At 38.7% G+C, this 52,806-nt stretch overlaps 1 protein-coding gene across 2 annotated transcripts; it reads right to left on the bottom strand.

The window, feature by feature from the left end:
- Window positions 1-9,830: 9,830 nt before the first annotated feature.
- Window positions 9,831-51,930, bottom strand: LOC136884072 (metallophosphoesterase domain-containing protein 1). 2 transcript variants are annotated; one of them, XM_067156097.2, is made up of 5 exons: window positions 51,633-51,930; window positions 35,197-35,341; window positions 23,765-24,038; window positions 16,942-17,168; window positions 9,831-11,212 (listed from the first exon to the last, which is right to left on the bottom strand). In XM_067156097.2, exons 1-5 carry the CDS (start codon window positions 51,765-51,767, stop codon window positions 11,070-11,072), a joined length of 924 nt encoding a protein of 307 aa, XP_067012198.1. In that variant the 5' UTR covers window positions 51,768-51,930; the 3' UTR covers window positions 9,831-11,069. The 2 variants fall into 2 exon arrangements, with proteins under 2 accessions (XP_067012198.1, XP_067012199.1); XM_067156098.2 differs by lacking the exon at window positions 51,633-51,930 and adding an exon at window positions 50,860-50,976.
- Between the last annotated feature and the right edge of the window lie 876 nt (window positions 51,931-52,806).

Raw genomic sequence — 52,806 nt, 5'->3', positions numbered from 1 at the left:
CCCATATATACATATGATTAAATTATGTGCTACACATGCTCAAAAATAGTATTCTCTATATCTCAAAATTTCAATAACTCGAAATAAGATTTAGCTCCCGAGGTGATTCGAGATGTCGAAGTTTCATTGTACTCACTTTTTACATTCTTGGTTTATAACCTGATTTTTATTTTAAAAAAGTGTTATTTTGTATGATGCAATTCGAACATTCCTATCAAGTTTTTAAAATTAGTCTATTCTCATTACTTCAGAAGACTATGCTCCGCACGGCTCTACTTCTAAATTGACGTTTCGGCAGATTTTGGCTCTGTCTGGTGGTTATGCGCTGAAGCATAGACATCCAACCAATCCCAACCTGCCATACATATCGATTTATATCGGCAGAGCACTATCTCGAAACCTAGTTGCCAACTCTAATATTTACATTCACCACGTGGTTAACCTATCTCGCTCAGCGTGTACGGTATTCAGTACGGTTTGCGAACTTTTGCACTTTACTTCCGTAATTAGTGTGTTTTTCATATTGTTGGATGGTTTCAGTGACTCTGAGATCAGTGGAGTGCTTCCTTTGTAGGCCATAACCTCCTTACTGTGGCAGCCATTAGTGGTGAGTGATGTGTAATTTCCTCATTCTCTCTTATTCTTAATGATATATTCTCTTATTAGTGCCAGATGTTGTTAGGAAGTGTAGTTTTTGAAAATTTGTTTTCAATCCATATTCATTAGTTTTTCTGAGTATGGTATTGCATTTTACAAGGGCTATTTACCGAGGTCGTATTTCATCAGCTGTTCTCGCGGGCATAGCGCGCTGGCAGCAGAGGAAAGGCGATGCTCATTTGTTTTGCGAAACTTCAATTTAAAAGTAAGGCTGTGCGGAGTATAGTGTCACGTGAAAATCCAAGAATGTTAATGTGGACTGAAGTATTTTACAATGTATTTATACCGGTACTTTTAGTTCAGGGTTTACAAAGGGTTTACAACCCCATTTTATTTAATGATTGCATCCATATTTTAGTTAACTTGTGTATAAATTAATGGCTGAAAATTACTGAGTCAAGCTGTCGAAACTAGTCCTATTCGTAAAAAAATAAAATGTATTGATTAGGTGCAATAAAAACATCAGATTATAAACCAAGATTGTAAAAAGTGAGCTACATCCATCAAAATGATAATTATTGCTTATGTGGTCTGATAGGTTACTCAGTGATCACACCGGGGCCAGCTTTGCTTTCTTAAGAGAGCGAGGCAAGATTTCGTGGTCTTTTTAGTTTCTCGTCAGTCCAGCGATCAGACGCACTTCGGGGATCCTCCTACCCAGGATGGCGTGCTTTGGGGTAAGCGCTGTTGGTTTCATTTCCATCTTAATTTATATTTAATGTTTGCTTGTAATGTCAGGTCAGGAGTGATCCTGCTACCGTATGCGACAGTAGACGGTACTACCTGCGACTGTCTGGCCGAGGGTTGGGCGGCCGACACCAAACCCGACAAACTAGGGGAAGACCAACAGCTACGGGTGGAGGAGTTTTCCCCTAGAAGGTTTGATGAGACTCTTGTGTAGGAAATGACACACAACTTCATCAGTTGCTGCCTTGCAATGAGGCAGGGGACTGCCAAAGGCTAAGGGAGAATACTCCTGACAGAAAATCCCCAGCAGTGATAGGCTTAGCAAGTCAACTGAAGGGTTATATCGATTGCTTTCAACTACAAAACGAGCCTCGGAACGCAAAGAAAATACCGGATAGACACGTATTCTCAAACATCTGCAACGTATGATGACTGTAAGGCTGATGTTCAAGTACGATGTTCTGAGGAGAAGCCCAAGAGAAAGAGTCCTAAACACAGAATTGGAACATTAAACATCCTGACCCTGACTGGCAGAAGCGAGGAGCTGATAGATATGATGGAAAGGAGGACCTCTGTATTCTTGGCCAGAGTGAGGCAAAGTGGAAGAGAAGAGGAACAAAAAAGCTAAGAAAAGTATACAAACTATATTGGAATGGAAATAAAACAGAAGCCAAAAATGGTGTAGGTTTTATATTAAGAGAGGACATTGATGTCATCAGTGAGGTAATATATGTTAATGAAAGAATTATTAAGTTGAACATCTCTCTTAACAAGAGTGTGCTGACATTAGTACAGGTGTATGCCCCACAGACTGGCTGTAACGAAGAGGAAAAAGAACAATTCCGAACTGATTTAGAAGAAGCTATAGAAAGAGAGAAAAATATCATAGTAATGGGAGATCTAAATGCTCAAGTTGGATCAGACAGGCTTGGATATGAAAATGTACTAGGTCCACATGGTTATAGAGACAGGAACCCAGAAGGAGAAAGTCTTCTAGATCTATGTGTAAGGAATGGCTTGGGAATAAACAACAGTTGGTTTCAGAAGCAGCTAAGTCATAAACTAACAAGATACAGTTGGAATGGAGATACTAAAATTCAGATAGATTATTTTATATCAGACAATGAAGCAGGAAAGACCATATGTGATGTCAAGAGTTATACCAATGAAAGCCTGGACAGTGACCACAGACTTCTCCTCGCAACAATAAAGTACATTGAAATTTATAGACCTCAGAAATGCAGGAAACCAAAAATCAAGACATGGGAGCTAAAGAAGGCAGAGAAACAAGTTGAATACGCAAAAAAGTGACCAATAATTTACCATCAGATGCATTACAAGAAGGCAACTTCAAGTGGACTAGATTCAAAGAAAGCATTGTCGGAGCTGCAGTAGAAGTTTGTGGTAAAACTAATAGGAAAATGAAGGCAAAAAAAACTCCTTGGTGGAACGATCGGGTGAAGATTGCTGTGAAAGCGAAAAATGAAACCAGGAAAGCCAGAGACAAAGAAATGCAAAAAGGAAGTCAAAGGAACGAATCTAGTGTAAACGAACTGCAACAGAAATACAGAGATCAGAAGCTACGAGTAAAGAAAATTGTGGCCGAAGAAAAACAGAAAGCTTGGACTGATTTCACAGATAAACTAGAGCAAGACAGCAAAGCTAATTCTAAACTACTTTACCGAACAATACGAAATATAAGAAGAGACAATGAAGACATAACAGCAATAGAGGAACCAGATGGTAACATAGTTAGGGAAGAAACAGTAATAAGGAAGATCATGAAATCTTATTTTGATAATTTATACAACAGTACTGGGAAAGACTCCAATGATGTAACCACGCAGGTCAGTTTAAGCTGCAATGATGAGCCTGACCAAGAGAGTCCGCCAACATGGAAGGAAGTAGAGACGGCCCTTAATAGTATGCCCAAAGAAAGATCTACAGGATTTGATGAAGTCAGTGCAGATATGATCAAAGCAACTGGTGCAATAGGAATACAGTGGCTTCATAGAGTAATTAATGCAATATGGAAGGATAGGAAAGTCCCAGATAATTGGAAAAAGGGAATAATAATACCTCTCTTCAAAAAAGGAAGCCGGAAGAAATGTAGCAATTATAGAGGGATCACTTTATTGTCTCATGGTTTGAAAATATTTGAGAAAATACTTGAAAAAAGGCTAAGGAAAATAACAGAACCACAACTACAGGAAGAACAATACGGATTCAGAGAACACCGATCAACTACCAATCTCATATTTGCACTTAGAATACTGTTAGAAAAGCATTGGGAGAAGGGCAAAGACTTAACACTAGTGTTTTTGGATCTCGAAAAAGCATTTGATAGTGTTCCAAGGAAGACTATATGGGAATGTTTAAGAAAGAAAAATGTACCCAAAGGGCTTATCCAGAAAGTTAAAATGCTTTACGAAGACTGCTGCAGTTGCGTACAGATAGGAAACGGTAATTCTGATTGGTTCCAAACCACTAAAGGAGTGCAACAAGGCAGTACCCTTTCACCCTTACTTTTTATCACTGTCATGGATGAAGTCATGAAAGAAATTAAGCAGAAGAACCATAGGGACATCAATGCATTTGCAGATGATGTAGTAATTTGGGGAAATACAGAGAAGGAAGTCCAAGAGAGGCTGAACACCTGGAATGAACATTTGAAAGCACACGGATTAACAATAAATAAATCGAAAACTGTTACTATGTCTGTCAACAGGCAGAAGAAGAAAGGAAAAATAATACTAGAAGGTACACAGCTGGAAACAGTAGACCAATATAAATATCTTGGGTGCATCATTTCACGTGATAACAGAATACAGCATGAGATTAACAACCGCATTCAAAAATCAGCTCAGTTTTACCATCAAGTTCGGAACCTCCTCTAGAACGAATAAGTTCCCTTAAGATCAAAGCAGATTCTATTCCAATCATACTTCACCCCCATAATAACACATGGCCTAGAAACCTGCACAACAACCCACAAGTGGATAGCAAACTACAAGCCGCAGAAATGAAATTTCTACGAACTATGGTACAGAAGACAAGAAGGGACAGGGTAAGGAATGAAAGAATAAGGGAGGAAGCTGGTGTGTACCCATCCCTGAATGAAAAAAATGACAAGGACCCGTTTGAAATGGTTTGGCCATGTCAAACGAATGGATGATAGGAGGACAGCAAAACAATGGCTACACACAGTCGTGGCCGGAAAACGACCGGTAGGAAGACCTAGGAAGAGATGGCTGGACCAAGTGATAGAGGACATAGGAACAAGAGGAGTCAGCTGGGATGTCGTCTTGAGAGAAGAGCGGTACATGGACAGACAGAAGTGGAGAGTGCTCGTAAACCACACCCAGGCAACTGGAGTGGAAAACTGATGATGATGATTTGCTTGTATTTTCACATAAGAGTTTACCCCTTCTCGCCACTCAATTATTAAGATGCCTTAGCTTTTTAGCTGGGCCTGCCCATTTGATTTTGGAGGCATTCCCCCTTTTCTTTTGGTTCTGTAAACAGTGTAATTAGTAGATCAATTTTTTATTTCCCTCGGGGTTTGCCTCCAGTAACTTTGTATCACTTGATGCACGCTAGTTTTTCCTCTGGCCTGCATTAGAAGTGTTTTTGGTGTGGGAGCAAGTTGAACTGGCATCTGCGTCAAGTTTAAGTATTTATGATTCCCCTCCTTTGTTTCCATCATGTAACACGATTTTCTGAAAACGTGTTAACTTCCACTTAATATTATATTTGTATCATGTGGTTCCTATTAGCCTTAAACATTCTATTCTGGAAGTTGCATTATGTTAAGGTATCTTTGGTTAGCCTCTTTGACTTAAAAGAAAAGCCCTTGGCAAATTACATCTAATTTGTTGTTGTGAGATATCGTAACTGGATTTTTGAATTGATGGATTTTGTTTCAAATTTTCTTTGTAATGTTTATTTAAAATATATATAAGAGATCAAGGGATCACCGTTGATTTTTCTTAAAATCCGCAACCTACATATCCCCTTGGCCTGCCCCACACCCTTTCTTATAGTCTTCACATTGCCGAACCTGATTTTCATTTGTTTATACTTGATGCAGTTTATCTGATGTTTTGGTTTGTGCTCAAGATGTTAAAGTGCCCTGTAATTTAAATTTTCCATTTTTTTTTTTTACTATGTGTCATGTAACCACTGGAAACCGGTTACAGCTTACACCACAGGAATCAATCATTGAAGGTTAAAAATCCCCGATCCAGCAGGAATTAAACCCAGGACCACAGAGGCCAGCATGCTAACCAGTTAGCCACAGAGCCGAAGAGTTAATGCCTGTATTAAAAGTAAAGGGAGGTCCGACATACTGTTACGCATCTGGTGCCTTCAGCTACACAGTATATGATGGATAAAGTGTACCAGATCCTGAAATACAGTACCATTCCTCTATAAGAATGTGAACTACTGGCAAGATATTCACCTATCGACTTAATCACTAATAAGGTACAATAATAGCAACTTGCCAAGCACGGATCAACTGATATTCTGGACAGTAATTAACAAACATGAGATCTGAAGAGAATGTTCCAAGTTGTTGAACATGATACAGTTGAGACTGGTTTATATGTGACTCAGTTCTGCGCAATTCTTTTTTATACATAAATTGCTGTACATCCCAGCAAAATACAACTTAAAAACATGTTAATTAAACCTCATTTGTACGTAAGCCATTTACACATAATTCGGTGACGTATTCATCTTCGCTAAATGCAGTTTATTTGTACGTAACAAAGTTAAAATAAAATTGCCGACGTATGCATTTCATCGGATCAAAACACGGACAAGTTAGAAATGTGATACATTAGAGTCGAAATTGTTGGCGGCAGGCCTTAAACTGCAGATGTCAGAGGGATGTAGTGTGGTAGAGAAACAAAGAACTTGGGAAGTGATCGCACAGCATTTACCTAAAAGAGAAAGATTACGAGACAGGTGACGGATATGAAACAGAGTTAAAATAATTTCCTATTGTTACTGAAATTCAACTGAATTAGAAATGCAGTACACTAGAGTCGGCATTATTGGCAGTGTGACTCCAGTTGCAGATATCGGAGGGGAGGGGTGAAGTGCGGTAGTGTAACAAAAGTTGTGGGAAGTGACCGCGCAGCATAAAGTAGAAAGATGATGAGACATGTGTTTGAGACTTAGGACGCACTTCCGTTTTAACTGTAAGCAGGTTATGGGAACCAGACACATTAAAATGATGCCGAAGACTGATATTTTCCATACTGAATAATAAAAATAACGGTTCTATCAGTAGAAACTGTATGTTGTTTTCCGTTTGCCATGGAGAACGGAAAGAGAAAAGTTACACGGTGGGCAAGAAAGTAAAATTTATATAAATTTCGATTTCCATAGGGAACCTGAAATATTTGTTCCTGAATGAGTAAATTTATAATTCCTACGGCAAACGAGAATGAGTTAGCTGAAAAATTTATTCCATTTGTGTAGGAAACTAAAATTTATATCAGAAGTGGTCAATAGTTTACGTAAAACAAAAATTGAATTTTTTTGGTAATATCCTAACACGTTCGCGGCCGCTCAGATATCGGCAACCATTACCGTGGTACCATAATATTTTTTTTGTTTTTGTTTCAAGGAGTTCATTTCTGTGTCCTTATACATTTTAGATTATTATTTTAATTATTTCAATATTATTTATGTGCATACGAGCCATGCTGCGTCAGCGGCACTACCGATGAGCTTTTCGCCTTTGGTGCCGTTTGACTCAGCATGTGCGCCATGACTGGTAATGAAGTGGAACGAGGAAAATAATGTTTTGCTCGATTGTAGAACGTCTTTACAACAGAAAAATATGTTTTTGAACATTTCACACAAAAATACTGTGCAGTAGAATCTTATTATTGCTGTGTGAACAATGTATACTTACATTACTCCATAAGCTGTACAATGTAACTAGTCAGTACAGTGTGCTACAACAAACACAGGGAGACATGCCATTGTTTGTGGTCAATTATTTCTGTCTCTTGTGGAATTCCACGAAACATTTCTCACGGCACAAGCCTGGCTGTCCTGGACACTCGCTGCAGTAGAACATGCTGTCCCTGCGCCACCCCTCTTCGTAACACTGTTTGCACCATTTCCTCAGTCTACGTCCACTCTCCTTAGCCGCACGTTTACTGGCGAAATGAGTCCCTGTAGGCAGTGCGAGAGATTTTGGGAGCCTACGAAACGGTGGCCTGTAGTCAGCTGGTAATAACTCCTCAATCATCGTTAGTTAAAAGTCTTAGAGTGATACCTTCTTTACAGAGAACTTGTTATACAGCACGTAGGAATTGTATATTATCATTTCAATCATATGAATTCCTAGTTTTTGATACCACTTCGTTATTTTTCTTTAGTAGGAAATCATTTGGTCGTGGCAATCTGTGCCTGACTTATGTCTATTATACTCCGCTATTGCTTTAGGCTTCAGTTTTTTGGCCCCTCTCTTGTTGCTGACCTCCACCATATCAAGCTCATATTCCGTGGAAATGAATCGTACTTCACGCTTATCCCGCTACTTTCTCACAGCTATGCCGTTAGCATAAGAGCAGACAACTTCGCCAACTTTTAGTTTGCTCTGAACTACGCTGGCTGGTGTTTCCTTCCTGCCAACTCTGAGAATGTGTGAGAAGAGTAGCGGATAAAGAATAGCTATTATAGAAATTGTCCATATAGAGTGCATGTCCTAAATTTAGCCGGCCTTGCATAAGATGGAGCACTATAGTTGCAGCATGGCCTTTCCCACCTGAGTCGTCTGTTGTCCTGGGGTAGACAGTAAAATTTTCCATCCGGCTCCATGAGCATATAGAGCTTGATGCCATATTTATCTCTCTCATTTTTTATGTATTGACGAAACATCAGCCTACCACGCCACAACATCATGGATTTGTCAATACACAGCTCCCCACCAGGTTAATAAACCTCTTTCATTTTATCACTGAAGTACTTGATCATTGGTCGTATTTTATACAAACGATCTGTTGGTTTTGGATCTCCCTGAGCTGGGTTTCTTCCAAAATGGAGGCACTTCAGTAGAAGTAGAAATCTATTTCTATTCATGTAGTTCCTAAAACATGGAATGTTGAATAACCTGTGCCTTTTCCAGTAACCCCTAATACGAGACACTTGCACAACACCCGTGTGAAACATAAGTCCTAAAAATACACGGAACTCATCCACGGTGACATCGTACCAGTCCGTAATCCTTGACTTTTCAGCGACATTTCCTCGCAAAAATAACTCTTCTGCAAATGAGTTACATTCAGTGACAATGTTATGCATTAAGTTGTCATCTGCAAGCAAGCAAAAATAATCAGTAAGGATTCACGTCACTTGGCAGTGGAAACTTCATTCCTGGCCGACCAATAAAGTTTATTTGTTTCAATGAGGACGAATCTGAACTCCAAGAAATGACCCCCGAAGTATTGCCCATGTTATTTGGCAGGAGACGCTCGACACACACATCCGTGATTAAAATTCTCACTCAGGTGGCTATAGTCACTTTTCACACTGTCATCATTGTTGTCACTATCAATGCTGTCACTGTCACTAGAGTTCAGAAGAGCTTCCAGACTATAATCATTAATTGCAAATCGCCTGTTTATCCCGCTAAGACGGGGTTTCTTCCGGTGAGAAGGTTTTGAAACTTCACTGTTCTCTCGACATCGCAGAAATGTACACTGACTTGTAATGGCTACAGAGACTGTAAGTAACAATTGATCCGATGCCCGGATGGCACATATGTTTAATAACACTTTAACAATGCACAGATACAAGGTCTGTTTGTTTACATATATATTGGCAGAAATACAAGCTTTAATATTTGTTGCAGAGTGTGATGCACGTGTCATATTCGGCACTGAATGAAAGTAGAGTCATGACGTATTATGTGTCGTCATCGGCAGCGAATGTGTTAAGCCGCCTCTTTCTAGTTTTGATTGCACTAATTTATTACCGTTAGATTCTTCAGTCTGCCTAAACTAATTTTGAGTAATAAATTTATAAACTATATGAAAAAGAAAACATATGATAACTTGAAAAATAAGCAACTTAATTAAAACAAAAATTCTAGAATAAAATAAAATTCTAAAAGAGAAATTCTAATATTTTATTTTAATTAAGTTGTTCCTTTTTCAATTATAATACTGTTATCACGAAGCCTCTGTGGCTCAGGCGGCAGCCTCTCACCGCTGGGTTCCGTGGTTCAAATCTCGGTCACTCCATGTGAGATTTGTGCTGGACAAAGCGGAGGCAGGACAGGTTTTTCTCCGTGTACTCCGGTTTTCCCTGTCATCTTTCATTCCAGCAACACTCTCCAATATCGTTTCATTTCATCTGTCAGTCATTAAGCATTGCTCCAGAAGAATGCGACAGGCACAATTCCTATCCTCACCGCAAGATGGGGGCTTATATATTCCATCCCTGATCCGGTCACTGAGTGGAAAACAGATTGTAAGTTTTCATTTTCAATACTATTATCATATGTTTCCTTTTTCAGGTAGTTTGTAAATTTATTAACTCATTGGGCCCGAGCCACGGAACGGTTCCGGTGTCTCACTTGACTACATAATTCAACTTTTCCTCAAGAAATGGCAGAGTGATTTCCATTTGTGAGTTGTGTAGGGCCTCTCACTCTCCATTGTTATATGCTTGCGAATATTAGTTTGAAGTGGGCTATCTCTAGACTTTGAAATTTACTTGTAAACGCTGCCAGTAAACGACAAAATTACCAAAATATAACCCTTTTTAGAAAGTAATGATGATTAGGAATATAATTTTTTCAGTGAAATTAGTAGCAGTCTTAGTAATTGTGTGAGTAATGCTCCTGATGAACAAATAGATGTGGAAATCGAAGAGGAAGTGCAAGGAGATGACTATGCTACAGCTCAGCAGGTGGACTGAGTATGAACACGTGATGCTAATAAAATAAAACATATTTAATGTACTCCTTGTTCTGCGGTTCGTGGCGTGAATGCCGTTTCTTTCCGTGAACGCTTAAATCTTTAATAGTCTTGTAAGTAAGAAATTTCTCATCATGCGAAGCATCATTATATTTCTTTCAAAATAATCCCAGCTCCAATGTAGTTTCAATCCAACAAATATGCAGGGCTCAATGGGTTAATCAGAATTAGTTTCGGCGGACTGAAGAACCCAAAAGTTATAAATAAAATTGAAATAGCTGTAAATTTAGGAATTGCTTTATACTTCACTTTGTTCGGTTATTAGTAAAAGAAAAGTTATTTTAGGCTGATTTTTAAAGATTGGATGCAGAATCTACGATACTGATCAATAATGATGTATACCTGATATATTAAAACTATCATAAGTACAAATTACTTTGTTAACTTATATTTCTGAAACAGTCTGTCTTTAATCTTATTTCTGAAAATAGAGAAAATTATTTGACTAAGTATATGACATAATATCTAAAACTGATTTCTTAGTTCACCTGATATACATATAACTCAAGTTCAACTGTATTCTGTTCCTTTCAAGGTTCTGGGTTCACTTACTGTTAAAATAATATTTACAAAACTGAACGTGGAAGGCAAGACGGGCAGACTGAGTGTTTAAAACAATTATGGACTAAAAGTACACAATTTCCTTCATTACTAAAAACTGATATTGCACCTCCAAGTGAATTAATACTGATTAACGTAGCTCCACTTTGTCCAATGAGCCTAGGAAGAAACAATGTCACTTCTTGTTATTCCTGGGGGTAGAGTCACATCGAAGACGACAGGTGGATTCCTTGGCAAGTAGTTAATATCACACGTAGAGGCATTTACGTAAATAATCCTCCCATCGGATGAGATTCCATATCCTAAAACAGAAAAAAAAAAAAAAAAAAAAAAAAAATTAAAATTCATTTCATGTTATATCTAAAATTCAGAGACGAATGAATTACAAGGGTTTATAAAGATCAAATATTGATATGCAATGAGGTCCAGAAAACCATGCTACATGTCTCTAAATGATGACGACGACAACAACGAAGACAAGTGGTAAATAACCTAATACATGTTCCTAATCAACCTCCCATTGTATTCAAGTAAGGCCCAGTTTCTTTACCGAATGTTAAGTGTTAACACTGCTGTTAAGAAGACTTAACACATACAGTCCATTACAACAAGAATTCATAACAGCAAATAATTTACTTTCTATAATGGGTTGTCGTTATATCTGATTTTCCGTAAAAGTCGGGTAAAATCCCATACACATTAAAACTGGTATGAAACGGCAATCAGTTTGTTAAAAACTTGCGTTTTCGTGGATGATATCCACGCTTCGGCTTACTTGTTTGTTGTTTTTTGAAATCCGATACTACGCAAAGTGTATGTTTAATTTCATTCTGAAAAAATTATACTATCACTCCAGAAGCCTCTGTGGAAAACGTTCCAGTTTTCTTCTTCAAACAGCGTCACCTAACCTAACCGTACATGTATCATGAAAACATATTTAAAGCGCAGGTAGAAAAATGATAACCTCCTCGTTACAAATTTACATGGGAACAGCCTTTCCGAAATTTAACTAGACGCGAGAAAATATAAACTATCCTCTGATGTCAGTGATGTACTCTGCCATATCTTGAGGTGTATCACATTCTTACTTAATTTCAGTATAAAACATTAAAATTAAGCGATAGTTTACTTCAGCTTATATTCCTAACGACTTAGCAACTGCTAATGGCCAAGTTATTTACACATTTATTACAGAAACATGTTATCCTCTTTCATTTTGAATTCTCTTTTAGAGAACAGCAGTCGACGGGTATTACTAATAGACTCCGACATTGCCTTCGAATGATGACAAAAGCGCTTGCAAGTGTACATAGTGAGAAAACGATACGGTACCAAAGATGGTTGACCACATTTTGTGGCAAATTTCTTATTCAAACAGCGTCACCTAACCTAACTTAACCGTACCAGATGTCTAGTGAAAACATATTCCAAGCACCAGTAGAGAGATGATAACATTCTCACTATAAATTTACATGGGAATAGCCTCTCCAAAATTTAACCAGACGTGAGAAAATATAAACTAACCTCTGAAATAAGTGATGCGCTCTGCCATATCTTATGAGGTATATCACATTCTTACTTAATTTCAGTGTAGAGTATTAAAATTCAGCGATCGTTTACTTAGCCATTATTTCTAATGAGTTAACAACTGCTATCGACCACATTTACGTATTTAATACGAAAACATGTTCTCCTCCTTCATTCCTCATTTTCTTTACGGAACAGTAGTTGACGGTTATTACAAACAGACTCCGATCGAAACATGTACCACTTTTAACCATTAAATTGCCTTAGGCAATCATTGTATCGACTAGGTGGAAAATAAATAAATACTTAGTTGTGAATCCGACATCGCCTTTGAATGTCGACGAGAGAGCTCGCAAGTGGACATAGCGAGAAAACACTAACAAAGATCGCATTTTGTGGCAAAAGCTTCAGTTTTTTTATTCAAACAGTGTCACCTGACCTAACCGTATATGTATCATGAAAACATACTTCAAGCACCAGTAGAGAAATGATAACCTTCTGCTGCAAATTTACATGATGATAGCCTATCCAAAATTTAATCAGATGGGAGAAAATATAAAACTAACCTCTGAAATCAATGATGCACTCTGCCATATCTTGAGGTGTATCCCATTCTTTCTTACTTGAAGTATTTATCATTAAAATTAACCGATTGTTAACTTCAGCCTTTATTTTTAACGAGTTAACAGCTGCTATCGGACAAGTTATTTACACATTTATTACGAAAACATGTTATCTTCTTTCATTTCCATTTTTCTTCACGTAACAGCAGTCGACGGGTATTACTAAGTGGCATGACATTGCCTTCGAACGTCAAAGAGAGCGCTCGCTAGTGGACATAGCAAGGAAACGATACCGAAGATGATATCGCATGCAATATTCACTGGGTGCATAAATATTGGTTACAAAAATAATCACGCACGCTTAATCGCTCGTAATAACGGACGCGTCATGTTAGTGCTCTCGCTGTAACCGAAGGACAATGCACAGTTCAATATAGGAATTTTGAAGAGACAGACCAAAACTGCCGTTAAAATAGGGTTCTCGTTATATGCCGTGCTCGCTATAGTGGACTTCTACTGTAAGTTAACAAAATGTCAGTCTCATCAAGAATAGTTAACCCTAAGAAATTGTTAATACTTGTGTTAAATTAACAAGGTACCAGCCCTATCTTAAACCTCTTAGCAGCTGTTAAAATTTCAGAATGGTAGCATGTAGAAGACGTAAGTTTGAAGCTTTACTACTGTATGAAGACTATTCATAAACTGAAGAATGTAAAGGATGACCCATACGAAGAAAAAACTACTCTTTAGAGATGTCAGAAGAAAGTTTTCTACAAATATATCTAATTACCAAAGTCATAATGAACAAGGTACTAGAATAAATTGAAAATAGGTTAGAGTTTCCAACAGACTGACGCATTTGGAAAATTACAGCACAGTCATGCGGAGTGATAGCCTAGTGGTCACCGTACTTGTCTACAGACATCAACGACATGAGTTCGAGTCTCATTATAGCTATATATTTTTGTACAAAATAAGCTGTTATTTGAGGGTACGGGAAGATAAAAATGCGAATAAAAATATTAGGCAAACTGCAGTGCACTTATTTTTCTACCTCAAATTTATATATATAGAGAGAGAGAGAGAGAGAGAGATCCAGCAGTAACTGTGAGAACGTTCAGGCCTCTATTAATTTCAGGTAGAAAATGCATTGCATTTGAATCGTGTATTCATAAATTGTTCGGAAATTATTAGGTTGCAGACCTGACATGTAAGTCTGAAGCAGATCCTCCGTCATGACATTTGACCTCATTTTTTTCCAAAATGAAAGCGTATTGACCTAAATCCTGATACACAAGTTACTGTTGAATGTTTCCCCACAGATACATTGAACCTAATGGAAATTGGTTGGACGCAGGTTCTGGCCTCTCCTTGTTAGACGTTATGCTTCAGACTCTTTTCATGTAACTGAAGGTGGACTATGTTCATGAGTGCAAGACAAGTGTGTGTAGAATTCTGCGAAGAATTCTCGCTGTCACTGCAGCATTAACAAGGCATTACATTATTTTCCCCGCAATAAAAGAATGCCCGAAAATCATTCAAGGCATATCAATTATCACATTTTCCCGGAGATGTAGGATCCTTAGATTGCACTCATATAAGAATATATTGAATGTTGTGATATAACATGCACACACGCATACTTTCAAATTAAATCTGTAACATCACTTGTCTCGCATTCATCACACCAACGCTTTTGTTGCCTCTTACTCAACATGTTTACGTCTTAGTGGTCTCAGCTAACCATGATCTATAATAATGTCAACCATGTGTAACAAAATACTATTTCAACACTGCTAGGAACGGTTTATGTAAAGAAACAAAAGACGCTCACTGCCAAACGCGTTCAGAAATCTCACGGAAATGTGTTCATTTGTCTTTAACAATTGTTTTGTAACAAATGATGGAAATATGTTTGTGAAACATGGTACTTTTAACCGAAGTGTTCAATTAATAACAATTGTTAAGTAAAATTTAGGACTCAGTTAAAGAAACCTGGCCTAATAATTTATTTTAACATCACTTTCACTGTTATAAATTTTAAGAGATGTCAGGAAGTGCCCATAAACCTAGGCTGATGTATCTTAGCAGCTTTAAATACCAATGGACTGAGCCAGGAGTGAACCTGCCAACTTGACCTCAGAAAGTCAGCAATCTACCATCTGAACAACTGTCTCAAGGATAGGATAGGATTAAGGTGAGTTTCTGGCCTCCGTTGAGGCTGAAAAATAATGTGTACACTTCGCATTAGTAGACTCTGTAAACCACACCGTAAATATTTCCATGATAACCTAAATCATGTACTTTAATTAAGATATTTCTGTATGTCATACTTTTTTCAATGACAATCCATAAACTGCAACGTAAGTAAATTATATTAAACCAGGCTAGTGAAACAAATATTCAACTACTTTTGGAAAGATAAAATCAACAGCAATTGGTTCAAAGAGCTAGGTTAGCCGAGACCACTAAGACGTAAACATGTTGAGTAAGAGGCAACAAAAGTGTTGGTGTGATGAATGCGAGACAAGTGATGTTACAGATTTAATTCGAAAGTATGCGTGTGTGTTTAAAAACTGAAAGAACGCAGACTTATATCACAATATTCAATATATTCTTATATTGAAGGCAGAGAATAGGATTCTGAGGAGTGGTCTTAATGAAGTTCTAGCCCCAGTGTTTGCCTGGTGTGAAAATGGGAAACCACAGAAAACCATCTTCAGGGCTGCCGACAGTGGGGTTCGAACCCACTATTTCCCGTATGCAAGCTCATAGCTGCGCGCCCCTAACCGCACGGCTAACTCGCCCGGTGATTCTGAGGAAGAGAAACACGAGACTTCACCTTTAAAAAAACTTGAACAAAAACAATACACCATAACTGGCAATCGAAGGGTAGCCAGTAGGGTTGGGCACTATGTCCCTGTGTGCTGGTGCAAAGTTATGTTCCGTTGTTCCGGAACACCGAGTGTCAGTTGTTTCAAAACATTCTCAAGCGAGACCGAAAGTGACTTGCTGTCCCGTCAAAAGCGCCACAATGCATTGCCCTTCGCCTACTGGCTGGCTGTGTGCCACCACGCGCTGGAGTGTTCTGTCACATCCTCTTTGTTTTGTGAGTCCAGTTACACCGGCCACTGGCCTTCGGTACAAGTGAATCACTTAATGTGTTCTGTTTTGTTTTCAACTGTTCTGTAAGTGTTTTCATTGAACATACTGTATACTGCACAGAAGACTGTAAACTTTTCAGAATGCCACATGGGAGTTCTGTTTGTTCATCTACTGACAGTGTAATTGTGACAGGTGTATTTCAGAATGAATGAAAACATTCTTATCCTAACAGCTACACTCAAACATGATTTTTTTAAAGTACATATTTCAGAGTTCCACTTGATTTTTCACGTGCCATGAAGCTTTATCCTGGCCCTAACTGCTCGCAATACTGGCCAATACACATTTCAATTGGTGAAAATATTCTTGGAATAGTTACTTTTAAACACCTGTACTGTCGCTGTAACTGTTGTATGTGTATTTCGTATTGACTGCAAAATCTTAACCTAAAAGCAGCCTTTAAACGTGATTACTTGGCTCAAATTTCAGACGAAGTAATCTCTTCTGCGCAGTTACAGTTTCGTGTGCCGAAACACTCCACCTCGAGCTCCTAAGGTTTCAGTCCAGAATAGCTGACTGTTCCGGTCTGCCCAGCCCTAGTAGCCAGGCCAGAAAGAATGAAAAAATTGGTAACATAAGAGGAAACTGAAAGCCAAATCTCTAGCTAATACTCAGAAGACTTAAAGGTATAAGGACTGATTCGAGTGCTCCAATGTGGGTGTAAAATATGTACATAAATTAATGAAAGTGATTTAGACTAATGAAGGCTGCTATTAATACATAATTAACAATAGACAGTGACAAGCTGAAATAATTCATCATAGTTATTTCATTACCTTCATGAATGTGCCCAAATACATGGTACTTGGGTTTAACCCTCTGCTGCACTGTAGAGAGCAGCTCCACACATCCAGCCCGTACACCAGAACAGCACAGGTCGCCATGACCGACAGGAGGAGTGTGAGTTATCAGGATGTCCGTGTCCTCGGGGATCTCATTCCATTTCGCCAGGCATGGCTCACCGCGAGGTAAGCTGAAGGCCCACTTGCAGAATTCAGGTTGCCTGTAAAGTTTAAATCACAATGTCCAGACATCAGAACAAAATGAAACTTGAATACAAATTATCAGATAGGAAGGAGAGACAAGTGTAGACAGAGGCAAAAACAGGAAGGAAAAAAAAACAGACAAGAAAATATAAAAGGACAAGCTCAACATATTCACCCTCTGCTCTCCTAAATGTGCCCTCACCTCAGTGATACAAGTTCTACAAAGTCAATTACATCTCTGCCCTTGACATGCTCGTTTCTGCTTTTTACCTTCATCAGAAGTGGGAAGTCAGTTATCCATACTCACTGAGAGTGCCATTCTTTAGAAATTCCTTTTTTTTTTTGATGTGGAATGAAAAAAAAAACCCATCTAATTTCAAGAAAGGGGAGAGTCAAAAGGAAAAGGTCAATTACAGGTAGTTTTTTGGGACTGATGAGAGACAAGCTCATCTATCTGACAATGGCAATGTGTGAAGATATGGAGATGGTTCTTGTCTTTTTTTTTTGTCTCCGCTTCTGTTGCTTCCTCTTCCCACATTGACTAGTCTGTGTTTATAGTCCTATTAAAACAACGTGCGTGTTCTGACAGCTCGCAGCACATGGTGCTGAGCAAAGGAGCGAGAGCTCTGTGTTGCCTAATGATCATCCGGCTGGAGTTACTACAACTACAATCAAAGCCTCTCGCTCTGTGCTAGGTGCTGCGGAAAATAATATCCATGTACGGGGATTGTGGGAGCACCAGAATAACATTAAATATCGTTGCTATTATTCCAAGGTGGCTCAGCAGTAATTTTATCAGCTCATTAATATCTTACAACATACTCATAATTCCCCTCCCTCTATCTCCAGACGACTGAATTTATTTTTAGGTACATTGCAGCAGCAGAATGGCACTTTGACTGGTCTGCTCAACATTCAGGGTTCAAATCCAGGTGAGGATGGGAGAAATATACAAGAGATTTTGTACACATAAAAAAGTGAAATAGTTCAGACCCTGCCATACGCGTCTGCAAAATTTAATTGAAACATGAGTTGTGATAGGTAAAATTCCATCTTTCACCTTGTCGTTTCGAGAGCCTTTAAACTTGCCATCTTTAGCTAGGGGACCTCTTTTTATTGAAATCCGAAGCAAAAACAAAACCTTAGGTATTCCAACCACAGGTCGTGATTCTTAATTTCTAAAATCTTACATGCTTTGTCCAAAATTCCAAAAATTGAAGCCCATCCACCTTAACGAGAAGGAAGCAAAGAAGAAGAATAATGTATTATTATTTTAAGAAACCAAAAATAATAAACATCATAATTTCAAAGGGTGCTGGTAACCCCTGTTAAACTTCAATTCAAATATTAATTTTTCAAGGCATTTTCCAATTTTGCTGACTTAATGCTAGAACTGAAAACATATCATTACCAGTTTTCGAGAAAAATCTGAAATTAGTTTATTAATATTTAACTACGCCAGTCTTGATAATGATACACTTATTATTAGCGCTTATTAACATGAAACCAATAGCACCATAAATATTTGGAAATCGCTGGAAAGAGACCCAAGGGACGACCAAGACAGCGATGGACCGATATAGTGCACAACGACCTGAAAGCTCTAAGACTACATCCAGACATGGTCCGAGATAGAATTAAATGGAGACAATGGAGCTGGTCGACATGGAAGACGCTCAACAGGTTGTGTTCAGGAGTTTGAAGAACAAAGACCACATGAGAAAATGGGGTTTTGTCTGCGACTCCACTCTATGTGAATGTGGTGAAGAACAGACAATGAGCCATCTTCTTGTTTGTAACTTGTGTCCAATTACTTGCTCTCTCCAGAATGTGATCGACGCTACCAAGGAAGCATGTGAATTAGCCGCATATTGGTCACACCACATTTAATTAAATTTGTATTTATGTAGAACTTAATCACATCGTTACCTGCCTTCATCAGAAATAATTAATGGTTATAGTACCAGATTTGTTATTGTCCTGATATTATTGTAAGCTATAATGTATGTTTCTGACATGATTAAATAAATAAATAAACCGGACCCTAAAGAGGAAGAAGAAGAAGAAAGAAGACTATACAGACACTCTTATATAGCCCGGCCACAATGGCTACGGTAATTGGCAACATGGAACTTGGACCGGCCTCCTCATGAAGCTTTGAGATAGAGAGGGTAGGAAAAGGGAGAGAACTTATCTAGCTGCAATTGGAAAATATGGGAGGCATGTACTGGTTGACATAGTAACTGCGATCACTTACTACCATGCTGGGAGCTGTTTTAATAGCATTATAGGGCATTATATGTTCCTATTATACATTCCTATCTTGCTATACAAGAATTGATTGGTCACTTGGACAAAAGTTGTATTTATCCACCATATTCCTATCCTCTAGTTGTCCCATCAAGACCAAAGGTCTATTAAAAACACCCCTCAATCAGTGCTAACGCCACACTCTAGATGAAGGTGGGAAACAGAAACCAGCTTGTCGGAGACTGAAAAGAAATGAATGTAGAAGAACTGGGATTGATGAAGAGGGAGCCTCATTTTGTGTTTTCATGTTACTACTCATCTCCTTTTTCCACACTGACCGATCGTCGCATTTATCTTATTGTGCATTCCTTTTCTTGCTCCTATCTCTCTGTACAGTCATAGAAAAAGAATACCCATATTTTAAAAAATTTTTGCTTCAAGTAGGATAAACATATTGAAGCGACTATGGTCTTAAACTTAAAGATGAAAGATGGAATTTTTTTTACATACCTTAATAAATTTCTGTGTGTACCCCATTAGTGGCTCAGAACGCATCGAATTGATGATCAATTTCTTGCCTCGTACGCTGAAGCAAGTTTGGAGGGACAACTGCAATGGCATCAGTGATCCTTTCTCTGAGATGCATTGGTCATGTTTATTTTCACCATAAACAATATTCTTACTGTAGCCCCAGTAAAAGAAGAAGTCCAATGGAGTGAGATTGTTCTTGTATCTTGCATGAAAATAACAAAGACACCGGATTCTTGTTTGATTTGTTGTATCTGAGGGAAAACATACTGAGCTTTCTGCTAGGTAGTCCATACTATACTGGCCTGGCTACAAAGCACACATACAGATGCGCTATTCATAGCAAGGGTTACATCATGCAGTCAAGGTCAGGCAGACTACTAGCAGTGGTTTAACACACTGACGGCGGGCCCCATGTTACCCCATGTAGACCGGATAGCTCAAGCCTCCAAGAAGAAAATTACACTGCTGCACTCAAACTACTGTAACTCAAAAAGTATTTAAAGATATCGACCTCGAACTTGGAACATGTACTCACTTAGTAGTCTGTACATTTTAATACCTTTAAAAACAGTACTGTTTGTGGCTCCATTTACGGTCGGTTGTATAAACCATTTGATCTTAGATAAGAGATAAAATTGATCTCAGTTCAAGCTAAACTCAGATTTTTGTTGTATAAATGTTAATCTGAGATCAATTCACACTGAACTAGGATTAAACTTGACTGGAGAAATTTCTCCAATCAAACTCTTTGATTTCAGTTGAAGAAGTTGTTTTCTATTCGAAATACAAGAACAGCTGACAGTGAACATATTATTATCCATGTTGTTATGATAAATTATAAGCAAAATACACAAAAGACTAACCTAAAACATTGTTAGCTATAGTTGGTGTCCGTATATGAACTATATTACGCTTCTTATAATGCAATGAAACGTAATTCTACAACATAACCTCTATGGATTGCTTACGATATTACATTATCTCGTTCATGTTTTAAGATGTCTCATTACTGGGATATAGAGGGTTATTCAGCTAAGTTCTCCATCTCGAATAACATATGGACCATTCAAGATAGAATTGCGTCAATTTCCTCTGAGATAATGCTACTAACTTTGTTTTTAAAATGGAAATGCACTGTTTTCTACACCTAGTCTTAAATCTACAAACATTACAAGTTCAGTACTGTGATTATTCCAAAAATCGATCCAAGTAATTCTCGTGAAAATGTAATGTATTTAAACGTGCTTCATCTGCCAGGGGTGACTGCCCTGTTTGATTCGTGCTACGCATGAAACATGAGCTAGCTACTGACAGCAGAGTTGCTTCACCTTTTTCTGACAGCTACGTATTCGCTCTGCTGTGCTCCATAAAAGCACTATGATCAAATGTATGATTTAACACCTTTAATACTGCCGTAGGTAACATGTACTGTAAAGGAAAAACGGACATGTGACGGGTTCTATGTGACAACATTTTTATCCTGATGTGATATTAAACCACACAAGACCAAACGAACCTAGTGCAACTGGGCAATCACACCTTCTTAACACTAATCGATTCTTCTAAGAATGAATAAAAGACAGAGAACGGTCACGAAGGCCGTGAAAATGAAAAACTCAGTAGGCTTTGCATATCTAAAACCACCAGGATCAGAAAAAACAACGGCTGACTGAGGGAAGTCGGATATCCGTTTTGCAAGAAAAGCACATGAAGAAATTCCAGTGCATGCTGCAAACGACATTCATTTGTCAACATGTAAGTATTATCCAAGGGAACAAGCAATTTCGTATTTCAGTTGTTGACAGTCACGGCCAGGTCAATCCCACAATTTAAGTATTATCCAACGGGCAAAGCTATTTCGTATTTCATTTGTTTTGCAGTGTCACAACGCCCACTTTTCTGAACTCCAATTACATTTGAACTACACATGTGTAAACCGAGTTCAGTTTTGTACAACAGGACGAACTCGTAATCTCAGTTCATTTTCAGAACTAGGTTCTAAATTGATCTCTGATCAGATGTCTTTATATTACTGGGCCTTAATAGTCTTCCTAAGCACAGTGTAGTATGAATGGCCTGTTTGTGCCATTCGTGTACTCACTGTTTTCAAGTATGCAAGGATTTCTCTTTATGGCTACTCTCCATTTAGTTTTAGCAGTTAATCATTAGAAATATCTAATTCACTGTCAATTTGTACCTATTATAATCGGTCTGTACATAATTAATCACAATTAACGGTAACCATCTGCAATTGAATGCGCCGTGCCATGTTGACATCTGCACTGGAGCTCCAGGGAATAGCTCTACATATCCGACATTATTTTGTTAAATACATGAAGATTTAACCCTTGTCTAGACACGCAAAAATTATTACATTACTAGCCGCGCACGGAGGTAACCTCCGGGGTTAAAAATGCGCGTCATTTTCGTCCTTTGAGATGTTGTTTTGGCATGTTCGTTTGCAGTATTCTTCGGTATAATCAAAAGAAACCCTTATAATTAATTGTAGGTTATTTTTACACAGTTTGTTTGATCTAAAAGAAGAATACTGTAGAACTCAACTATGTCGAATGATCTTATGATATTAAATTCGTGAGACTCGCCATTAGCTACGACGATCACATCATATGAAATATGAAATAATATTATTCCAAAATAAGTTTAGAAGAACAAAACAACAAGGTCATCAACCTCCAAAATTAAAAATTATGCACTAAAATAATTATAAGGTAATTTACTTAATCGCACATGGAGGAAACGTCCAGGCAATGTCACTCGTCAAAACAATGATCCCACACTCGTACACAGGATGCATGATCGCGCCGAAATGCTGACAGGACGAGTCCAAATGAACAAGGAGAAAGGTATAGGGATGGGGAGACCCACAGTTCAACAGGGAAGTTGAGTACAGTGCAAAATGTAATTGGCCCGGAAGAATTCTCCGTGAGCGACTAATGAAGGGTTAAAGAAAGAAAGATGCAGCGATAATTTATACTCCATGATTACACCAATCAGAACTCCTAATCTCGCCCACAACTTTGTCAATAATCAAAGAAATACCAGTTGCATAGAAGAGACAATTCTCGTAGCCATCACCTACTGTCGACTGTCACTTACTGCCAGTTGATTTTTTTTTTTTGCTACGGGCTTTACATCGCACCGACTCAGATAGGTCTTACGGCGACGATGGGATAGGAAAGGCCTAGGAATGGGAAGGAAGTGGCCGTGGCCTTAACTAAGGTACAGCCCCAGCATTTGCCTGGTGTGAAAATGGGAAACCATGGAAAACCATCTTCAGGGCTGCCGACAGTGGGATTCGAACCCACGATCTCCCGGATGCAAGCTCACAGCCGCGTGCCTCTACGCGCACGGCCAACTCACCCGGTACTGCCAGTTGAGAAACTACGAGAATTCTCAGAGCTCATCACTCATGTGGCACATCAGACAATGAATCTGCATAAAAATGTTGAAATACTTTGTCGTCACATAGACGCACTATCTTGTACAATGATTCTCGGCGCGTAGGAACACCTGTGTATATACAAAGTTTCCATGGCTACAGAGACCGTGCAATTAAAAAATACATTGACACTTAAATTTACGATCCCTCTACTCCATGATATGATTGAAAGTAGTTAAAATTATAGCCAAATGGAGATCTCCAGCGTCGGGCGCCACTGTGTTAAAAAAACCTCTCCGTTCTTTGCTATTCAGTTCGAGACCACAATTGCCTCAAAATGTCCATCCAAAATGAAGCAGAATTTTTTAAATATGGATATTTTTTTTCAATAATCCCTGGACTGACACGTGTTTGTTCCTTTCTAATACTTACCAAGGACTTCCATATATCTTGAGACCGTACAGAACTACTTCAGAATCTTGAAGGTAGATACAATTTGTGAGATGATCCTTAATGTTAGGTGTCTGGACAGCCTCCAGTAGCTTCTCTCGTGGAAAACCCATGTTTGGTATATGATCGATTAGACTGTGCCCAGTATGAGCAGTTCGAGAGCCCGGGCTGGTCTTCAGAGGATGGGTGAATGTTCTATCAAAGCTCAGCTCGTGGTTTCCAGCAATGACAATCTTGTGCTTGTGTGGTAAAGCAGCTACAACAGAACACAATACAATGTAAGTTTAAAACAACCCTAAAAAATTAATGTACACTCACCATGGGCAAGGATGATTTGATTACATACAGAGAAGAAAGGATAACACAGGAAAGTAAAGAACAAGAAAGAAAGGAAGGCAGAAAGAGAAAAGAATTACTACAGGAATAATGGTAGATGTTATCAACAGACTGTGCTGGGCTGGACATGTACTGAGGATGCAGGATAACAGAGCTCCAGTAGATCTCTTAATGGAAAAAGACCTTCAGGAAGACCCCGAAGCACCTGGAAGAAGGAGATCAACAAAGTATGCCCTCCAAATTGATAACTGGGAAGAGCAGGCTCAAGATCGAAAAGGATGGAAGAGGACTGTAAGATCGGCATGGGAACTTCACGTCCCTCGGAAGCCTACGGAGTGAGTGAGTGTTATCAACATGTAGCCATACCTGCCATCTTTTGAAAAAGGCTATCAGTAAAACTCACAACCAAAAAATTCTAAGTATTTTCGAAATACCCCAGCTTGACAAAAATAAAAATACTTCTGGGCTACGAAATACAATAATTCATGCTTTAAACAGGATACTTCAATGAAATATTTACTTACATCATAGGCCAATGATCTGTAGATGAACAGAACAATCAAGAAGAAATCCATGAAAAACAGCATCAGGCATGGTGGATATTAGTTTGGAGCATACGTAACAAGACTTCCTTGATAAATTAAGCAGATATGTGATAACTGAAAAAGGCTTTACACTATGAAACTTGTTTAGCATAACACAGGCAAGAAATAATATAATACACACTGCAAATCACACGGTAGTTGGACTTTAAAGTCATAGTTGTGGCCTTTTTAGCTTCCTGCAGTCCGACTCGTTGGCTGAATGGTCAGCGTACTGGCCTTTGGTTAATTCCAATGGCCCGGGGGCTGGGTATTTGTGCTGTCCCCAACATCCCTGCAACTCACACACCATACATAACACTATCCTCCACCACAATAACACGCAGTTACCTACACACGGCAGATGCCGCCCACCCTCATCGGAGGGTCTGCCTTACAAGAGCTGCACTCGGCTAGAAATAGCCACACAAAATTATTAAGCATCCTGCAAAAAGTCTTGAGAAAATGTTTAGTCATAACAGGGACCAGAACTCCTGGTCTTCAAAATAGAAAGGCTGAAGAGATTCATTGAACATGAATGATCTGAAATCTGTTCTACTTTTCTTCACAAGGCTGAAAACACATTCACATTCTGCATTGCTATGGGGTATGGTCAGAATAGAAAGCATTACTCCAGAAATTCAGTTACAATTAAGAAGTCCATCGGCTCCACAAACTCTTGATATTTGTGCCCAACTGGAATCACTTGCAGTATCTTGATTTGCAGCCAAAGTGTCATCTACTTGAAGAGCTGTGAAATGCCCCTGAAGTTCATTCATCACCTCATCTGTAGTTTCATTCTCTTCCTTCCAAAACATGATAGGATTCTTTTCCAAGAAAAAAATGAATGGAAGAAATATGTGCACCTTCAATTTTGTCTAACCTAGCAACTTGAGCATGCTTGAATGGAATCTTGTTGTTGATGTACAGTAGTCACAGGCCGTACAAAAGAAGTTTCTCACTGATGAAAAGAAAAGGGATTTATCTGTATCCTGGAGATCATTCACTATGTTTGAAGTCTGAATGCCAACAACTAACTCATCATCACTTCTTTGATTTTGAATCAAGTTGTACTCAACTTCAAGCAATGAGGAGTTTTTGACAATTTTGGGCTTAACAAACTTGTAACCACAATAGGATACAACTTGGCATTCGTATAGCTGCTTCCATCCGCTCCAATGAAAATGGTCCAATCTGAAGGCACTTAACTTCAGATGGTGCATTTTTTGCCATTTTATTTACAATGCATGTCGTTTTCATGCGACCACAGCTGTATTTCTTTGCAACTTCTGACGTGGGAAAAATCTTCTTAACTAAAGCACCAGCATGATCAGCCGCACTTAAGGGCACATTGTGTTCCACCAAAAAGGAAGTAAAAAGACACTCAGCCCTAATTACGTCACTGTCAAAGTTTCCAGACTTGGCAAAAAAAGTGTTGATTTTCTTGTTATCTTCCTTCGATTTAATGTAATTTATGTGTTTACCGCACTTCGCATGATTACTTAAATCATTTCCTCCATCATGTGCAATATGTGCCAACGTCATGAACAAAGAATATGCACATGGTAAAAAGCATACACACACACGTGGAACAAATATAATTCTTCTTCTTCTTCTTCTTCTTCTTCTTTATAACTTAATGGGCTTTGCTAATAGCTGTATACCCAGTCATTGGAATGAATGTAATTAGACCAACAAATACAGGAAACTGGGAAGCACAAAGTTATACCACAAACACTCGAACACTTCATTAAAATACCTTCAAAGGCCAAAACATTCAAGAAATGCCAACTTCGTGAACAAAGAACAACACTCACGTGGTAAAAAAAAAAATGGGTTAAATCACAACAAGTGAACGGAGCGGAACAAAGAATTTATGGAGTAGAGCCTGTCAACTCCTAAGATTCAATAAAAGAGCACTAGCGTACAAGCAAGCAGGAGTAGAAGGGGTAAGTGCTGATCCTTCAACATTATTTTCTTCAACTTTTGAACCATTCACCACATATTCTCACGAAAAGAAAAAAAAATATACTGTTACAGATATGTCAACAAACTTACTTATGTAAACTTGGATGAAATTACCACTTGCGTATCACCAAAGCTTGACTGTCACCATTTGACTTAGTCCCTGCTTACGTCTGTAGGATTGCCCTACAGTGGTTAAGACTACAAGCAATTGTGAATTTGACAAATTTTGACGTTAAATATTTAAAGCAGGACAAAATTCATAACCTATAGTAAACAGTGCGCATCAGTTTTGTCATTTATGGAAGAAAATAATATTTACACCTAAACTCAGCTGTTTTGAGTGTATTAAGATTTCATTTCCATTGGTACAATGTGAAAAAGTTTACGCCTGTTGTAACAAAATGTTTTAATGTGTATACAACAAATAATTTTATGACATTCAGCAATTTAACAGATTGAAAATGTATTATACAGAGACTAATGGCATTGTATTTTAAATATTAGAATAAGGTTTTAAAGTGTCAAACTCAACAAATAAGGCATATTATTTTCAATATAAACGCTTTACATTCAAGAGGTTTCTTACAGTTTATTATGAATAAGTTTGTTAACAACAAACCATAAGTGTAAGTTCGAGAACACTGTTACCAATTTAACCTTGTAAGAATATTTATACCTGAAGATGTTCAAAATATGAACGAAACATGTCCTATGTTTTAACAATTAAGCAATAAAATAAGGATGAGATCCTAATTTTATAATTGCTTTAAATGTATTGAATAGGTGGAAATCAAAGTTTTATTGTTCTCCTTTTAACAGACTTTCAATACAGAAAAAAATAAGGATAGTCTCTTGCAATCCTAAGATTCACATGGAAGAACTGTTATCTCGGCTTTAAATTCAATTCCAATAACAACACAAACATCACACAGTTAAAAATACCAATCATATCAAAGAACGAATTATCGACTATCGTGGACTTGCCTTCGACCCACGCAAACTATCAACTGTACAGAAGTGGAGTGATTATCAAATGTTAATGTTTCAAACTTTTGTCTGCGAAGTCGTAAAATGACACAGTCCATCCGTAAAGCCGTAAAGTGCTGCAATTTCTGTAAATTTTACGGACAAACCGCAAAAGTTGGCAGGTGGGTCGCATCTAAAGAGTTACGTGATGGGTCGCGCACAGTCGATTTGACCGGGAAGAATAAAATACCAGCTTTTGTAGCACAACGGATTGTATCTTTAAGGAAAAACATGTCCATGAAATGAAATACCAGTTTTTCTTGCAAAGCACATTGTATTGTGGAAGAAAAGTATATCCATGAAACAAAATACCAGCTTTTACAGCAAAACAAGCTGTATTATTACAGAAAAGCATATCCATAAATCACAATACCAATTTTTATAGCAAAACGCATTGTATTATTAATGAAAAATATATCCATGAAACAAAATACCGATTTTCTTACAAAACACATTGCATCAAGTAATAATATATCCATGAAACAAAATACCAATTTTCTTACAAAATGCATTGTATTGTTAAGTAAAAATATATCCTTGAAACAAAATAGACAGCAAAACATGTTATATTATTAAAGAAAAGCATACAGTATCTCAGAAAAAATACAAGTTTTTAATGCAAAACACATTGTATTAATAAAGAAAAATATATCCGTAAAACTAAATATCAATTTTTATAGCAAAACCCATTGTATTCTTAAAGAAAAATGTATCAATGAAACTCACAAAACAGTTCTATACCGACAACAAACACCATGGACGGCGAATGTCAGCTCCTGGTGTAAAGGACAGTGTAATAAGGTAATACCAGGAGTTGCGCAAGGTGGAAACAACCAGGCTTACAGAAAAAAGATTTCTGTTGACTGACTGGTGATGAAATTGGGGAACAGCGAACATAAGCACGTGCAGAGGATGAGTCCATTGAAAGGTACAGAAAGGGATGAAGCTTCATACCTTGAAATTATTCTGAAAGAATAAAAAATGTGCGTGCCCGGTCTAAAAGACTGTGACGCGACCCCTCGCGGGTTAATATGTAACATGTAATATGTAAGGTGGTTGCAAAAGCAGCGAGATCTGTGAACAGGCACATGTTGTTCTTTGAAGTGTTTTCTTTTTCCATGTTAGAACTCATTTTCTAACGACTCTTTCAGCTCCATCTATATCAAAAGCACATTTCCTCCCAGCCCAAGATATTTTAATTAGCACGTGTTCAGCCCCATGTGTATAGCCTTGTTTTTCAAAGCATGAGGCTTTTAGACTCGCACATAGTTTGAAATAGCATAATGTGCTGGCAGCACTGCATAGTTTTTTTCACCTGTTCTTGTCTGCCAGTGATGACTTCAAATAGTATTGTTTTCTTCCAGTTATTTGTTTGAAAACACCCGTAGGCCATCAGATAAACAAGATTATGCAATAGTAAGCCTTGAAAGGTACGGGAACGTTTGACTGCTGTAGGAGCTACGACATACTATTGAAGTTGTTCAAAACAAGTTTTTGCGGTATCTGTATTATAAAACAAATAAGACATTTTGCCCTTTTTATACATCAACACGGTATTTAAGAAGTAACTTTAACCTCACGTCGTTGCGCAACAGAAGAATCATTATTTCTCAAAAACCTTAAACAAAATCGTAAGAAATAAATTTAATTCCATAGGACTGCTCAATTTTATCTCCTTTCATGTTCCACGAGCTGGATCTCGCATGAACACAGTATTCAAGTTCCAAGATCTAGAACATCTCATCACTTGAACTCGCCATTTATTAAAATGCTACGATTTTATAACACATTTGCTGCAGGAATAGATTTATTTTCAGAATCACACACTGTCATTAATATACATTTAAAGGCCTGTGTTTCTAATTTATAAATTCAGACTCCTTTTCTATATAATAGGTGCTCTTTAACTTATTTATTAATATAGTCACTTACTACTTTATTTATATCTTTGTTGCAATTCTTGTATTTTTATAGTGTAGAAATAATCATTGTTGTACTCTGGATTGTCATTGTCTCTGTGTATGTGTTTTCCATTCATTCTTCTTCCTTGTCTTTATTATCTTCAGCATTATTATTGTGTATTTATCTTTACTTACATGTATGCATTATAAGTACTGTTGACTGTTGTGTTAAGAAGGTACTGTGTTGGGCTTACTGCCTGTGTACTTTCAAAAAGTCAAATAAATAAATAAATAAATAAATAGCTTGGCACCAACCACAGCAGTTTTGATGTGTCATTTGGTTTCAAGTTTGGATGTGTTGTTCAGACTTCATCAATGTTTTAAATTTGGACTGTAAATTGTGACATACCAGAATGTTTATTTTATTAGTGGTTATATGCGAGCATATGTCTTCCAACTGGAGCGTGGCTGAAGATGACCCAATATATATGGGGCCGAAACTAGTCCCAGTTATACAAGCTAATGGTATTGAGTAGGTGGACCCTTCTCTACCCTTTGATAGTGATCAATTGTCAATACGGACCATAATGAAATACATAACTTATGATAGTAAGCCTTGGGCAGAGCGTGAATTTACCAACGCTCTGGCTGGGACTAATGGTGCGGCAATTTGATACAGATGGGGCTGAAAGTGTTAATCTTAGGAAACACAAAGGAACAGAACATACCTACAAGTATACTATATGAAATTCTGTCTTACACAGAATGTTCAAAACAGCCCCCAAATCAGTGCATCTAGGATTCAACGCGATGGCGGATTATTTTTTTTTTTTTGCTAGTTGCTTTACGTTGCGCGGACACAGATAGGTCTTATGGCGACGATGGGACAGGGAAGGGCTAAGAGTGGGAAGGAAGCGGCCGTGGCCTTAATTAAGGTACAGCCCCAGCATTTGCCTGGTGTGAAAATGGGAAACCACGGAAAGCCATTTTCAGGGCTGCCGACAGTGGGGTTCGAACCTACTATCTCCCGAATACTGGATACTGGCCGCAATTTAAGCGACTGCAGCTATCGAGCTCGGTAGATGGCGGATTAAAGGACGTATCGATGCTAACAGGCTTATGCACAAATTCCCTAATATTCGAGTTTATTAGGGGGATATCAAGATGCTTTTGCATGGCTTCCTCGTCACAATGTTTAACAATTCGTTCAATAAAATTTTGCTCCCCACTCCATACTGTCATTCCTAGTTTTCTTTTTGTTGCCATTACTATACCCTTTTTCTATGGCCTATATTCCTCCCCGAATTCCCATATTTTCTCTTGGCATACACATTTTCAATGTACTATATTTCCCCTCTCTATTAACAATCTGTTTCTAAAGATACTTCTTTTCCAGCAAAATCTCACCTTTTTCAGGATTCGTCTTAAAGTTGTTACGCCTCATTTGAAGTCAATTTACTCTTTCTAGACAGACAGGAACTTTGTGCATGTAGGCACTACTTTCTGTCACACATGAAAGTACTTGGTGAAGTATTATAATATTCTGCAATCAAAATCGTCCACAATGGTGTTCTGCACTGCCGGACGTTCACTTTTATTCCTGGAAATCGATAATAAACTACCTTCCTAATTTCTCACTGAAATGCCACAACATGTAGCTGGCCTAATAGCCGGGTTTGTTAGGAAGAATTCAAGGTGCTTCTATGTGGCTTCCAAGTCACAGAGTTTCACAATTTGCACAGTAAACTTTGGTCCCCACTATGTACTGTCATTCCTCATTTTTCTTTTTTGTCATCATTACAACTGCCCTTATTCTACAAAGGTAACTAACAGAACTACTGTAAACTATTGCTCACAATCACAATACTTCCGACACTTCCTACAAACAAACATGTGCAGGGCACAACACCTAGCACTATTAAATTAAACAAGGCAATGCGTAGCAGCCCACCAGGACACACTCCTCCCCGCACTCCTGTCTCAAGCAACTTCTCCTAATGCAGACATAGAAAAACTCCAGGGCCTCTTAACTTGGGAGTGTGGGTTGGCGATCACAAGGCCCTTAGCCGAGTCCTGGCATTGCTTCCACTTACTTGCACCAGGCTCCCAACTTTCATCTATCCTATCCGACCTCCCTTGGTCAATTCTTGTTCTTTTCTGATCCCAACGGTATTAAGTATCAAGGCCTAGGGAGTCTTTCATTTTCACACCCTTCATGGCCGTTGCTTTCTTTGGCCAATACCTTTATTTTTCAAAGTATTGGATCCCTTCCTTTTATCCCTTGTTTAATGTTAATAGAGAATGGTTGCCTGGTTGAATTTCCTCTTAAAACAATAATCACCACTACCACCAGACAACTCAGGTATTTAATTTTTTATTATTATTTTTAAAATGTCTGCCTCTGTGGTGTATTGGTTAGTGTGATTAACTGCCAGTCCCGGAGACCTAGGTTCGATTGCCGGCTCTGCCACAAAATTTGAAGTGGTACGAGGGCTAGAATGGGATCCATTCAGCCTCAGGAGGTCAATTGAGTAGAGTGGGGTTCGACTCCCTCCTCAACCAGCCTTGAAGTGGTTTTCCGTGGTTTCCCACTTCTTCTCCAGGCAAGTGCCAGGATGGTACCTAACTCAAGGCCACGGCCGCTTCCTTCCCTCTTCTTTGTCTATCCCTTCCGATCTTCCCATCTCCCACAAGGCCCCGGTTCAGCATAGCAGGTGAGGCTGCCTAGGCGAGTTACTGGTCCTCAGCCCCAGTTGTATCCCCGACCCAAAGTCTCATGTTCCAGGGCACCGCCCTTGAGGCGGTAGAGATGGGATCCCTCGCTGAATCTGAGGGAAAAACTGACCCTGGAGGGTAAACGGATTAAGAAAGAAAGAAAGAAAGAAAGAAAGAAAGAAAGAAAAAGAAAGAAAGAAGAGATTATTTCAAAAATCAATCTCAAAAGGACAAAAAATCTGATAAATAAACATCAACAGGTACTGCATGTTACCATAAATAAAGAAGAAATCCAGCAGGTGAAACAGTTTAAAGATTTTTGGTATGAAACTGAAATCAGGTGGCTAAATAGTCTCCCTCAGCTTAAGAGAGAAGCTTGTCAAGGCCTATATAGGGCCAGTTGTGACACACTGTGTTGACAGAGCAGGACTACAAGCAAAGATCATATTAAGAAATTAGAAGCCTCTGAGATGAAGTGATGGTGCCATTTGGAGAAAATAAGCTGGGTACAAAAGATAACCAATACAGATGTTCTAGGAAAAACAGCTGGTCAATCAGAACCAGAAGAGAGGTCATATTGGCTAGGGCATAGACTACGACATGATGGCCTGACGATCAATGTACTTGGGAGTAAAATACTTGTAAAACACTATCATGAAAGGCCATGAAACATACTTGTGAAGATGTTCCTCACTGGTACATGCTTGAACTACAAAGAAGCATTCAGTCACTTTTAAGAGCATTAATGAAAGGCCGAAAATTAAAGGCAACTGGCATTTTCTTGCTCATTTTTAAGTAATTTTTGAGATTTTTAGGACATTTTAAAAATCACTGTATGGAATTTATTAATCATATGCTATCAATTTCATTTCCATATTGACAGTTCAACAGTTCACAATTGTACGTTTAGGGTTCTCCGCCTAATCAATACTTTTAGTGTTAATTATGTATTAATGTTTAAAAGTACATTATGAATGCAGGACTAATTTCGATGCTCTGTTGGGATCATCTTCAGCTGCTAAATGTATCATGAACATAAATATATCAAGAAAGCAAAAAATTAAATTGAAAACATTACACTATTTAAAACAGGTACAGTTCTAAATTATCGCTCGCTCAACTTCTTAATCGGTATCTAAATTTCATTGGTTTACAAGCAAAGCATATTAAGTCAAAATTCTTACTTGCAATCTGCTCTCAGAATAAGAATATTTCTTTTTAAAACTATGCAATGTGTTTAATAAGAGTATCTAGAATAGTGCTGTGTAGCACAAATTGTATTATTGTGTTTTATCTCAATGAAATTCGTTTTTTTTTTTTTTTTTTTTGACTTATCAAGAAAATAGAAGTTAGAAAATTCATTAACAAAATGACCTCATATGACTTAATGGATACCACCAGTGAATAGAGCAGGAAGAAAATCACATAAGGTAGTGCAAAAAAAAAAAAAACTGACTTAATGTGTCTTGCTTGTAAACCCACACGAGACTCTTTCCCTCAGGAAATTTATGGAATTCCTTTAGATCATATTAAGTTATTTTTATTTTACAACTTCCACTATTAGAAACATTTTAGCAGATGATGCCCATGCACAATCTTATACAGACACTTTGATGAAAACCTTCTGAAACACAAGGCAAAAATATAAATGGTTTGGACCACATACAAATGTTTTGGAAGATATGTCCATTGCCATCTTGATTCAAATTGTACAAAACTAGCTGTTTAACATAAAGCAATTGCCACTGAAAAAAATAGAATCAATTTGCATGATAGCTGCCCAAAAAAAAATTAATGCTGAGATTCTTTAAATTTCACACACATACACACACATGCGCGCGCGCTTAGTGCCAATAGTGACATGAGACTTACAAGGTCGTACCACTCGAAACGGACAGCCTTCTAACGAATGATGTGCACTCATTATCCCCTTATTGACAGTCTCACTATGCTGCGCAACACAGATTTCCACTTTTAAAAGAATTAGCAAGTTTTGTCAACCAAACGGAGTTTTCAGACAAGAGGCTTTTTCTACCTCAACATTTTTTAATATGTCAATCATGATCACTGTCTATTAATTCCACACACTTTATTAATGTTTTTATTTGTTTGCATAAATATAATATTTGAGCTTCTACTGAGGATGGCCTTTAGGTAGGCTACAACATGTATAGATATTATCCCATCTAATATAGATGTTTTTTTTGTATTGTAAAAGAGGATAATATAAAAAAATTTAAGTAATATTAAATTAATTAAAAAAGGACCTAAGTCAGATATTTCATTTTAAAGATTTTGTGGTTATAAAAATTGGCATAAAATACTGAGCATTTTAGGATGCAATACTTCAGAAGGTATTAATTATTGACTGTTGCTATTAAGAAACATCACACCTAGAAAACTGGAGCTGGAAAATGATTATGATGATTATGATGATATTAGGCAAAATGTATTTTGAGAAAAACGCAATTACAGCATTCACTAATTTTCGTGCCAATTGTACAAAGTTTTCATGACATCGAGTGACAAAGACTTCAACTCCTGAGTCACTTATTTTGTTAAGAAGACCCATAGGTAATGCAGGAAGTCAAAACATAGAAATGCAATTTTTACACTTTTGTTCAGCTCTGCTGTAAAATTGCTATTTTCAACTTCGGGTCCCTTTCCACGCAACGGTCACATATTGTATTTGAATTTCTATTGCACTCTTGTCTCCTTATTCATCAGAAGGCTGAACATCATTTCCCTCGAATAAGGGCAGCTATTTTGTCAAAGTGAAGCTATGCTTTCCATTGTCGATTCGGTTAACGTAACTATGTTTTTCAGTCTGTCGAACACTAGTTATAACACCTTCACCACTGTAACATAAAATGTAGTATATTCTCACCGAGCCAATTGTTGAAATCAATCACCTCCTCTTCTCGCCCACAGCGTGTAAAATCACCAGCATGTATAAAAATATCACCAGGGGGTATATCAAATTTAATAAAAGGAGTTAGCGAGTGGGTATCGCTCATGCACACAAAACGAATCTGTAAAAAGAGATTTTGTGCAGTTATCAACTCACAACAATAAAATAAAGCATTGTCAAACAACCACAAATTTCTCATTAAAAAAATAATATTGTTATTCTATCCAAATGGGGATAGAAGTTTAGTTATATTTCTGATGTTTACATGATATATCTATTAGACAATATTTATTCCAATTTCAATATCACTAGTATAAGTATCAGGAGGAGAAAAACAAGGAAATCGGCATTGTGAAAATTGGTGGTCAATGCCTTGAAATGCCACGCTGAGTGGCTCGGACGGTTGAGGGGCTGGCCTTCAGATGCGAACTTGGCAGGTTCGATCCTGGCTCAGTCCGGCGGTATTTGAAGGGGCTCAAATACGTCAGCTTCGTGTCGGTAGATTTACTGGCATGTAAAAGAACTCCTGCAGGATTAAATTCTGGCACTTTGGCATCTCCAAAAACCGTAAAAGAGTACTTAGTGGGACGTAAAGCCAATAACATTATTAGTCATCATCATCTTCCTTCCAAGTATTGGGCCATGTGACCTGTTACGGTCTTGCATTTTACTTTTTGCAAGACTTGAAAGCAATCAAATGTCCTTCTGACGGGTTGCTAGCCTGAAGGAATAACATTATTAGTAAAGCCTTGAAATTGTTGACGGCTTCAAATACCTAGGGAATGAATTAATGTAGAATACAGGGGTGGACATGGAGACTAGCAAGAGGGTGATTCAGGGCAATACTTTCTACCAGACTGTAAGAAAACTTGTCTGGAATAAGTATCAATCAATCAATCAATCAATCAATCAATCAATCAATCAATCAATCAATCAATCACTACTGATATGCATTTAGGGCAGTCGCCCAGGAGGCAGATTCCCTATCTGTTGTTTTCCTGACCTTTTCTTAAATGATTGCAAAGAAATTGGAATTTTATTCAACATCTCCTTCGGTAATTTATTCCAATCCCCAACTCCCCTTCCTATAAACAAATACTTGCCCCAATTTGTCCTCTTGAATTCCAACATTATATTCATACTAGCTGATGTACCCGTGCTTCGCTACGGAATTCTACAGTGTATACAGCATTCTAGGCTAGGTAGTGTAAACGTTGCATAGCTCTTAATGTTACAATCAAGTTGTGGAGTTTTCATTGTAATGGCAGACACTCACTCTCCACCTGCCTTTTTACATCCTCAGAAACACTGTCTTAGTGGTTCTCCCAACTGAAATGAACATAGGTCATTACAATGACGTCAGTAGGAATGGCACGATTAAAAGCAATGCTTTCATATGAAATACTCAATCAAATTAAAAACCATTCACTTTCTCACTTTTAACGAACAATACTAAGCTGCTGATCTAACAGTCCAAAGTTCCAGATCTGGAATGACCAAGCCGCAGACAGCCATGATCCGTGAACACTCTTCGTCTTTTTTCGGTGAGGGGCATCGAATAGTGGAGAGTCCCAGCTTCTTCCTAGGAGTACCCGATGAGTCGAAAAATCTCAATTCACTACACTGGCAGCGGAAAAAAATATCTGACTTGGAGGCAAATTCTTCCCCCAAGCCAGAGGAGAAACCCCCTCTTCACTGCTATTTTGGAATAAAATGATTGTAGAATTTAATAAAACTAAAGAGGAAGGAGATTTTCTTAACAAATGGCTCTTTTCATGGTTGAATTTTGAGTTATTTGGTGAACTGTAGTGCTATAATTTGGAATAGGCCTAAATTGTAATTCTAAACCAGGTCATACTACTACTGAGCCTCTGCCTTAAGCGTGCACACTGCTCATTTGAAACAGCACGTCAGAGCAGGGATCGAATAGCTGGAATATTATGATGAACCAGTGTGTTACATACCAGCAGTATTAGAAAATGTATGAACCAGAGGAATGGCAATCTAAAGAAGAATGTTTTCTAATTCCCCAGCTATTTAGCGCCAATAATCAGTCATTTACCATTTTACTCAGCGTGAATAAAATAATTTATTGCCTAGATTGTAGTGGCTCATCCATTGACTTTACACACTGATTTTTATTAAAGTCTCTTCAGCCGTTTTCTTGTGATGCGTGTACATACATACATACATACATACAGAAATTACGGAGAAAAATAAAAAGTGCATTTCCTTGTTACTGTGGGCATGACCGATACAAAAATACCATTCTTTTCAAATTTTGAGCAATGTGCAGACAAACTCTTATTTTATATATATATTCTCTATTTGATATGTAGTCAATATGGGATTATTGTTATTAGAAATGAAGCTGTTAAAGTTTGTTACATGTAATGTTATTGTTGATCAATGTTATGCGCTTTCAATATTGTAGGTCTTCACATTTAGTTTTCTTCCAACTCTAAAATACCACTCGTATCATAGTCGGTACAGTAAAATTTAATTAAACATAAATGGTCGGAACTTGTATTCTCTATAACTTTTGTTATGTGGTACTTTTCGATAGGACCAATAACATAGGTATTTTAAATTTTAGGCACCTTCCCCTAAACTACAATTTCATACAGGGCAAATAAAATGTTTTATAACCTAGACTGTAGTTTCTTACTCCCCGACTCTATATAAATTAAATTCTGTTAATTTTTGGTAATGAGATAAAGTCTCCCATAGTGCACTGGGACTGCCGGTGGCTGCAAGTGGCCTGCGCAGTAGCTCCACGGTAGGCACTAGCCATGCGTCTTGGTGGGTGTGCTGTTTGCCAGCTGATGAGCCCGACTTGGCACACTAGGCATAGAATCTCAAGGATAACACTAGGCAACATGCTGGCAACCAGAATGAGTAAGCTGGAAAATTTATAATGTCCAATAACGGACAATTTATATTGGTACAATGGATTTGTTGTCCATTTTTGTAATTCCTTTTGTGTTAGTATTGAACTTCTTTATAGATTTTTCAATGAATACATTAAAGAGGTACAGTGAGAATGAGCAACCCTGTCTTACTCCCTTCCTGATTTTTACTTCCTGGCTGCTTCCTTTGATGTCTACTATTGTGGTATGATCTTCATAAAGTCATAGTATCAGCCTCCTATCTTTGCAGTCTAATACTGAAGATTTAATTTGAATCTTCTTTATTAATATTAACATCACTACTGTACTACACTTATTTGCAAAAATAAATTATACAGAACAAATTCACTTTAGCTTCTCTTTAAAAAAATGACTGAAATAATACTTGCAATTCCATAAAAATGACTTATTATTCCTTTGAATCATACTTTTTGCTTGGTTTTTATAAAAACCTTTGTATTTAATTGGAAAATTATAACTACAGTACTTATTATTCTTATCCTACATACTTCCCGCATTAAGATTGTAGATCTGTCAAGATGGCCCCTGAATGATTGTTGAAATCCACACTCCTGATGAAGCAGAAACAAACTTGTCAGGGACTGAGAAGAAAGGATGTGAAAGAACTGGGATTAACAAGGAGAGAGCGGATTTATTTGAAGATGGCTGCCTAAGCAATTCTTCTTCTTTCTGTATCTGGTTCAAATTTGAAGTGCCCAATACCAAACCAATGATACCACCTTGTCATTTGCTTTGAGCAAATTGTCCATGGAAGGTAAGAAGTTTAGAGCAAGATCTGAGGGAGGTGAAGAGATTAGTAGTGAGGGATGATCAAGAAATTTTGAGGAAAATTTTTATTTTATTGTGTGCAAGAGGAAAAAGACAATAAAGTTGAACTGGTGTACAACGTGGTGGAAGTGGTGCAGAATAGAACAGAATGAAGATTAACTTTAGGAAGTTGATATAGACGATGTACACCGGGTCGGGAAAGTTCAGGGAAGGAGGCTCATTAGAGTGAAATTATCTACACTGATGGTGGACAGTGTGATAAGGAATGCTACTACAGGTAATTTAAAAGGAGAGAAAGTGTGGATAAGAAGGGAGATGGACTGTGAATCCATTAACGAGAACAGAATCCTAAGCAGGCATTTAAGGAAGGCACGGAAACAAGGTCTTAAGAGTATATATTAGAGCGAAGCAGCTGGTTGTCGGGGATGGAAGATGGTCATGTACGTGGATGATGGGTCAGTTAAAGAAAATGGATGAAGAACATCAACATCAGCAGAAGGCGACCCAGACGGCAGAAGGAGAAGTAGCGATGACGTAGAGGAGAGTGATATTACGGAAGTGAGCGAAGTCCACCGCACAGCAAGGTCGGGAAGTGGAGAACTGCTGAATGTGGAGCATATGGAGCCACGGATCGCAAGATTGGAGGGCAGCCAGGGGACGACGCAGACAAGAGGATGTGAGGAGAGAGAAGAAAGAAGATGTGAATCAATGGGTAGCGGAAGAAGCTTTTTAAAAGACCTCTGGGGGAAGAAAATAAGAGGTTAGGTGAGAAAGGGGGTAAAGAGAGAGTGTCGATATCGTGAAAAAAAAAAAAAAAAAAATGCTGGTGAACCCAGGTGAACCCCTTACAATAGAGGGCAGTAAGAATAGAAAAGGAAGCAGAGAAGAAGGGGGTAAGATTCTGGAAAGTGGTTCTGGAAAGGGGTGTCTAGTAAGCTGGGCAATGAAGAAGTGGCGGAGTTGGTAGAGGGTTTTGATATTGCTGCTTTTTTGGAGATGTGGCTAGCAGTAGAAAGAAGCCTAGTATGGAAGGGGTTTGTGGTAAGGAATACAGTGAAAAGGAAAAAGGGGATGAAGGGAAGAAATCCAGGAGATATAGCAATATTCATAAAGGAAGAGATAAACAAGTTGATAGAAGAAATTTTGAGTGAGATGGATGATGTGAGGATAAGGTTTAAAATGGGAGGGGTGAGGTTAAAAATGTATGTCTGGCTTTTCTGTCTGGTAGGATCGGCATATGCAAATCTTAACTTTTTTGAGGAATTAATAGAAGATATGCGTATGATTAGAGAAAAATATGAAGAAGATGGGACGATTTTAATGGGGGACTGGAATGCGAGGATAGGTACTTTAAGCCTATCATATAATAAGGAGGGGATGGAAATAATGAGAGGAGAGAGACGGAGTGAGAGTAAAGAGAAGAACTGTTATGGAAATAAACTGTTGGGTTTCTGTGTAGCAGGAAATTTGTATATTTTGAATGGATGGTGGAGAGGGGATGGAAAAGGGAAGATGGCATACATATCGACACTAGGAGGGAGTGTAAATTACTTGGTGATTAGTTTGCGAGACATGCTGCATAGAATAAATAAGAAGTAGTAGATTAGGAACGCTAGTATATAATACTTTGAGGAAAATGAACGAAGAGGAGAAGAGGGCTATGGGGAGGGAGGGAAGAGAGAAGGGCACAAGTCAAGTTAAATATAAATGGTCGGACGAGACAAAAGAGAAATTAAGTTGTCATTTAGATGAGAACTGCCAAATCATCAGGAGTGGAATTGAAGTAGCGTTGGGAGGTAATAATGTGGCTATGGCCTTAGAATTATTAGAAAGACTGATTGAGAGTGTAGCAGGAGTGAAAAGAGGTAGAGAAAAAGAAAAAAAGGAGAGGGGTGGTACAACAAGGAATGTAGCGAGATGAGAAGAGAGGTGATGAGGGCTTTAAGGGTCTGCAGGAAGAAGGGATGGAGAAGAGGGAGGAGTTTTGTAGATTAAGACATGTTAGTAGAAAGGAAGATGTTATGGTGGAAGGAACAGGCGGAGGAAATAAATAGGGACTGTAAAAACAACCAAAGTGATAAGGTGTGCGAGAGAATAAACAGAATATACAGAGGGGAGAGGAGGCAGGGAGAGGTCAATATTAATTATGAAAGATGGGTCCAATATTTCCAGAGATTATTAGGGGGAGATATATATGGAGTAGAGAGGGGTTGACAAGAGAGGTGGGGTGGGAGACAGAGCTAGGTAGTTCGGTCTTGGATGAAAAGATAATGGAAGATAAGGTTTTAGTAGTGCTGGGAAAATTGAAAGTTGGGTCTGCAAGGGGATCAAATGTCATATCATTGGTGTTTTGGAAAAAGTAAAAATAAAAACATTTTGGAGAGTTTGGTGAAGCTATGTAATAAGATTTTTGAGTGTGCAAAATTCCTGCAAGAATGGCAAAAAGGAATAATACTCTATTTATAAAAATAAAGGAGATAGGAATAATCCAAGTACAGTAACTATAGGGGTATAACATTATTAGACTCACCGAGTAAGGTACATACTGGCATTTTAGCGAATAGATTGGGAAATTGTGCGGAAGAGTTTTCCATACTCTCGATGTACCAGGGTGGATTCAGGAAAGGAAGGAGGACTATGGATAATACCATGATAGTGAGTATGACAATAGATAAATATGTAAAGTCAAAAGGAGGTAAAGTGTATGTGGCTGCAGTAGATTTTGAAAAGGCCTTCGACACAGTGAGCAGGGGGGCATTGTTCGAGAGATTAGATCGGATGAGAAAAGCAGGTGTACTGTAGTGTTAAAATTGAAGAATGGTTAGTAAGTAATTGCACTGAGTCGGAAACAGGTTGAAACAAAGATGCAAACTCTCTCTCATATTATTTATTAACGATATATTAAGAGGGCATGGTCGGGGAAAATAGGCTTGTCGTATGTTAGGGGAGCAAGAAATTCCGGACCTGATTTTTGTGGATAATGTCCTCTTACAAAAAAGTGTTAATAAGGTGCCATTAATTGGTCGTTGAAAATCAATAGTAGTAAGACAAAGGTGATGGTGTGTACAAGAGATAGGAGAAGAAAGGCTACGAGGAAATGGCCAATAATAGATGGATATTGAGGCATCGGACATCCTAGAGTATCTTGGTATACTTGTAAGTAGGAACGGGAGATGGACCGAACAAATTCATCATTATCATCATCATCTGTTTACCCTCCAGGGTCGGCTTTTCCCTCGGACACAGCGAGGGATCCCATCTCTACCGCCTCAAGGGCAGTCTCCCAGAGCTTCAGACTCTTGGCCGGGGATACAACTGGGGAGAATGACCAGTACCTCGCCCAGGCGGCCTCACCTGCTATGCTGAACAGGGGCCTGGAGGGATGGGAAGATTGGAAGGGATAGGCAAGGAAGAGGGAAGGAAGCGGCCGTGGCCTTATATTAGGTACCATCCCGGCATTCGCCTGGAGGAGAAGTGGGAAACCACGGAAAACCACTTCCAGGATGGCTGAGGTGGGAATCGAACCCACCTCTACTCAGTTGACCTCCCGAGGCTGAGTGGACCCCGTTCCAGCCCTCATACCACTTTTCAAATTTCGTGGCAGAGCCGGGAATCGAACCCGGGCCTCCGGGGGGTGGCAGCTAATCACGCTAACCACTACACCACAGAGGCGGTTACCGAACAAATTACACAATCTAAGTGGAAAGGATTAGCTGCCTCTCGGTAACAAGGATATTACATTTTTCTAATGGTAGTTAAAAGCAGAGTTTTATATTGGGCCGAGATATGGGGGCTAGAGAAGGAGAGTGAATTACTGAATCAGGTAGGTAGTAAATTTAGTAAAATTGTACCTCCCATACTGCATGGCCAGTGCAGGAGTGAGATTAATGTGCAACAAATGCATAAAGGTAGATATCTTAAAGAGTGTGATAAGTGACTGGTTAAGATTGAAAAGAGGGGAGGGAGGTTAACTCCTGCAGACAGCATACTAACATCAGATTAAAAGCAGGTATGGAGAATATTTTGGAGATACGGTGAAAATAAATTTAGAGAAGCTGGGTTTGGGACATTACTGGGAGAGAGACTGGGTAAAATTAAAGGAAACAAATTGGAAGAATATTGTAAGAAGAGTGAAAGATATTCAAAAGCAAGAGCTGGAGGCTAAACGCACGAGTAGAGCATCCCTCATGATGTTTAACAGAATAAGCCAAGAGATTAACATGCAGTTAGGGAACATTAACAGAACATCAAGAAAGTGTCTGATGTGGTGGTTGTTGGATATGTACATGAATACAGGGTGGTCGTTGGACAAGAACAATCCGACTCGTTGGCTAAAAGGTCAGTGTTGAGGCCTTCGGTTCAGAGAGTCCCGGGTTCGATTCCCGGCCAGGTCGGGGATTTTAATTGGGTTTGATTAATCCTTCTGGCTCAGGGACTAGGTGTTTGTTCCAACACTTTCCTCTTCATATTCAGACAACACACTACACTACCAACCACCACAGAAACACGCAAAACCGATTACATCCCTCCAAATAGGGTTGGCGTCAGGAAGAACATCCGGCCATAAAACAGGACCAAATCCACACGTGCAACACAGTTCGCACACACGACCCCACAGGTATGGGAAAAGTGGTAGAAAAAGAAGAAGAAGAAGACTGGAAAAGGACAATACAATACGGTATGTATGTTGTGTGGTGAAAAACTAGATTATTTTCATTTGTTAAAAGCTTGTAAGGGAAATCTAGTTATTAAAAGAAAATTCATGAATGAGAGTCAGTTTGCTGCCTTAAAGCAGGAAGGTATAATAATTTTGTGTGGCTATTTCTAGCCGGGTGCAGCCCTTGTAAGGCAGACCCTCCGATGAGGGTGGGCGGCATCTGCCATGTGTAGGTAACTGCGTGTTATTGTGGTGGATGATAGTATTATGAGTGGTGTGTGAGTTGCAGGAATGTTGAGGACACCACAAAGACCCAGCCCCCGTACCTTTGGAATTAACCAATGAAGGTTAAAATCCCTGACCCGGCCAGGAATCAAAATTGGGACCCTCTGAACTGAAGGCCAGTACGCTGACCATTCAGCCAACGAGTCGGACAGCAGGAAGGTCTCTCTTTTAGTCCAACCCTTCGTAAGGGTGTAGTGGCATCGCACGACAATCGTTTTGATGATCTTCCTCCAGGAGTCTCTGCTTTGGGCATGGTAACTTGCTTGCTGTAAGCTCATCCTGGTCAAGTTCTTGATCTGGTCCATCCATCGTAATGGTGCACGTCCTCTAGGTCTTCGGCCTTCGACTTTTCCCTCTATGATAAGTATTTCCATTGCCTCCTGTCTTCTGGCAATATGACCAAAATATCTGAGTTGTTTTTGGTTGATAAGGGTCGACAGTCTTGTTCTGATGCCGAGCTGTTGCAGATCGATCATAAAATCATAGGGGGGTTGGTTAAAGAATGGAAAAACACGACTAATATAAGTAGATTTTTAGATGTAGTGAGGAAGACCTGTGTAAAGAGTGTAAAGGAAAAGTTGAGGTAAAAGTTTGTGAGTAGGTAGCAAAATTAGCTTCATTTGTGTATTGTAAGGAAAACTCCAGTTACTAGAAGTGAAGTGTTAAAGTGTGTAAGGAACTCTGTAGTATTAGAATATTCCAGTCACTAGAAAAAATTCATAAGTGAGTGTCAAAGACAATTTGTTAAGTGGTAAGAAGTAGATTTTTAGATGTAGTCAGAAAGGACTGTGTTTGTCAATTAGCTGCCTTAAACAGGAAGACAATGTGTTAAGTGGTAAGAAGTTGATTTTAGGTGTGCTTTAACTCAGCAAAGGAGAAGATATTTGGAAGTGTGCTCCCCTAGCTAACGACTATCCGAGCTGGGGAAGGCGGAGGGTGTGTCTGCAAGGGTGATATTAAACAGATTGTTGGACAGGAGATTGGTGGCTTGTAAGAGGGGCTCCGCCTCCAGGTTGCTGGTTATGCTCACATGCAGCAAGATGTAGATTAGCTCCTTATACCTTGTTTGTTTTTGTGGATTTTTTTTTTTTTTAATATTTTCTTCAGTGAAATGATCTAATTGGGAGAATTCTGTATGGACCAGGAGAAAATAAAGATACTATACTATACCATAAATTGTCCAGGGAGCAAGGAACATCAAGGCAAGAGTATACTAGCAAATGGCTTGGATTGTTAATAACCCCACACGCGCACAAGTTATCAGCATCACCTAGTAGGAGAGCCCGTTTCCTCATGTTCACCTTACTTCTTGATCACACAATTCAAAGCTCTCCATACCGGATAAGCTTGGCTTTCAGGAAAGGATCATCCACTTCGTTCCTCCATCTTACAAGTGGTTATCTTCCAGTAGGTCTATCCCTTACTATTTATGTGCTACACAGTAGCTAGTCTAAGTTATGTACACATGGAGCCCAGAATACCTGGCCCAATACTGGTGAGGCTTGTAGCCAACTCATCTCTGTGGTACTGTGAACCAAATAGGAATTACCCATTCATTCAAATAGTTTGGCTAAACCAACTGAGTTTTCAATTCACAACCCATCAATACATTATATATATATTCCATATTTAGTGAAATGAACAGCGAGTTGTTCACAAGAACAACACGTTCAGCAACATTTCAAGCATCACAAACACTCCTGGCTACTGCTATGACAGAATGATATACTGGTACACTGAATCATATTACAGACAGACAGATAGATAGATAGATAGATAGATACATACATACATACATTATCATTATAGACTGTTATGCCTTTCAGCGTTCAGTCTGCAAGCCTCTGTGAATTTACTAAACGTCGCCACAATCCTCGATTTTCAACTAGTGTTATGGCCTCAATTAGTTCTATACCTCTTATCTTTAAATCGTTAGAAACTGAGTCTAACCATCGTCGTCTTGGTCTACCTCTACTTCTCTTACCCTCCATAGCAGAGTCCATTATTCTCCTAGGTAGCTTCATCCATCGAGTTCATTCCTAAATTAGCCTTTATCTCCTCATTCCAAGTACCCTCCTGCCATTGTTCCGACCTGTTTGTACCTGCAATCATTCTTGCTACTTTCATGTCTGTTACTTCTAATTTATGAATAAGATATCCTGAGTCCACCTAGCTTTCGCTCCCGTAAAGCAAGGTTGGTCTGAAAACAGACCGATGTAAAGATAGTTTTGTCTGGGAGCTGACTTCCTTCTTACAGAATACTGTTGATCGCAACTGCGAGCTCACTGCATTAGCTTTACGACACCTCGATTCAATCTCACTTACTATATTAACATCCTGGGAGAACACACAATACTTGAAATTATCAACCTGTTCTAGCTTTGTATCACCAATCTGACATTCAATTCAGTTGAATTTCTTACCTACTGACATCAATTTAGTCTTCGAGGGGCTAATTTTCATACCATACTCATTGCACCTATTTTCAAGTTCCAAGATATTAGACTGCAGGCTTTTGGCACAATCTGCCATTAAGACCAAGTCGTCAGCATAGGCCAGACTGCTTACTACATTTCCACCTAACTGAATCCCTCCCTGCCATTTTATATCTTTCAGCAGATGATCCATGTAAACTACGAACAGCAAAGGTGAAAGATTACAGCCTTGTCTAACCCTGTAAGTACCCTGAACCAAGAACTCATTCTACCATCGATTCTCACTGAGCCCAATTGTCAACATAAATGCCTCTGATTGATTTTAATGATCTACCTTTAATTCCATAATCCCCCAGTATGGCGAACATCTTTTCCCTCGGTACCCTGTCATATGCTTTCTCTAGATAAACACAACTGCCTATTCCTCTCGTAGCATTTTTCAATTACCTGGCGCATACTGAAAATCTGATCCTGACAGCCTCTCTGTGGTCTGAAACAATACTGGTTTTCATCCAACTTCCTCTCAACCACTGATCGCACCCTCCCTTCCAAGATGCCAGTGAATACTTTGCCTGGTATACTAATTAATGAGATACCTCGATAGTTGTTGCAATCCTTCCTGTTCCCTTCCTTATAGATAGGTGCAATTACTGCTTTTGTCCAATCTGAAGGTACCTTACCAACACTCCATGCTAATTTTACTACTCTATGAAGCCATTTCATCCTTGCCTTCCCACTATACTTCACCATTTCAGGTCTAATTTCATCTATTCCTGCTGCCTTATGACAATGGAGTTTATTTACCATCCTTTCCACTTCCTCAAGCATAATTTCACCAACATCATTTTCCTCGTCCCCAATGGGCTTGGCTGTTCACAACACCACCAGGATGATTTCCTTTAACATTGAAAAGATATTCAAAATATTCCCTCCACCTCTCCAGTGATTCTCTGGGATCTGTGAGTTCAACCTGAATTACTCAAAACACTGTTCATTTCCTTTTTACCTCCCTTCCTAAGATTCTTCATTACTGTCCAGAAAGGTTTCCTTGCTGCTTGACCTAGCCTTTCCAGGTTGTTACCAAAATCTTCCCATGACTTCTTTTTGGATTCAACAACTATTTGTTTCGCTCTGTTTCTTTCATCTATGTACAAATCGCTGTCTGCCTCTGCCCTTGTTTGGAACCATTTCTGATAAGCCTTCCTTTTACGTTTACAAGCTGCTCTCACTTCATCATTCCACCATGATGTTCCCCTTTTCCCATCTTTACACACAGTTGTTCCTAGGCATTCCCTTGTTCTTTCTACTACAGCATCCCTGTACGTCACCCATTCACTTTCTATATCCTGAACCTGCTTACTGTCTACTGTTTGAAACTTCTCACTAATCATATCCATGTATTTTTGTCTAATTTCCTCGTCCTGGTGATTTTCTACCCTTATCCATTTGCAGATAGATTTCACTTTCTCTACCCTAGGCCTAGAGATACTTAGTTCACTACAGATCAGCTGTATCATCGAAAAATCTGCGGAAAACTCGTACATTCCTAACAGATTTCCTGAATTCGAAGTCTGTTAAGATATAGTCTATTATGGATCTGGTACCCCTAGCCTCCCATGTGTAGCGGTGAATAGCCTTATGCTTGAAGAATGTATTCGTAACAGCTAAACCCATACTAGCACAGAAGTCCAGCAAACGCTTCCCATTCCCGTTAGCTTCCATATCTTCCCCACATTTACCAGTCACCCTTTCGTATCCTTCAGTTCTATTCCCAACTCTCGCATTGAAGTCACCCATTAGCACTATTCTATCCTTGCTGTTGACCCTGACCAAGATGTCACTCAATGCTTCATAAAACGTGTCAACTTCATCCTCATCTGCACCCTCACATGGTGAATACACGGACACAATTCTAGTCCTAATTCCTCCAACTGACAAATCTACCCACATCATTCGCTCATTTAGGTTCCTAACAGAAACTATGTTGCGTGCAATGGTATTCCTGATAAAGAGCCCTACCCCAGACTCCGCCCTTCCCTTTCTAACACCCGTCAAGTACACTTTTTTGCTAGGGGCTTTACGTCGCACTGACACAGACAGTCTTATGGCGACGATGGGATAGGAATGGCCTAGGAGTTGGAAGGAAGCGGCCGTGGCTTTAATTAAGGTACAGCCCCAGCATTTGCCTGGTGTGCAAATGGGAAACCACAGAAAACCATCTTCAAGGCTACCGATAGTGGGATTTGAACCTACTATCTCCCAGATGCAAGCTCACAGCCGCGCGCCTCTACGCGCATGGCCAACTCGCCCGGTACGTACACTTTATAATCTCCTATCTCTTCCTCGTTATCTCCCCTTACCCGAATATCACTTACTCCTAGCACATCCAGATGCATCCTCTTTGCTGACTCAGCCAGTTCTACTTTCTTTCTTTAATAAGCCCCGTTAATATTGATAGCTCCCTATCAAATTCCATTTCGTTCGCCAAGTTGTTTCCAAGGAGTCCCTCGCCTGTCAAATGGGAGTAGGACTCCGTCACTCCCGTAGGTCCGAAGCTTGCTTAAAATGTTCTTAGCTCGGTAAATTCATGAAGCAGGATGCTACCCTACTTGCACATAGTCCAAGTGAGGATCTCTCCGCTAACGGGTTATGGACCACCGGTGAATTGTATAGTCCTAGCCACCTGAGCACAAGGAGGGCCATGACTCAGAATATGTCCGAGATGCCCTCTCCCATTCTCCCATTCCATAGCAACTGGTATCCCGACTCTCAGGAACACTTACTAGGCCACTCAGCCGTTGCCCATGGTTCGCGAAATAGGATGTGACTACAGTAAACCACAAATAAAAGCCTCTATTATCTGAGGTGAAGTTAGGGCTCCTGGGCCTTTCTTACACTTATCCACACACACATAATTACTTATTAATACCGGTACTATGAAACGGACAAAAACCAAACCATAAAACCCCATGGCACTACAGCCCTTGAAGGGCCTTGGCCTACCAAGCGACCACTGCTCAGCCCGAAGGCCTGCAGATTACGAGGTGTCATGTGGTCAGCATGACAAATCCTCTCGGCCATTATTCTTGGCTTTCTAGACCGGGGCCGCCATCCCACCGTCAGATAGCTCCTCAATTCTAATCACGTAGGCTGAGTGGACCTCGAACCAGCCCTCAGGTCCAGGTAAAAATCCCTGACCTGGCCAGGAATCGAACCCGGAGCTTCCGGGTAAGAGGGAGACATGCTACCCCTACACCACGGGGCCTGCACTATGAAACGGATAAACTTAAAATACTAAGAACTACTAATAACACTAGCCTAATGTTTAACACAAAAATATGAATATATATACACACACACACACACACACACACACACACACACACAAAGAAGAAAAGGAACTGATACATACAGTACACAAACCTTTTCTTGAGCTCTAGTTCCCATTCTGCACTATGGTGCTCAGGGCTCAAGAAAAGGTTCGCGTACTATACAACAACTTTAAGAAATCCAACGGTAAGTAGTAAGTAAGTACTAGTAAGCTTAATAAAACTATTAAATGGAATTTAACTAATTTTTATCTTGCAGTATTATATCTAAATAAAATATTGTAATTACTATGAGATATGTATACTTCTAATTGGTAAATACGGATTTAAATTTTTAAAATTAATTTGTTAATATACACTCTTAAATCAGAAAGTCATGAAGTTTGAAAAAGAGCTTAATCTAGTTAGGATGAAAGTTACAGATTGAAAAGATACAGAACTAAACTTAATTTGAATTATCGTATTAACCCAATATCTAATTGTACGATAATCTCATAACATCATTTTCACACAGAATCACTCATTCCAATTATACAGGTACTTTGCTGAAAGCACTTAACGAGGAACTGATGGTAAGAGGTTTTAAATATACATTTTTATATAGCATCCATGATGTCTTTGAGGAGAGCATTCCACCATCCCAAGGTGGTGACAATGAATGATCAATGGTATGTGGTTGTTCGGTGAACAGGTGTTTCTGGGAGGGACACTGAGCTAGTATCACGGAGATGTAAAGAACCAAGGTGACAAAAATTGGTGGAGAGATACTCAGGGATCTCTTCCAAAAGCACCTGGTACACAAAAGTATTTTAATGTAGTTTACGTAGCCTATGTCATCTAGTCGTAGCCAAGATAATGGTTTCTAGTAGGGAGAAACTCAAGCGTCATACCGTAAATCCATAGCATATCTAACACAGGCATTTTGAGTGTGTTGTAGTTTCAAGCTTAATTAATTTGTTATATCTGTAAAAATTAGATCACAGTAGTCTAAAATGGGAAATAATAATGACTGAACAAGTTGAATTTTTAGTGATCGAGGGAATACATTTCTGAACAGTTTTAAGGGTTGCAAGCCACAATACACCGTTTTACAGATATTCGTAATTTGCACTGACCAGTTTAGAGTTTCTGTTCTAATAACTCCAAGGTTAGTAACAGATTCACAATAAGGTATAATGGTATTAATTATTAATATGCCAATAATTATCATCAACTTTGTCATAAAATTACTTTACTGTGTCCTCAACTGAATGTCTCCACGTTACTCTCACATTCTTGCCCCATCTATTTCACAAGACACCACTGCTGTACAGTGAATACAGCACACACACTGCGACATCAACCAGCATTGCTTCCACTTTCTTTTAACTGCCAGGCTCTTCAATTCTCTCTCTCTCCTGCCCAATTTTCTTTGGTACACTTTTGTACTCTGTGACATTTGCCTTGTTTTACCCACTACCCTCTTTCTTCAAGGCACCAAAACTAATTTGATTAATGTTAAGAATGGCTAATGCTCTAGCTATTTAGATTTTCATTATTATTAATGTTATTTGATTTACGTCCCACTAACTACTTTTACGGTTTTCGGACAAGCCGAGGTGGTGCCGGAATTTAGTACCGGTCAGAAGGCCAGCACCTCAGTCGTCTGAGCCACTTAGCCCGCATTATTATTATTATTATTATTATTATTATTATTATTATTATTATTATTATTATTATTCCATAGTGTAAGTGAATACCAAGACACTGTGGTCAGTGACACATAACCTCAACTTCACATGGAAGATCGTTTCTCAATCAAACTGTGAGACTCATTTTAGATAGTGCAGCACAAACCCACACTGAAATTACGATAGTGTAATATGTTCCTGAAACTCGGTAACGCGCATGAAATATTTATCATGAATGTGAGCACAACTTTCCTAGGAACTTTAAAAGTAATACAAATGTAATACAGTAATAAAACAACTATATTACAAGCAAAACTTAGTAGATATACTCGCTTTACCTTATCATTTGCTATAACTGGGTTTGGAGCATTAACATGCACCTTTATAACTCTCTGGGTTTTTGACAGCTCGGACCATGCTGCTGTTGGATTATTTGACAGCTTATGTATTTCAATTTGCATGTCTAATCCCATTCGAAGGACGCAATCCTTTACTCTCTGAGTAACAACAAAATCTACCGGGCGTAAAGTTGCATTATTCTACAAACAAAATAATCGCTTTGGCACATCACAGAGAATCTTGTTAAAAATAGCATAACATGCAAAATCACTCCGAGCATGGGCTGTAGGACTCCAAGAGCAATCAAAGAGAATGGTGAGAAGAGAAAGTGAGACTGATACCGCCCGTTTGGTGCTACAGCAGTTAACAGGGTTGCCACAGGCCCTCAGGGGGAAAGGAGTACTAAATTTTCCCCTAAAAGGATACTAGATAATGGATAAAAAGTACGACTAGTAAATCCATTTTTTTAAATAATGGAGGAGCATTACTCCACAAGCAGGAGCCTGATCATTCGGGAACTGGAAGAGATAACAGGGAGAAACTGTTACACAAAGCTTATTAAAAATATATTATCAGAAAACTATGTGAGAATATGCGATGATTTAGCACAGTCAAAACCAATCCTTCAGACGGTAGGGGTCCTTCAAGGAGATCCTCTGAGTCCACTTCTTTTTATTGTAATAACACGTGATGTTACAGAAGCAATAGCTACGATTCGTGCAAAAATTTATCTATACGCTGATGACATGGTAATTGTATCGCCATATCGAGATGAACTTCAAAAAGCACTTTACAATGGCGAAAAATGAGGGTATCCTCCTATTCAATACATCATATATTCCGTCATTAGACGGAGCAAACAAATTCAGACATGTTTCGGCTCGCTTGAGCCATCTTCAGAGAAAAAAATTAGGGGGTTGGAATAATTTACATAATATAAGTTGAAAAAATGCTAAAAAACATAATGAAAGAGTAAACAAAAAAACAAAATAGAGCTTAGACGGAAAACAAAATTAGCACAAATATACACTATTTACATCAATATGCAGAGCAAAAAACTTACTGCGACAAAATTCAGTGAAGCAGGTGTTAATTTGAAATAATAATTGATACTAAAAACTGCGTTAACCTAAGAAACAAGGGAATGAGAAAACAAATTATGCAGATGAAACA

Source organism: Anabrus simplex, chromosome 12, assembly GCF_040414725.1.
Source record: "Anabrus simplex isolate iqAnaSimp1 chromosome 12, ASM4041472v1, whole genome shotgun sequence".
NCBI lineage: Eukaryota > Metazoa > Arthropoda > Insecta > Orthoptera > Tettigoniidae > Anabrus > Anabrus simplex.
This window is presented reverse-complemented; position numbering and strand designations above follow the sequence as displayed.

Bases quoted from the DNA above. Each gene is read 5' to 3' on its own strand.
- LOC136884072 (XM_067156097.2), bottom strand. From the start codon at position 51,767: ATGGGATTAGACATGCAAATTGAAATACATAAGCTGTCAAATAATCCA. The intron at 35,342-51,632 runs GTAAAGCGAGTA...CTCTTTTTACAG, and splicing joins CAGTTATAGCAAATGATAAG to ATTCGTTTTGTGTGCATGAG. The intron at 24,039-35,196 runs GTGAGAATATAC...GTTCTGTTGTAG, and splicing joins TGATTTCAACAATTGGCTCG to CTGCTTTACCACACAAGCAC.